The 72,089-nt window shown below is 36.1% G+C and overlaps 1 non-coding gene and 2 pseudogenes across 1 annotated transcript; 2 read left to right on the top strand and 1 right to left on the bottom strand.

Moving 5' to 3' along the window:
* Positions 1-17,952: 17,952 nt before the first annotated feature.
* Positions 17,953-45,101, bottom strand: LOC126001703 (60S ribosomal protein L7-like 1; annotated as a pseudogene).
* On the top strand, positions 27,952-28,082 carry LOC126002997 (uncharacterized; annotated as a pseudogene).
* Positions 45,102-59,395: 14,294 nt separating the features above from the next.
* On the top strand, positions 59,396-59,501 carry LOC126002352 (U6 spliceosomal RNA). Its single transcript, XR_007493086.1, has one exon. It is a non-coding gene; the product is annotated as a U6 spliceosomal RNA (small nuclear RNA).
* Positions 59,502-72,089: the final 12,588 nt, after the last annotated feature.

Here is a 72,089-nt window from a genome sequence, read left to right as displayed (position 1 = left end):
CTGCATTGCCACCTAATGGTGAGATGAAACCAGAAGATGCTTCATGTCACCCTGACTTGGTATGGATCTGTACAGAAAGCGGGATCTCTAACTACAGAAACCTGACAGCAACAACTGTGATTGTGAAGAACTTTTACTGGGACCACAGAGAAAGAATTTTGGGTTGGACAACCTAGTATGCCTGGAGCCTGAAGTTGGTCTTATGCCAGAATATTTCATGGGTAAGGTCTCCCTGTTTTTAGGCCAAAGGTTTTTCTTTTTATTTCTCCCATATTTTGCTGTGCCTATACAAACAACTGACACACACACACCCCTTTTTAATTGTATCTTTTTAATCTCTTGTCTTTGAAAGAAGAATTTACTAAATTTTCTGCTATTGTATTAGTGACTTTATTGGAGATATTTTTCACAAATATACTTGCTATTGAACGTTTTATTTTCTTTTTTCTACTCTTCCATTTTGTTTTTAGTTTTACCTTCTGTTTTTCTTTTTAAAAATAACTTTCTGTCATCTTTAAACAAATGTATTATGATCAGTTATGTCAACTGTGTGATGCATTTTCTTTAAATAATTTTTTAAAAATAGTATTATACATTTCAAGGTGAAATTACTCATCATAGTAGTCTCTAAGCCACATTTGTTTGTTTTCAACCATATATGTCCCTGTTTGTATCCACAGCTGTTCCCAGAATAATATCACAAAAATTAAATATGTACCATTCATGAGATTAGGGCTCTAACTGGTAAGACAGGATTGCCTCAAGAAGGAAACAAAATCATAGGGAGGGCATGGTAGGAAAAAAGTTCTTAAATCTTTCCTAGACTATTCATATTCATATTTTCATTTTTAAAATACTTTTATAGGACTGGAGTGATAGCAGCACAGCAGTAGGGCATTTGCCTTGCATGCAGCCAACCCAGGTTCAATTCCCCAGCATCCCACATGGTCCCCTGAGCCTGACAGGAGTGATTTCTGAGCACAGATCCAGGAATAAACCCTGAGCACTGCCAATTATGGCCCCAAAATCAAAATAAATAAAATAATATAAATAAAAAAAAGTATATATGCTATTTTTAATGAGAATAAAAGGAAAGCTTTAGGTTTTATCATATGCTTTTCTTTAGTGAGATGATCATATGGGGGCTTGTCTTTAACTTGTTAATATGGAATATCCATATTTTCATAAAGATTTTCATAAAGATTTCATAAAGATTTTCATATCTTTATTCATAAGAGATAATGGTGAAGAAATCTATTTTTGTGCTTTCCTTTGTAGTTTTTGTATCATAGTAATACTGAACTTAGAATGAGTTGGAAATGTTTCCTGTCTTCTATTATTTGAATAATTGGTGTTAATTTTTTTAAAAAATATTCACTAGAATTTATCAGCAAAGTTTCCTGGGACTGATAATATCTTTGCAAGAGTAAAATTTTCTACTCCAATCTCTTCAGTAGTTGTTTATATATTTAGATTATTATTTATTCTTAGTGAGTAGTTGGAGTTTTAGAAATTTGTTAATTTTATTTATTATAAAATTTCTTTTAGGGAGAGTTGTGGGCCTACTCTTAGTATTTCTCAGGGTTTATTTCTGGTTCTGTGCTCAGAGATCAGTACTGGTAGTGCTCAGAGGATTTGTATGGTGTTGGGATCTAAGTGAGGTCACCTCCGTACAAGGCAAGCATCTTACCCTCTGTACTAATTATAATAATTATTGGACCTATAATAACTATTGATTGAAATGCATTTTTTACTTTATTCCCTAAAACCTGCTTTTATTTGTTAGGTTGGTAGTAATGACTGGTATTTTTGATACTGTAATTCAGTTCTCTATTTTGTGCTGATCAGTCTAAACAAAGACTTACTATTTGAAAATACAAATTATTACTTTAATAAGGTTTTTTTTTTTTTTTTTGCATATTTTTTGTTTAGCTTTGCCATGCCGTGACATAAGACACCTCAAGATGTATCCACAGATTTTCCTGGAGCAGTGTGCTGATAAATCCCCAAGAAATATTTTAGCCAGGAGGCCTGTTGGTGGATGTTAATTATACCCCCTATGTGGATTACTGGTAATATTTCTGAAATTCATGACATGATAGTGACATTACAATTTCTTATTATTTGGCACATTCTCTCCCTTGTAAAATTACAGGCCAAATTAGGGCCTCTATCAAATTCCTTTTTCCAGAGAAATTTCTGCAACAAATAAATAGACAGACAGGCTTGGTCTTTTTTTGTCAGCCTATTTACTTCTAAAGGCCAAGTCAAAACATAACATCTTAAAGACAATGTCTTCTCTCCTTGTCTTTGAACACCATAGCAGGATGAATTTGCCTCATAGACTTTCCCTGTCACTTTGAATACCTGCTATTAAACAGGTTTGGCCATTGTAGAGTTAGGCTATTGAATTTACTAGATATAATTCTGTACCCCTTTCATATATATAAGTTTTATCTCTTTCTATAACCAGACCATAGGAAGTTGGTCTTAGCTCCTAGCTAGAAAACTATTCCCTTAGGTTAAGGATACTTGTTATTAGGAAGGAATCCAGGATTATTGCAATCCCTTAATTTACATCTTACATTTACACCTATGGCCAGGAACTACTTTGATATGTAAGAATTTAGCCTTCCTTTTATCCTCTGGGTCCTAACTGAACTCTATTCTATTCTAAGATTACAAACCACCTAAAGCCATGTGTATTTGTTTTAAAATCAAACAATGTACATTGATAGTTTCTGTATTTCAAAAAGAAACAAATGTGGGCATTCCCTTCATGATATGACTGTTCCTTTACCCCTTATATACTCTCAGCCTGGAGATTAAAGTTATCTCACATCTATTGAAGATGTGGGTCCCCATACAATTTATTTTGTGTGGTTACATTATTTCATATTTCATATTCAGTCACTCTTGTACCCATTTTCCTCTCGTGAAGGATTTTTCCCCCACTAGAGATGCTGAGATGCAAGATGTCTGCAACATAGCTTAATTTCCTTCGTTTTAATTTTTTATTGAGACACCATGATTTATAAAATTTTTTACAGATGAGTTTCATACATACAATATTTTTAACACCAATACCAACACTAGTATTAATTATCTCCACTAGGTTTTCATCCCACCCTAATGCTTACATACTAGACAAGTACATTTTAAAGTTAGGTTGTTTTACTTTGGGTCTCAAGTTTGTTGGTTCTGTGGTTCAGATATACAGTTATACCAAACCTTTACAGTACCAATATATCCAAGAACTCTGCCCTTTGCCCCTGTGACTTCCTATTTATGACCATTTTCTTAAAATGGATCTAAAAGTATTGACTTAACCTAATCTAATAAGGACATTTATTCCTATTTTTCTCTTTTTTGTTTTCGGGCCACAAGGGTTACTCCTGGCTCTGCACTCAGAAATCACTTCTAGCAGGCTTGGCGACCATATGAGGTGCTGAGGATTGAACCTAGGTCAGTCCCGGGTTGTCCATATGGAAGGCAAATGCCCTACCCATTATACCCTACTTCCTATTGCTCCTACCCACTTTATCTTTTTCTAAATGCTGATTTACTAGATTTTATAAATTTGTTACACTGTGCTATTTTAATGATATTTTTGTAGTCTTTTTATTGACATGTTGATCGTCTTGCAGTGTGTTATTTAATTCCTACATATATTTACATTTTACGGACTTCTGATATTGCGTTTTAGCTTCTTTCCATCAAAGTAAAAAGATATAGTTTGTATAATTCCAGTCTTCTAAATTTATTGAAATTTGTTTTTGGCTTAGCTCACCAATTCTCTTGGATAATATTCCATATACATTGGAAGTGTATTCTGCTTACATGAGTATTATTCTCTAAGGTAGTTCTAGTCCTTCTTGATTGGCAGCTGGGTAAAGAGAGAATGAGCTGGTCTTATTAGTACTTAATTACTATAAACTTATTTAGGCTAGAAAGAGGTATGTTTGTAGTGGACATCTAAGCAATTTCTGCCTCAAACACTGCAGGGTCTGGATGCTCTTAATGAGATTTAGAAGATTTTCTGAATAGGTGCTTTTCATTTGCAGCATGTCCTGAGAAAAATTTCCAGAGACTCTAGTTTTATCAGTGCCAGGGTCATATTACTGGAAAGTGGTCCTTGATCCTTATAGCACTATTTGGAAATTAATCTTTATGTACTCATATTACATTTTGAGTGTATTGTTTGCCATTTTAAAAATAAATTAAAGCAAGATTAGTAAATTCGTAGTTATGTATGTTATCTCTAGATTTGTGAAAAGTACTTTTTTTTATGACAAATACTGTTCTAGCAAAGAATTAGTTCCTGACAAATAGAGTTTCTGATAAACATTCATGGAATTAAGAGTTACAAATCAACATATACTGCATAAAAATATGTTCTACTTATATTTTTGTATGTTGTTTTTTGGGTTATACCTGGTGCTGCTCAGGGGTTATTCCCAGCTATGAGTTTAGGCCCATGGGACCATGTGGGATATTGGAGACCAAATCTGGGTTGGCTGCATGCAAAGCAAGAGTTTTTCCTGTTCTTCTGTTGATCCAGCTCTCAAAATAGGTTTCACTTGTGTTTTGTTGTTAATAATACAAAAAAATTCACTAACATACTCCTTATTTTTAAATAACTATCTTTTATACACTCCTGCTGTATAAAATTTCCTAAAGAAATTCATCTATAAATAAATGTATTAGAGTCCATATCCAAACAATGCTTGGATCAACTATTCCTTGTCATTGGTTAAAGTTGTAATGCTGTTGCTTAATATGTTCTAACCATGTGAGCAGAACTAGGCTTTATTAGGAACAGTGATTGGGGAGTGAGAAAACTTTGATTGACATTTAGAGCACACAAGGTTGTTGCTAGGTAGCAGATTGCAAAACACAATTTATGTGTGTAGCCTGGAATACTCAGGCTCTATGAGATTTCCCATTTGTCAGGCTGGTTTAATTTGAGATAACTTTTTTTTGTTTGTTTGTTTTTGGGTCACACCCGGCGGTGCTCAGGGGTTACTCCTGGCTGTCTGCTCAGAAACAGCTCCTGGCAGGCATGGGGGACCATATGGGACATTGGGATTCGAACCAACCACCTTAGGTCCTGGATCGGCTGCTTGCAAGGCAAATGCCGCTGTGCTATCTCTCCGGGCCCGAGATAACTTTTATAATGTTTATATATATGTCAGATGATCATGTAGGAAGGGAGAGTAGAATCAGACTAAAGTTTTTAAGTTACAGCATAGTGTAGTTTGTAACAATAATCTGATAGTGTAATAATTGCATTACTTGCCATAATAACGCAAACTTAAGAATCACCAGACTTCTTTGAAATCCCAACTTTACTTCACTAAGAGCTTGCTACAAGTTCATAAGTAAGTAATAACAATCAGAGCTTTCCCTATAGAAGATGGAAAAGATCAGATAGATGATGATTGTTTCTGTTTGGTCTTTATTTTTTATCAGTGTCATGACTAACTTGTGGATTCAAAGTTACAAAAGAGGTTTACATTTTCTACATTTAGAAGTATCCTTGGTCTAAATATCTGTGAGTTTTCATATAATCAATGTTAGAGGCTTTTATTGACTGAGAAAAGAGCCATCACTTTTAGCCCTTTGATGCCTTGCGTCACATTTTCATGACTGCTGTTTGTAGGTAATTTCATGTCATTTTCTGTTACAAAGATCACTGCTATTTCTTATGTAAAAACCATTAGCATTTCCAAATTATATATTTAAAATAAAGTTAACACATCCTTCCTCTTCTTTCCCTTTGTTGTTTCTATAATGATAAGTGGTCTCATATACTCAGTTGCTATGCTCATACATTTTTGTTTTAGTTGTAGAGGCCATTCTCATGATGGTTTATGCAGTTCTGGGCATCAAATCTAGAATCTCATACATGCAAGGAATTTATTCTACTACTTGAGCTGTATTCTTGGTATGCTTTTAATTGGGGTCATGGTGCTCTTTGGGACAGAAAAACAAATGAGATCTCACTTAGACATGTGGAGTAGTAGCTATAATTGAAACCTGAAACTTTACTGGCTTTATGATGCCATGCACATGTTAATACCATTGTGTCAGCCCTGGGCCTCCACTTCCTTTTTCTACACATTCTTTTCTTTAAAAGTTTTGTTTTTATTTTGTTTTGAGGAGGCATACCTAGCTGTGTTCAGTCTTATTCCTGGTTCAGGACTCAGAGATCACTCTTTGCAGTGTTCCAAGGACTGTATACACATCCAGGGAGCAAGCTAGAGTATGCAACATGCAAGGCAAGTGTTTTATTCCCATATTTATTTTTATAAGTCAAAAAGTAGCAGGAGAGTCTATTCATTTTTGATTAAATATAAGAGATCCAGCAGAAACAAGTCACTGAAACTTGGAGTTGGGCAGGTCATACTTCTTAACTTTTCTGTGGGAATACACATAATTTCTATCAGAGCATTTCTCCATAGTTCAGGAAATTCTCTTTGCTCAGGAACCTCAGTTTCTGCTTCTATCATTTAATTTTTTTAATTAAAAGTTTTTTTTATAGAGACCATTGTGAATTTCAAGTCCTTAATAGTTATTTCAGGCATACAGTGACAGTGACTACAGGCTCTAGGCATACTAATTGTCTAACCCCAAGATCTTTCTTTATGGTCTCAAGAAAAGTTCTATTCAATGGCAGTTATAGCAGTCAGGCTACTATAATTAGAGACTGAGGTTTTTGCACAGATTTTATGTCAAATCTGGGGTGTCACTGAGTGCCTTCTGATTTCATCTCACCATTAATTGGTGAGGCAGGGAAACCTACCCTTAAAACAAGTTGCTGTTTCCTGATCATCAGGATGTTATATGAACCTATCCTGGAACAATTTGATGCCAGGGCTGCATTATGGCCTCCCCAGGTAGAAGTTTGATTCCTGGTGCTGGTACAGAAAACCATGCTGGTTCCAATGATAGGAACAGGGTTGAATGGTCGATGTCCAACCAATTGAGGCCTAAGTCATCATTTTATTTTTTAAAATAATATATTTATTTAAGAACCATTATTACAAACATATTTGCAGTTGGGTTTCAGTTATAAAAAAGAACAGCCCCCTTAACCAGTGCAACAAACTTCCCACCACCAATGCCACCCATCTCCACCCTCCCCAACCCCTGCCCGTGTTTGAGACAGGCATTTCATTTCTCTCACTCACTATCTTTGTCATAATAGTTGTCAGTGTAGCTATTTCTCTATTCTCTAACTGAACTCACCACTCTTTGTGGTAAGCTTCATATCATGGGCTGATCCTTCCAGCCCTCATCAATTGTCTCTGGGTATTATTACAAGAATGTCTTTTATTTTTTTCTTAAAACCCATAGATGAGTGAGAACATTCTGTGTCTATCTATCTCCCTCTCACTTATTTCACTCAGCATAATAGTTTCCATATGCATCTATGTGTAGAAAAATTTCATGACTTCATCTTTCCTGACATACATAATATTTCATTGTGTATATGTACACAGTTTCTTTAGCCATTCATTTGTTGAAATGCATCTGAATTGTTTAAAGATTTGGACTATTATAAATAGCTCTGAAATGAATATAGGTGTGAGGAAGAAATTTTTTTATTGTGTTTTTTGTTCCTAGGGTATATCCCTAGGGATAGTATAGCTGGATCATACTGGAGCTTAATTTCAAGTTTTTTGAGGAATCTCAATATTGTTTTCCACAAAGGCTAGACTAGATGGCATTCCCACCAGCAGTGAATAAGAGTTCCTTTCTCCCCACATCGCTGCCAGCACCTATTGTTTTTGTTCTTTGATTTGTGCCAGTCTCTGTCATGAGATGGTATCTTATTGTTGTTTTGATTTGCATCTCCCTGATTAGTGAATTGGAGCATATTTTCATGTGCCTTTTGGTCATTTGTATTTCTTTGAGGAATTATCTGTTCATTTCTTCTTCCTTTTTTTTCTTTGATGGGGTTAGATTTTTTCTTGTTACGTTCTGCCAGTAGCTTGTATGTCTTAGATATTGACCCCTTTTCTGATGGATATTGAATGAATAGTTTCACCCATTATGTGGGTGGTCTTTGTATTCTCGTCATTATTTCCTATGAGGTGCAGAAGCTTCCCAGCTTAATATAGTCCCATCTGTTTACCTCTGCTTCCACTTATTTAAAGAGTGATTTTTCCTCCTTAAAGATGCCTTTAGTTTTAATATCATGGAGTGTTTTATCTACGTGTTTTTCAATATACTTTATGGTCTCAGGTCTAATACCAGGTCTTCAATCCATTTAGATTTGAATTGGTACATGGTATTAGATGGAGATCTGAGTTTGTTATTTTGCATGTGACTGACCATTTGTCCCAACACCACTTGTTGAAGAGACTTTCCTTGCTCTATTTTGCATTTCTTGCCCCTTTATCAAAGATTAATTGATTGTATGTTTGTGGATCATTCTCTGAATACTCGTCTATTCCAGTGATCTGAGGGTCTGTCTTTATTCTAGTTCCATGCTGTTTTAATCAACTCATTATTTTAATATTTTAATTGATTTTCACCACATCTACCAGGAAGCATGGCAGATGCAGATGACAATAGAACGATTGAAAACCTATTGTAATTTTTGAAGAACCATGTTCTCTACCTAGATTTTTGCTAAATTGTAATACTAATGGACATGTGCTATTAATTATAGTAAAGACAATTTCTATTTTGTTAGTAAAAGAGTTTTATGTTTTTGTTTTTTTTTTGCTTTTGAGTCATACTCGGAATTATTCCTAGTTCTATACTCAGAAATCACTCCTGGCAGGCATGGAGGACCATATGGGACACCAGATTTTGAACCACTGCCCGTTCTGGATTGGCTGTGTGCAAGGCAAATGTCCTACCACTCTGTATCTCTCTGGCCCCATAAACTAAGAATAAATAAAATTTTCATGGAGGAGCATTTATTTTGTACCTCACTTAATTAACTGGATCCTTGAAGACAGAGCAAAATTATTTCTTAGAGAGAGAGCAATAGTAACAAATAATGAGGAAGGCATAATTGGAGTTGGAGAGCAGTTGTTTCCTTATGCTGTGGTGGACTGAGTGCAGAAAGAGAATAATGAAAATGAATAAACAAAAAGTTTACATTTATTGTGGAGGTAATTGGAAGTGAGGAAGAGAGTAAGACGAATTTTTTTTTTTTTACAATTATTGCTTCTCAGGCCACACATTCCTTAATATTTCTCTTTTACAGCTTTGACTCCTCTTTTCAACATCAAATTCCTTTCTGATTCATTATTTTGGCAGTTTGGAGGATTGAACAATATCATAGAATGTGATTAGTTTTTTTCTGCCTTCATTGTCTGTACTCACTTTTAGATGCACTGAATTTCCTGAGTTATGCTGTTCAGTTACTTGACCCAGAGCAAGCATAGTTCTTGGATTGTTGCACACATACATTCACATATACTCTTTAGTTTTTCCTATGTTAAATTTCAAATAAAATTATAATTCATGTACTCTTCAGATATTTTTATTTTTTTACTAAGTACTATATATTTTATTTTATTTATTTATTTATTTAGGGTTTTTTTTTTTTGGCCACACCGGTGATGCTCACTGGTTACTCCTGGCTATGAGATCAGAAATCACTCCTGGCTTGGGAGACCATGTGGGATACAGGGGGATTGAAGTGCTGTTAGTCCTAGGCTAGCACCAGCAAGGCAGATGCCTTACCGCTCCACACCACCACTCTGGTCCTTCAGTACTGTTTTTAAAATCCTTTTGATATTTAATAGAGGTTACATATATATATATATATATACAATGTGTCATGTACAAAATACATAGTTATATAAATTTAACAAAATATATATAAAATATAAATATCTTTCTTTTGTCATGCTCATGCTTATAGAACTTCCTGAATCTGCTGCATAAAGACTAGCAAAAATTATAGCAAATATTTACCTATTATCAAATGGGCTGCCAATACACATGTCTCCTGCATCTCCTCTTAAGATGTGAACTTTCATATTTTCATACTTTAACATTGGGGTGTGAATTGGGACTCTCCAATCTGTAGAAGCCAGAGTGTTTTATTTATCTTGAGTGCTTTATCCTCTCTCTTTCAATTACTCTCGTTTTTCTTCCACAGGACTTCCAAATAAAGCCTGTTTATACTTAAAAAAAAGTTTACCTATTGTCTTTTTCAATAGATGTTTTAAAGTTCCTCTTTGTTTTGTTTAATTTTTTGGATTATCATTTAGATACATGCTAGATTTTTTTCAATCTTTTTTCATTTCTTTCACTTTTTTTGTTTTTAAAATACAGGTCACGCCCAGTGGTACATGGAGACCCTTAACCATTTTGCAGTGATGATTAGCTTGTTTTAGTGCTATAGGTCTACCCAGTATAAGGAATTATCATAAAGTACTGGGGACAGAGCTTAGAGCTCTGTATACATAGTGGCATATGTATTTATAATGCTACCTATCTGATCCTCTTGAACTTATTTTATTTTTTTTTTTTTTATTTTTAGGGGAAAGGAGGGAGGAGAGGAGAGGGGAGAGAGAAAAGGAGAGAGGGGAGAGAGGAGAGGAGACAGGGGAGAGGGGAGAGGATGAGAGAGGGGAAAGGAGAAAGGAGAGGAGAGGGGAGAGAGAAGAGAGAGGAGAGGAGAGGAGAGAGGGGAGAGAGGAGAAGAGAGAGGGGAAAGGGAAGAGGATGGGAGAGGGGAAAGGAGGGAGGAGAGGAGAGGGGAGAGAGAGGCTCTTGAACTCTTTTAAAAATAACATTTATTTCTTTACTTTTTATGCCATATTCTGAATGATCTGTCTGGCCTTATCATTCAGTTTTTTGTCTCTTGTTGACTATGCATGGTGTGCCATTTATTCCATCCATTGAGTTTTATTGAATTGTGATCATTATGTTTACATTTTGAGATTTTTCTATTGAAATATTCTCATCTGCATATTAACATTTCTTATAATTCCATGACTTATATTTTAATTATTTATTTATGTATAAATATAATAGTTATTTAATATTCAGCATAGTTTAATATTGTGATAATTTTAAAGTCTAAAATTGTCAGCAATCTGATTCTAATATTTGTTGTTTTGTATTTTTTTTTTAGCTTTAATGCTTCTTCGTCCTTTTTCATGATTTTTTTTTTAACTGAAACTTGAATTCTTCAGACCTTATTTATTCATTTTGGCCCTTTTCAAAAGCTAAACACCAATACAGAAAAAAATCACATTGAATTTTCTATGAAGGTTTTAAATCTCTCAGTATGATTTTGGAATATAAATTTATTTGAGATCTGGATTATGGTTACATGTTCTCTCAGGGTACTTTGTTACTCCTTGTTTTCCTGTGCCGAGGTTGAGATAATTGTATTTTGCTGACTGTGTTTTTTTTTTTTTTTCTTTTCTTATCTTTACATTGAGGCAAAACCCTTTGGAATTTTGATTTTGATAAAAAAGACTCTTCTATGAGATCACTTAATCTGCACTTGCTCTGTTCCTTGTCTCTATTCTCTGAAACTCAGTGACTTTGAAGCAAGTGATCCAGGGCCAAGGCCTTTGCAGAAATCCTCTTGCAAAACCAGATGAGGCCCTCATTCATTTCTCAGCTTTTTGACTTTTTCTTTATTTTGTTCCACAAATCCCTCTTTGTTGTAAATGAAATTTCAAGTTATGTTTGAAAGAGAAATAAAGAAGTTACCTCCTTCATCTCTAAACATGCTCCATCTATCAGAAAGAATTTACTAAATCAACCCCTGCCCCAATCTGGAGTTATTTGTGACTTAAGTTTTAATTCTAAAATAATTTTAAGTTTTAATTCTAGAATAATTCTAAAAAATATATTTTTCTATACATGAAACACTATAATTTAAATGCATGTTTTTTCCCTTCCCATTTGCTCAGATAGAAATCACTCTTCAAAAAACCATCCATACTTCTTTTTGTTGCATAAACTGAAAATTCCATATGATTAATTCTCAAAGATTGTCAGGTTCATTCATAACATTATTTGAGAAAAATTTTCATAACTATAGGAAGAATAGGGCATGATTTAAATGTACTTTTCTAATATGTTTTTTATAGAATTCAACTAAAATGTTCCTTTCCATATCTAATTTTGAAAGGTATAAATTATAGAGCCAATTTTTAATAAGGTTGAGGGCTGATTTTTCTTGCTCTGATAACAGGGATTTTTTTCCAAAGTAAATTTATATAAGTATATATTGGACACAAAATCTACACAAAATCTTGTGTTTCATTAAAAAAAATTGGAAAAAATTTAAAAATGTAAAATTTTAGATGAACTCTAAAGAAATCAGGTGATCCTAAAGAAAAGCTGAATTATTCTGTAGGAAACATTTCTTATCATTCCCTAATGCCACTCAATATTTTAAGAATCTATTTTTATATTCATTTCTATTGATTAGCTCTTTCCTTAATAAATTTCTTTGTCTCTGTGCAGGGGAAGACTTGCAATGTGTTTTATGAATCATTTCAATTATATGTTGGAAATATTTTCATTGACTCTTGATAATAGCAGTTCATTGATGTTTTTATAAAATGAAATGGCAATTATTAAAATAATCTTCAACTCTGAACACTGACATCAGTAACTCGGTATTTCACTAGTACAGATGATCTTGTATATTAATGCCATTAATTTCTTCAAGATGAGTGATATCATGATACAGCCATTCTGGCATCAGTACCATTAAACAGACTGTTCTTGGTTTTAGGGATTAGGGGTGCAAATCAAGATTTTCCTTTTTGTACTCTTTTTGTTTGTTTGCCCAGCCTTGCAGGCTGGTTACTATGTCTGTTGACTTCTCACATTTTTAGAATGAGAAACTTTTTGTTTTTAAAAATAAAGCTATTGTTACAAAAACTGTTAGGTGTTAATTTAAAAATGTAAGTATATATCCTCAGTAAGAATAGATTTGGCAGCTCTGTTCAAGGTTCATCTTTTGATTTTATTCCATGTTACCAGGCTACCGTGGACAGTAAATTTTGCTTGTTTTCAGATATGCATCAAGATTAATGGCTATTAACTATGACAATAGTCTTAATGTTTCTCTCAGCTTGATCCAGCTCTTTCCAACTACAAACCATGGCAATCTTTTCTTAAAGAATTTATTTTTAGAATAATTATAATTACAAATTACTTCTCTGCTCCTGTGAGATGTAACTTTCGGTAAAAACTTTTTTCCAGTTTTATAACCTGGCACAAGTGTATATAGTTTTCCTTGATTTCATTACTAGATCTGAACTCTCATTGACAGCATTATTTTCCAAGTATTATATAATTATTCTCAATGCAGATTTTTCTTATTTGTTTAGTTGCTGTTGGTTTTACTAAGCATATACACTTTTTTCCATTTAAATGTTTTTTTCTATAGTCATCCATAAAATTCATACTAAACTAGGACCCAGAGACATGACAGAATCACCTTTCCACAGACTCACAGAGAAAGTGATTTTTTCTGTTCTTTATAGTTTTTAGTATAAACATTGTGTTGAGAACCCAATTTTATTCTGGTATGAGTCATGCTCTTTATTACCATGTAAAATTTTTGAAGGCGTGTTTGTACCTGTTTATTTTCAATGACTTTATTCATAATAGAAAATATTTAAGAATATATGTTATCAGGGCTGAAGAAATAGTATGGAGGTAAGGCATTTGCCTAGCATGCAGAAGGATGGTGGTTTGAATCCCTGCATCCCATATGGTCCCTTGAGACTGCCAGGAGTAATTTCTGAGCATAGAGTCAGGAGTAACTCCAGAGCGCTGCCGGGTAATCAAAAACAAACAAACAAACCCCACCCCCCAAAAAAAAACATAAAAAAAGAATATATCTTATCAACAGTGAACCAAAAACACATTTACACATTTGTGGAAGCAAAATAGTGCCTTTGACCCCATCCTCCTAAACTGGTCTTTAAGTTTTGCCTTCCAACACAAGCTCTGGGCTTTTCTGTAATTTTATCTGTGAATTCTCAGGGATATCAGTATTGCCAATTCCTGTTCTTTCTAACCAGAATTATAAACACAATCAATGGAATTTCATTCCCAGTTCAGGAAAATATATTTTAAAATGTACATCAAAGAGCTCTTTGGCTAAAAATATATGAATTTGGGATGCTCACTTTATGTTACTCTAGCTTAAACTCTTGTTCAACTCCAGTAGAAAGTCACAGTTGTAATTTGTAAACTAACACCTTCACAAATGACCTGCAATACAATGTTTTTCCCCTCTACTTCTTTCAGACTTGTTTTCTGCTGGTTAAATATCATGTACTAGGGACACATTGGTGTCTGTGATAGGGTAAATAAAAGAAAAAAACTTTTTTGCATAATTATTTACATGGAAACCCTTTTATTTTCTCCTTTTTTCTAAATGGAGACACATGTACTACTATATGAGTTCTCTGGGCTACATGTAGGCCTTACCAGTAGTTTTGTAATATTCCTGTTTGTTTTGTGAGGACCAGACATATAAAAAAAAAATTGGTTCTTGGTGGAGTAGTTTTTTTTTTTCTTAGCATAGAAATCTTTTATGGTCTGTATTTTTTTTTTATCAACCACTGAGATTTTCCTACAGTACATAGAGATGGCTCAGTTTTTTTTCCTCTGGGTTCTGATGTAGTCTGCCCTGCCTCTATAGTGTGGCAGGAATAAGTGTCTCTTTTGATGGATTGGATAAACATCACAGCTCTTGTAGCAACTCCTCTTTTGCCTGTAAAATCAATGGCAAGGGGAGTTCAAAATGATAAGGTGGCAACTCTTACTTATAATTGAATGGGCTGATTGTGTGCCCTTTAGTGGAAGCCTTTCTCCATTGTGAACGAAGATCAATAAATCATCAAACCCAAGGTCACAGGATGCAATGATGGATCTCATGTGAAATAGTGAAAAGTGCTACCTGGATTTTTTTATTTTTCAATTTGTGGTCTATGTGTACTGACATTGTGAAAAATAGCTCCATGCATTGTTTTCTGGTTCAAAATGTAAACTGCGAGGCTGGAAAGATAGTAGAGCAGAGAGGGCTTGCATTTGGGTTTAGTGTCTGGCATCACTCTGAGCCCTCCTAAAGTGTAGAGCCAGGAGTTAGCTCTGAGCACTGCTGGGTGTAGATCCCCTCAAATAAACAAAACAAACAGAAAATTGTAAATTGCATCTTAACAATGACACTGAAGCTGTAGTTAAGCATTGATTTGTTCTTTAGGTCAGCTTCCTCTTCTTTATGGCTCCATAAAACCAGACACTAAAACAAGTGGCAACCCTTGCTAGACTGCCTTTCTTTGAACTCTATAATGGCAGAGGAAGATTAAGAGGTTGTAATGGGTTAAGATTTTTCAGTTTTTTTTTTTTTTTTTTTTAGTGACACTCAAATACCCCATATCTTATTCCACTCTCTTCTAAAGACTTAATTTAATCTAAGGACTTCAATATGTTTACATTAGATAACCCCAGATAGTAGTGATGGTGGTGCTAGTTGACAGGAACTATAGTCATCAACAATGTAGTCTCTGATGGAAACAGCAGAGTAGACCAAAGTGCCCTGACATTACTCCTTCCATTGACTGAAATCTCATTATATGGTCAGAGATGTTGAAAGGAGTTATTGCATAAGCTCTTTGGGGAAACCCATATGGAAGTCATGAGAGAAGCAAGATGAAAAAGTGAAAGTCAGGTAAGGAAAAAGATAAAGTTATGGGAGGGTATGAAATGGAGCACTTTAGATATAAGGTGAACCTCAGTTCAGTTCACCTTATAAGGGGCTGCATTTTTTCATTCCACCCAACTCAGATATTGCTTCAGGAGAATTATAGCCTCACCATCTCTCTCTCTCTCTCTCTCTCTCTCTCTCTCTCTCTCTCTCTCTCTCTCTCTCTCTCTCTCTCTCTCTCTTTCACACACACACACACACACACACACACACATTCACCCCTGGCAGTATATTACAGAATATTTTCTAGCATTTTGAATGTGTGTGTGTGTGTGTGTGTGTGTGTGTGTGTGTGTATGCACACGTGTGTGGTCGTGATTGGTCCACACAAGGCAATGCTCAGGGCTTATTCATGCCTCTGCGCTCAAGAATTACAACTGGCTGGCTCAGGAGACCATATGGGATGCTGGGATTTAAACCTGGGTTCACTGTGTACAAAGCAAACACCCTTCCTGCTGCACTCTCTCTCCAGGCTCAGAATACCTCAGCATTTTTCAAAGCAGAACAGGCTCCCACAGTCTGAAAAACAAAAATCAACCTGTTGTTAGCTGCAGTTGTTGCCTACGTGAAATTCCTTGTTTGTTGATGGGAGTTGGGTGAGGCCCACAGAGAAACCAGAGATCTATGGAAAAGCTGTACTGACACTTGGTTACAGGTACGCTCAGTGTTATGCAGATGCCTTTCATTGTCTGAATCTAATGCATACCAAAAAGCCAGGAAATGATCCCTGTGAGGGAACAGAGCTGAGAAGGATGGGGAATGGTCTCAGACCAAACAAGCAATTGGTTGTGCTAGTGTATCATTGTGTTTTCCCTGAAATAAAATATTTTTCTATTGTCATTTTAATGATGTATTATATAACAATACACAGATATATTTGTTTATTGTAGTAGTCTCCTTTTGGTTAGAAATAAGTCCTTCTCTATAACTAAAATAATTTAGGAACAGTTATTTAAGTAGAGGTTGATTTACATTAATCCCACCCTTAGACAAATAATTTGAGGAATTTAATGGTAAAGATAAGGAGAGATATGGCATTACTCAAATGCTTTTGCATGTGGCAAGCTCTGGGTTCATTTTTGTATACCCACAACTACACACAAATGATAAAAAGCATTCCCACTTTTTGAAAGTTTATCTTATGCTATTTTGCTTTTCTTTCTTTTTTTTTTTATTTGGGGGGGGTGAGGAAACACACCCACTGTGCTTAAGACTTACTCCTAACTGTGTTTAGTGATCACTCCTGATAGGGTTTGGGGAATTACATATTATGCTGGGGATTTAATCTGGTTTGGTAATGTGCAAAGTAAACCCCTTAACTGCTGCACTATCTCTCCATTCCTGTTTTTACTTTTTTTTTTAATGATTTAGATTAGACTTTAATAAATCTGAAGAAATTTAAGAAGAATCATTTATAGAGAAATGGCAATAAATGTGGAGTAGTCTCTGAAGTGTCAGTGGTACTTCCAACAGTGCGGGTGACCTCCAGAAAGCATTTAGCTCAGAACTACTTTATTCGGTTATGCGATCACATTGTTATTATTTGGACTATATGTTGAAACCATCTTAGATTTTTGTGTGATTTGAGGACTAGGCAGTGCCACGTATTCAACTTGAATTGCCTGCATGCAAAGCATGTCTTCAGTCTGTTGAAGTATCTTCTCAGCTCCTACAACCACTTGTGTGTGTTAAATAGAAACATTTTGTCATTGTCTTAAACCTTAAGACACTATGAAAGACAGTCTTTGTGTCTGGGAGATACTGCAGATTCTCCATCTTTAGTAATAAATATAGTGAAGTTTAGTAAGAATTTTTCATGTCGTTCTAGTGAATATTTATCAATCCACTAGACTATTCATGATCATATACAAATCTCCAATTAGACTGAGTGAAAAGAAAATTCTTTTATTTTCTCTGGCAGTCATATCTTGTATATCTTCATCACTTCCACTAAGAAGAGATTAACTTTTCACTGTTGATATATTTTGAGGTTTATATTGAACAGAACTTTCAGGTAGAAAAGTGATTTTATCCTGTGACTTGCAGTTTCAGATATCTATCATAATTCCTGTCATATCCTGTGGATATTACTTTGGCCATTGCAGCCAGAAATCCTAATGTAATCAGTTTAGTCTTCAGGGAGTTCTTTGAATCAAAACCATTAGGAGGCTGGATATGCGCCCTGGGAGCTGCTCTTGCTGGGTTGGACTCACAGGTGAGTTCCATCAGTAATTAGATCTCTCATTTTGGCACTTGAACAGGCACTGATTCTCAGGCAGGACATCAAAAACTTTGGAGCCTATTTGCAAAATAAAAAGAAGCAGAGAATTCAGACCTTTTGATGGCAATAAAGATGACTGAATTTTGAGCTGTTTTATTTTCTGGGGATGTCATTAATTTTTCCACCTATAGATTTAAACAGAAGAAGACTCTAGGAATTCATTTCCTGTGAATTAAAAAATTTTTGGGAGGTTATACTTAGCTAGTGGTGCTCAGGGCTTACTCCTGGTTCTATGTTAAGATTCACTCCTGACCATCTTAGGGGACATAGAGTCAGTTGCATGCAAGACAAGCACCCTACCCAATGTATTTTCACTCCATGAAAGTTAAACTTTATAAATTCATCTTTATGTCTCAAATAATTGCCCTGATCCAAATGGAAAGGCTTTAGTGAATTTTATTAATCCTGTGCTTTGGATATACTTTTCTCTATCAAATATATACATATATGTATATTTAATATTGATATGTACAATGAAAAGCAATGATAGTTATTATTATAATAAGAATGTAATGAGATTAAGGTGAAGATAGAACTATAAATTTCTCTCACTCTTTGGATTTTGGGCCAGATCCACTTTCCTCAGGTCATACTCATGGCTCTATACTCAGGGTCACTCTGGCTTAGGGAACCATATAGGATTTGGGGGATTGAACTCAGATTGGTCATAGTAAGGGTAAAGGCAAGCTCTGTACCAGGAGTACTATCTCTACAGACCCATAATTCTCTTTAAAAGTTTGAACCTTCTGGACCAGAGAGTGAACTGAATAGTTTGAATGCATGTTTGCATGTGGGAGGCTGGCGTTTTATTTCCAGCATCATATAGTCCCCTAAGCACTATCAGCAGTCACTCCTGAGCACCAAACTGGAGTAATCTCTCAATATTATTGAGTGTGGTCTTTAAACAAAAGTAAAGAATTTAAGGGCTCTGCTCCTGGTGCTGCATAGGTATTATGTGCTCTGTCTTTAGGATCAGCCCTAAAGTATCAGTGTTTGTACATTTCTTAATATATAATTGTCTTAGGGACGATACTTGGATAATGGATGCCAATGTTTCAGCAACTTTATACATTTATGGGCATAAGACTGGAAGGATAGACAGCAAGTCGGGTCCTTACCTTGCATGTAGCCCAATGGGTTTGATTCTCATCACATAATGTAAGACTAATTCCTATTAAGACTAACTTCTCAGTACAGAGTGAAGACTAATTCCTCCTGAGCACCACTTGTGGAGCATCGCCATTCCCAAAATGGGCATAATTCTTACATAATAAAGAGGGTGCAGGAAATTTATTTTTAAAAAATAGATTTCCATTGCAAGTATTCTAAAATGTTTATATTTTTTGTTTGTTTGTTTGTTTGTTTTTGAGCCATACTGGACTATGTTCAGGACTTACTCCTGATCCTAATGGGATCATTTCCAGTATAGGGTGCCAGTAACCAAACCCAGAGTTTGTAAGTCAAGTGTCTTACCCATTATACTAATCTTTTCGTGTGTTCCATAACACTAATAAATAATAATATATTATATAAAATCTGGATAAAACCCTTCCATTTATTACATTATTGTATTATCAAGCTTTAATTTATAATCAATTACAACATTGTGTTTTATAGCTTTCCCAGTTTTCACAAGAGGTTCTTAGCCTTTAAGTCCTTATTTTCTTATATCTGTCAACTATTAAAGCACATGATATATAGAATTGTGAGTAATATGAGATTTTATCTTTTTTGCAAACTAAAAGGCTCCTATAATTTTATATTAGCTGAAGAGATGAAACTTAACACAGAATCATGGACTTATTGGTTCCATTTTCCCCACTAAGATGCACAGAGGCATTAAAGATCAGCAAAGTGTAAGCTGTGCACATGGAAGTTTGGTCAGAGAAGTCCTGATATAGGAAGCCCTCAACTGTGTAAGAGGGCAGCTAGCAAACTGTTCCAATCTTTGTTTCAGGTGAGACTTCATGTTTTTTATCCCAGGCAAGAAACAAATATACTCTCTACTTCAAAGTGAAACAAACCCGCATTTTTCAAGTTTGTTTACTATTCAGGCATCCTAGCAAAGGTTGTCCAGAACAACAATTAAAGAAAAAAGAAAGAAAAGAAGAAAGGGAAATTTTTTCAGAAAAAAAGCAATCAATATCCTTTTCTTAGAATATAGGCAAAAAAACACAAGAAATTAGGGATGGCTATCATTTATGGTTCTACATATCGTATAGAAAAATCTTTGTATCAAAAGGCAGGAAAAAGGATCTAATTTTTTTTTTGTTTTTGGGCCACACCCAGTGACACTCAGGGGTTACTCCTGGCTCTGTACTCAGAAATCGCTCCTGGCTTGGGGGACCATATGGAAAGCCGGAGGATTGAACTGCAATCTGTCCTAGGTCAGCTGCGTGCAAGGCAACTGCCCTAAGTTGTGCCACTGCTCGGGCCCCTGATATTCATTTTTTTAATTTAACAATTTCACAGTTCTTTTCTTTATTGCTTAAGGTGTTTTAATACTTACTATGTCTCAAGCACTGTGCCTGCTCTGAGCTAGGAAAGCAATATAATTGTGTTTTGAAAGATGTATCTCTTTAACTTGTAAAGTTTACCATTCAGCAGGTAGAAGATTTGCCAACAGAACTACTCAAATAGCCAACTAACTACAATGTGACAAACGCAAAGGAGGTATTAAAGTGAATAATTGAAGATTTTGAAGTCTGATGGAGAAATGTAAAGCACCTACTGAAATGGTCCAATGAGTTATATGCTCGGACTAAAATGTGAAGAGAAGAGTGGATATGAAAAAGGGAGACAGAGACTAATAATGTGAGGTCTATTCTTATATGGTAAGGGCCTACAATTTTATTCAATAGGTTCTGGGAAAATCTTGAAGGGAGAGTGTTTATTTGGAAAGATGGAAAGATTGTTATAGAAATTCAGGGTACAGGAAAAGGCATGCTTCTGAGATAATTCTAGATGTAAAATTAATGAAACTTAACAGCTTGGGGACAGATCAAGGAATGTTTGAAATTTGCATAAAAAGTCTGTTAGATCTGGTTTTGGAGACCAAGTTGATATGTGGGAGGCCCATATTGAAAGGAACCTGGCCATGATAGGGCAGGTTAAGGATTGACAAATCACTCCTACTCAGGATTTATCATACTTCTGTTAGAGGAAAATGTTATTTATTGAGCTTTGCCTCAAGGACATGCAGTCCAACTGTTTTTCTATTCTCTTGATTCTATCCTTGTATTGAATTATATGTCTGAAACATTTTAGTCTTCCAAAGAATCATATTTTTTTCCTGAAATTTTCTCCAGTGTTGTGCCATCATCTTATTTGGGGAGGGGATGTTATCAGAAAGTGCTGTATAATAATGTAATATTTTTTGATAAAGCACAGGACCTTGTCTAAGAAAAGGAGAAATTATTCACTGATCTTTGGACAGATAATGTAGCATCATTAACTTTCTGAACAATTGGTTCTTAATTTACAAGCACAGAATCATGAAATAAAATGAATATTTTTTTATATTATTGTATACTAGAAAGCTTATACATTTTGCCACGTTCTCACCAGTATACAGATCTTCCTTGACTTATAATGGTATTATTTCTCAACAAATCTTTCATGAGTTAAAGCACCATGAAGTCAAAGATATATTCATTATTATAGCTTATAGTTGGGTAAAATTTTTTAACATAAATCCTATTTTATTAAGAAGTGTTGAATATTTTGTGTAATTTGTTGAATACTGTACTGAAAAGAACAGTACATCCTAGTTCAAAGTTTAAAGTATTATCTCTACTGAATTGGTATTGTATTTGCAGATTCATAAAGTAAAGATAATTTTAAATAATAATAAATTGAATCCAGTTAATTGAAGATAATCTTATATTCTCATTCTTCCTTAATCTTGTTTGAATATTTATTTTCTCTTTATTTTGTCAAGTGCCTTAAATATTTTCTGAAGCAGGTAGTACTATAAATAAATCAATAATAAGGACAAATCATCAGAGATGTGGTTTAGTTTAAAGTCATATACCTTATATGTAGGAGACCTGGCTTCTATTACTGTCACAAATGTAAAGAAAAAAAAAGCCACTAATAATTTTTAACAAATCAGTCTACTAGACTTTGGGTCTTTATTTGTTTTCGAAATAAGAGGTTTGAGCCAGGTAAACTAGGATTTTTAATATAATTTAATAAAATTTCTGTTTCTAAATAAAATTAAGATATCTTTTCAAGTTTGAGATTGTAGGCAATCTTTTCAGCGCCTAAAACTGATAAATCACATGCTACCCCTTTCCTTCCTCCTAATTTTTTTTAGTTTTTAGGGCTAGAAAGATAATTCAATGGGTTGAACACATATTTTCACACAGGTCATCTAGGTCCTCTCCCTGGTACCTCATAGTCCTCCATGTACAGCAGAAAGTGACCCTCAGGCTTTAAACCAGGACTAAGCCCTGAACAGATCTAAAATGACTTCCGAATCTCACTCCCCCCCCCCCAAAAAAAAAACTGTGTAAACACTTCATAAATAAGGTCAGTTCATTTGTAGCACTTTTGAGATTTGCATTTTTCTTCTTTCTTTCTTTCTTTCTTTCTTTCTTTCTTTCTTTCTTTCTTTCTTTCTTTCTTTCTTTCTTTCTTTCTTTCTTTCTTTCTTTCTTTCTTTCTTTCTTTCTTTCTTTCTTTCTTTCTTTCTTTTCTTTCTTCCTTTCGTCATCTTTCTTTCTTTCTTTCTTTCTTTCTTTTTCTCTTTCTCCTTTCTTTCTTTCTTTCTTTCTTTCTTTCTTTCTTTCTTTCTTTCTTTCTTTCTTTTCTTTCTTTCTTTCTTTCTTTCTTTCTTTCTTTTTTGGGCCACACCCGTTTGATGCTCAGGGGTTTCTCCTGGCTAAACACTCAGAAATTGCCCCTGGCTTGGGGGGACCATATGGGACGCCAGGGGATCGAACCGTGGTCCTTTCCTTGGCTAGCGCTTGCAAGGCAGACACCTTACCTCTAGCGCCACCTCACCGGCCCCGAGATTTGCATTTTTCTAAATTAGTATACATTTGTCTCATGTTCTTGTTCTAAGCGTCTTTCACTGATAAGTGACTAGCTTTCAAATGTGTCACTTTCCAAGCTCTAAAGTAACTTTGTGAGTTGGTTCAGAGTTTTTAGTTTCAAAGATATGAAGCTAATGATTTCACCTTTAGGCAAGTATTGAGGTTCATGTAAGTTGGCCTACTTGGTACTCTGTTAATGTGCTCTGATGGCTTTCTCCATAGCCATTATGATCCTTTACTATGAACTGAGTTAACTAATTATTGTCCCTATCTTTCATTATTCCAGTGCTTCTCAAATAGTGGGGCGGCGTGCCCCCCAGAGAGGGCATGAGGCTCGTAAAAGGGGCCCTGTTTGACCTTGGCAAAAACTCTCATAACAAGCTGAGCCTCGTGTTTATGTCTCTGAATGTCTCTGGAGCTGAGAGTTTCTGTGTCCTGCTTCAAACCTCGCTTCAAAAAGCTATGCATTGCAAAATGTGCTCATAGTAGCCATTAATCCAGATATCACCTCTGATTAAAAAATCAGCTCAAATTATTTTTATATATTTTTGTTTGCAGGTTAAAGTTTATTTTAATAAAGATACTATTTACAGTCACATGGGGAGTGCAAGAAATGACAGAAAATAATTGAGAAGCACTGCATTATTCAAAGGCCAAGGTGATCTTTCTCAAAATCTCATTGGTTTAGGTGTAATTTATTTATTTTGCCTAATTATAAAAATTTATAAAGCATTCCTGTTTATGTATTTAGATATTGAATTTACTTATATATGCATATAGTCATACATTTTAGGTGTATTTCTTTCAACAAATACTAATTTTATACCTTGATTAGGCTATAGCCAATAATATATCCATTATTATGAACAAACCAACTAGGTGATCTTTCAAGCCCATGTTCTCTCTTGAATATATACCTCTCTATGCCTCTGCTTTCTTGTTGACTTGCTCTTTTAAGCCTATATTTTCTTGAACACATTCTCTTTTTACTCCTCATGTTTTTCCTTTTTTTTTTGGTGGGGGCGGGATTTGGGTCACACTTGGTGGCATGGCAGAGCTCAGGGGTTACTCCTGGCTCTGTGCTCAAAAATCACTCCTGGCAAGCACAGGGGGCCATATAGGATGGCGGGATTTGAACCACCGTCTGTGGTGGATTGGCTGCGTGCAAGGCGAACACCCTATCACTGTTCTATCTCATCAGCCCTCCTCACATTTTTCTAAGTAAAATTTGTTCAATAAAACTATTTTGCTCCCTGGGGGGGGGAAAAAAAACAAATCTGTCACTCCTGTTTAACTTCTATTTGGTGTCTACTAGAAAGGAGAAAAACCAATTACAATGATGAGAATTAAATGCTCACAAGGCTTTATATAAAGAAGGAGGTGAGTAAATAAGAAAGATGAGATCTTATTATTCTTATTAGAGTCTTGAGGCAGAGGAAAGGTCAAGACTGCTGAAGGACTATTTGGGAATTAGTTCATGAAAGAAGCTGTGAAATTAATTATGAACTTCTTTTCAGACCATCATCCTAGCTACAACAGCAAAAATCAACTGCAGTGCAAGATGTGATAGAATTTGGATCCTTTTTCTGTAGGAAAAAGATCGTCTGTATTCATGAATTTTTCTAAATCAACTGTCTGTGTGATTACTCTGTGACAAAATGATCCAGAACAGTATTTTGTGTGTGTGTGTGTGTGTGTGTGTGTGTGTGTGTGTGTGTGTGTGTGTGTGTGGTTTTTGGGTCACACCCGAAAGTGCTCAGGGGTTATTCCTGGCTCCCGGCTCAGAAATTGCTCCTGGCAGGCACAGGGGGCCATATGGGATGTGGGATTCGAATTGATGACCTCCTGCATGAAAGGGAAATGCCTTACCTCCATGCTATCTCTCCAGCCCCCCAGGACAGTATTTTTAAATACAACATAAATACTCTAAAATTTTTCAAAAGCTGACATAGAAATAAATTTTCTAAGAAAAGGAGGAAACAGTTTGTAGATAATTTAATGCAAGATCATCAATGATACAGAAGACAATGATAAAAGACCACGCACCCTCAAACCTTTGTTTTTATATGTAAAGCATTACATGTAATGTTCTTATGTTGTTGACTTATTTTGGGATGTCCAACAAATGTCCATAATAGAGAACATAAATCTCAATTTTTATTTATCTATATTTTGCTTTTTGGGTCACACCCAGTGACACTCAAGGGTTACTCCTGGATATGTTCTCAGAAATTGCTCCTGACTTGGGGGACTATATGGGATGCTAGGATTGAACCTCGGTCTGTCCTAGGTTAGTGCATGCAGGCAAACGCCTTACCACTTGCGCCACTGTTCTGGCACCAATAAACCTCAATATTTAAAGTGCTTTACTCTGGAAAGCTTCAGGATAGAAGAAAAATGAGATCATACATAAGAAATGTTGAAATTTTTCTCATGGGAGCTCAATCAGTACCATGGGAATAAGTGGCACACTCTTACATTTTTTTATTTTTCAAATGACTTTATTTAAACACCATGTATTACATAGTTGCTCACAATATGTTTGTTTACAGGTAAGTGGTAATGCAATTTTAAAAACTGAAGAAAGAAGAATACAGCACACAAGAAAATTGGTGAAAATTATTGTATCTTCTTGATGATGTTCCCTGAAAAGAGGTCTATTCCTTTAAGAGCTGAGAAATCTTATCTTTTATTTAGAGACCCTTGCTAGCTAATTGAGAAGCAGTTGGAGGACAATAAGGGGGAAGACCCTCAGCTGGAATGTGGGTGGTTGGTAGTTGGTTAGTTGGTTGATTTGCTGGTACTCCTGGTAGTAGTTGCTTCTTCCTTTTTTTTTTTTTTTTTGGTTTTTGGGTCACACCCGGCAGCACTCAGGGGTTACTTCTGGCTCTACACTCAGAAATCGCTCCTGGCAGGCTTGGGGGACCATATGGGATGCCAGGATTTAAACTACCCTCCTTCTGCATGCAAGGCAAATGCCCTACCTCCATGCTATCTTCCTAGCCCCAGTTGTTCCTTCTTGTGGAGTTTACTTCTGACTGTTTCTTTTGGATGTCGGCAAATTTCTTGAAAGACTTCTTTAGTGATTTAAGCTTAAAGGATCTGGCTTCTCTACCCTGCTGGTTTCCTCAATCTGAGAAAACTCAGAAACTCAATCTGAGAAAAACCCTTCTCTAGCCAGTCTTTCTTGCTCAGTCTCAGGCGAAGGCAATTTCTTTACAGTATCTCACAATGAGATCAAGTCACTGTCAAAAGCTTTACTAGTTGAGAGTTGGTCTTTCTATTACTTGCTCTGTTTCTGAACTTTAGGTAGCTTCAGATACACATTGGTATCTAAATTGGTGTGTTCCTACTGGGATGACAGTATTGGTGTTGTTGCATGGCCATATATTTAGTCCAGGAATTCCAAGCTCTATAATATTTATTGTGTTTTTTGTGTGGTGTGGTATTGGCTGCCAGACATTCCAGAAGTACAGAAAGGCAGGGTTGGGGTGCCTGCACTAACTCTACAAAAGTCCTGGTTATGTCAGCCCAAATACCTGCATACCTGGAGTTTTGGTAAGCTCAGCATCTCTGCAGAGATTCATGGTTAAGTAGTGAAGCTGGGCCATTAACAAAACAATGATTGTTGGTAGTGGGTGCAGCTGGTGTGGCATTGGCAGGGCAGTACTTGGCCTACCTGTCATTTTGAGATTGCCAGCTTTCAGCTGTGCTGCCAGCCTACTCATGATTTCCCACCACTTGGTTTACATCTCTTTCGAGAATAAAGTGAGCCTATGGCCAAATGCAGACCTGGTGACTGTATTTGTTGAATGCTTTTTTATACAGAGAAATGGTTTTATTTGGTGTAGATATTGGAGTTATAATCAGGATATAAAATGAGGGCAATGATCCTCTAAGATAATTAATCCTCCTGATGCCTTTTTGAAAGAGAAGCCATAATGTTGACATACCTTCTGATTATGAAGTGAGATACATGTACTAATGTATCATTTGAAATTTATTTTATGTAGACAATTCATAATATAGAAAAACCACTGTTGTGAGAGACATAATTTTTCACTAAGGAAGAGTGTAAGAAAATGAATGTAATCTAATCATGATTTCAGCATTGCACATAGAAAAAGAGAATGGAAGCAATGTTTACTGGTAACTTATTCTTTAGGGAATGAAAAGATCACTGAGAGATATCTGTAATTATTTCCACACATGAAAAGAAAAAATTGAGGTTCAAAGAACCTATTTCTTGGTAGCTTAGTGTAGAGCTGGAATACAGCTCTGGAATACAACTCTACATTTACTTTAGTCTATCTACTTTGGTGTAATGAAACAATGCAGAATTTTAAGACAATGATTTTCCCTTAGTCACCTTGAATTTTAGCTATCCCCTTTTCTTCCACTTTCAGTTTCTGTGCAATCTCAGTGATATATCTATTTTTACTTTATTTAAAGAAAATTCAGCACATAGTTGACATAATTGAGCATAATACAAATAAGTGAGAGCAAAGTTGTTAAAAAAAGAATAGAAAGAAAAAGAAAAAATGAAAGAGAAGAAATAAAACTTAAAAAGAACAAAAGAATTATAGTGACAAACCTAATTGTGAAATTTATTTTATCTCCAATGAAGTCATTAGGAAATACATTTGTTTCCATATAATTGAGAGCAAATTTATTTTTAAAAGTACAAAAAAAAAAAATAAAAAAGAAGGAAGAGAAAAAAAATACAGTGGCAGCAAATTTGTGAAAATTATTGTATCTCCAATGAAGTCATTAAGACAATGGCAAAAATGTTTAGTAAACTCTTGCTAGATTTCCATTCTGTTATTTCATTTATTTCTGAACATTAAGTAACCACACATACACACTAGCATCTAAATTGGTGTGATCCTTATAGGAATGAAAGCAGCTTTGTGCAGTGGTAGTATCGTAGTCAATGAGGTTTATCCGAGGCACGATTATTGCTAATTAAAAACTTATAGGAATGAAAGCATCAAACAAATGAAGTTGTCCAGGAATTCAAAGCACTATTATTGGTACTGAGGTATTTGAGAGGTGTGTTCTCAGCTGCTAGGCCTTCAGAGAAAGAGGATGTAGGGAAAGGGTTTGCTGCATTTGCTCCGAAAGAGTCCTGATGATATTACCCAAATACCAGCATACCTGAAGTTAGATCAGATTTGTGACTCTGAAGAAAATTAGCGTGGTGAGGCAGTGCCATAGGCAAAGTGGTAATGATAGGTGATAGATGCAGCAGATGTGGCTTTGGAATGGCGGGGCTTACCCTGCCCTCTTCTTCTGAGATTGCCAGCTCTTGGCTGCATGGTGGCTGGTGTACCCATGATTTTTCATGGCTTAGTTTACATCTTTTTTTGAGAAAGAGTGAGTCTATGGGACTGGTCTGGTGTGAACATGCTGACTGTGTTTGTTCTCAGAGATAAATTTTAATTAATTTTTGTTCTTGTTCTCTGCTCTCAGATTGTTATTCTATGCCAAACATAAAGTGATAATGAATATGAAGAATATTGATAATGTGGTGACAAAGTGTTGAAATTTTATTATTTATTTATTTATTCAGTTTTTGAGCCACACCTGTTTGATGATCAGGGGTTACTCCTGGCTAAGCGCTCAGAAATAGCCCCTGGCTTGGGGGGACCATATGGGATGCCGGGGGATGGAACTGCGGTCCTTCCTTGGCTAGTGCCACCTCGCTGGCCCCTTTATTCATTTAATTTTTTGATGACATTTTCAAGTAACTATTTCTGATGTCTATTGTGAATGAGTGGTTTTTAGTTTGAGCACTGGATATAGATATTGGAGTAGGAAACCCTCAGTTATTAAATGAAAAATATCTTCTTGGGAACAAAATTTCCCCTAGTTAAGAAACACTGGTTTAAAGTCACCAAAATTTAAAACTTCTTTTACTATTTCTATTTTATTAAAAAATTATTATGCAAGTCCTCCTCTGTGGCATGAGATAAAGTAGGCCATAGAAATCTTTTTGTGCTCCTATAATTAGTGTGGGTTTACTCCCCTGCTTGGTAGGAATATTTAAATGGATCTTTTACTTTGAAAGAGATAAGCCACATAACTAAAAATAGACAGGTAGAAAAAAGATTCTTTAATGACAATCTAGCCTTCAAGAAAAAACATAAAATGATTCCTTTTTCAGTTATTCTTCAGTTCACTTGGATTCTATGCATTAAATTGATAGCAATTATTATTGGCTGAATTTTCATGTTACAATGTGGTTAAAATTCAAGTATTAAATTATTTAGTGCCTGCTACAGTATCCAAGGATTTTATGCAGAGATTTCAGTAGAGATATACCCACTGCAACCTCAATCTGCCAGCCTGTGGTAGTCATCTTTAATGAACTTCAGCTTCTGTTTTGTTTTCACCCTTATCTAATGAAGTTAGGATATATTGCCCTTTGTAGCTTTAACTAGACATTGATCCTAGGAAAGGTGCAAAGAGAGAACCAATTCCTTTTTACAGTTTAATAAATCAGCAAGTCCAGCATCTTTCAGAATTGTGAGAACCTTCTTATTTTATTTATTTATTTATTTATTTATTTATTTATTTATTTATTTATTTATTTATTTATTGGATTTTGGGTCACACTCGGCAGCACTCAAGGGTTACTCTTGGCTCTGTGCTCAGAAATCGCTCCTGGCAGGCTCAGGGGACCATATGGGATGCCGAAATTTGAACCGCTGTCCTGCATGCAAGGCAAATGCCTTACCTCCAAGCTATCTCTCCAGCCCCATAGGAATCTTTTCTTTTCTTCTCTCTCTCTCTTTTTTTTTTTTTTGGTTTTTGGGTCACATCCAGAAGCACTCAGGGGATACTCTGGTTCTACACTCAGAAATCGTTCCTGGCAGGCTCAGGGACCATATTGGATGTCAGGATTCGAACCACTATCTTTCTGCATGCAAGGTGAATTCCTTACCTCCATGCTATTTCTCTGGCCCCATGTGAGAACCTTTTCAAATTCTCTTTTGTATTAATGCATTTTCCTGACAACTTTGTGTTTCAAAAGTTGAATTTTTTTTACCTAGACTTACATGCCCATTTTGGGAAATGTAGAAAATGTATGATAAAAAATATAGTACTATGGGGCCGGAGAAATAGCACAGCAGTAGGTCATTTGCCTTGCAAGCAGCCAATCCAGGATGAACAGTATACATATATGTATATATATATATATATACATACACACACACACACACACACACACATATATAAAACCATTATCATTGGGACATTTGCCATTAAAATGTTAGAACATTTTCCTCAGGATGTTTACCATGCACTTAATATTGTTATATCACATTATAAAATATGATTTACTATTATGCTAGTTAAAACTAGTTTATCTGACATTTATATTCTCTAAGACTAGTTTTTGAAAAGCAGTGTAGAGTTAATAATCATCACAAAATTTATGATATTGATAGCAAAATTTATCATGAGTTCTTTGTATTGAATGGAAGTTGAAGTACAGAGATAGAGTAATTTTCTCAAACATTTATTTATTTATTTATCTTTTGGGCCACACCTGGAGATGTTCAGGGATTACTTTTGGTTTTGCACTCAGTGTATGGGATGCTAGGGGGTCAAACCCACGCAGGCTATATGCAAGGCAAGTACCCAATGCACTGTATTATCTCTCCAACTCCATTTTTCTCATATTTTATATTCATGTTAATTATTGATGCTAATGGGTAACTTAAATGTAGCCTATTTGCATAAATATATTTATGTTTTAGAAATATTACTGTGGCAGTGATACAAAACAGTAGTTTTTACTACTCATTTGTGGTTTGGAATCAGTCCACAAATTTCCTGCAAACACACAAAAAAGTTATTGTTACCTAATATGTGGTATTTTGGATTATGTAGTAACATAAATTATAAATATTTGTATATAGCTAATCTTATCATAAATAATGGTTTTTACTTCTGCCTCAGTCCAACAAAATACTTCTACTTTCACTAGTCCTCAACTATAAAATGGTTGGTTACCTTTTTATATGTAAGAAAGTAAGAAAGTCTGGACTTGATAAAGAAACTAGTCATAACATTGACCCATAAACTAGATGAGAAATGTCTAAACTGTAAAACAAGTTGAAAAAGGAAAAGAGGACTATAGATAATAGTTATCATATTTTTGTATTGCTTTATTTGGTTAGCTCTTTATTTGGAAAGTAAAAAAGAGGGAGAATGCCAGATTACTTTGAAGTTTTAACGTAAATGCTAGTCATTGAAAAAGAGAAAGGAAAAGATAAAGCAGTTTGGAAGGAACCTAGAGCCAAAGAAATGTAAATAGAACACATGGTTGGAAGTAGCTGTGGGTTATTTGAATACTGGCCTAAAGGTAGAAAAGAATTGTGTTAGGTAGAGGTGTACTCCTGGCTTATACTACTTTGATCTATGTATTTATGGATTAGAAAGATATATTGTAAAAATTCTATTCTTACCCACAATATCATAAAGATTTAATAAAATTTCTATCAACATTCCAATTCTTTTTTTGAGCCGTATCTGGTATTTTTCAGGTGCCACTCCTGGTTGTGCCTGGGTGTCACCTCAAGCAGTGGGTGGGGAACTAACTATATCCTGCTAGAGAAAGAACTGAATCTCATATGGAAAACATGTACTTTACCCTTTGAGCTATGTTTTTGGCCAGTGACATTCTTTAATGAAGCTAAACACATTTTATTGAAATTTTCCTAGAGTTACAAAAGACTCTAAAAAGCCAAAGTAATATTGAGACAAAAGAGAAATGGAGGCATCATCATAATTCATGGCTTGAAATTATATACAAAAAATTCTAGTAATCAAAATAATAATGTATTAAAATAAAAATAGACATAAAGATCAAAATAGAATCAAATTTCCATTATTAAATCCACAAATATCTGGAGAGTTAATTTATGAAAAAGGGACCAAGAACATAACATTGAGAAAGGAAAATGTCATAAAAAATGGTGTTGGTCAATTAATCATAAAATTCATCTGAAACCACAAAAGACCCAGGATAGCCAAACAGATACTGAAAAACAAGAAGTTGGTAGCATCTCTTTACCTAACCTGAAGCTATACTATAAAGCCACAGTGATCAAAACAGCATGGTACTAGAACAAAAACAGAGCCTCAGACCAGTGGGTTAGAACAGAATTTCCAGACATAAACCCCCAGATATACAGTCAACTAATATTTGACAATAGAGCCAAGAACTTGAAATGGAACAAAGAAAGTCTCTTCAACAAATGGTGTTGGTACAACTGGAAAACTGTCTGTAAGAAACTGAAAATTGACCCATACCTCACTCCTTATACAAAAGTCAACTCAAAATGGATTAAAGACCTTGAAAGTAGATCAGAATCTATAAAACTTATTGAGGAAAAAATAGGCAGAACACTCGAAGACCTATATATTAAAAATGTCTTCGAGGATGGAACACCAATGGCAAGGATTTTAGCATCAAACATCAACAAATGGGATTACATCAAACTAAGAAGCTTCTGCATGGCGAAAGAAACCCAACTTAAACAAGAAGACAGCTAACTGAATGGGAAAAATTTTTCGCACTCAATACATCAGATAGAGGGCTGATAGCCAGAATATACAAAGCACTCAGAAAGCTGAGTCCTCCAAAACCAAATAAAGCCATAGAAAAATGGGGAGATGAAATGAATAGACACTTCTCTGAGTAAGACCGAAAGATGGCCAACAAACACGTGAAAACATGCTCACCTTCACTCATTAGGGAAATCCAAATCAAGACAACAAATAGGTACCACCTTACACCAGTGAGGATGGCTCACATCAAAAATATTGGGAACAATCTGTGTTGGTGGGGATGCGATATGAAAGGCACTCTCATCCACTGCTGGTGGGAATGCCCCTAGTCCAACACCTGAGGAGAACAGTCTGGAGAGTGCTCAAGGAACTCAGAATTGAGCTCCTATTTGATCCAGCAATCGCTCTCCTAGGTATCTACCCCCAAGTCGGAAGGCATTCATCCCAAAGTATGTGTGCACCCCACTATTTACTGCAGCACTCAGTATAATAGCCAAATCTTGGAACCAACCTCGATGTCCAACAACAGATGAATGGATCATTAAGATGTGGTATCTATACACAATGGAATACTAGATGGCAGTCAGAAATGATACAATCACAGACTTTGCAGCAACGTGGATGGACCTAGAACATATTATGTTAAATGAAGTAAGTTAGAAGACGAAAGATAAACACAGAATGATAGCACTATTCTGAGGTACCTAAAATATACACCAGATATACAACCAATACCCCACAATTAAATAACAGGGTGTAACAGGTTAGAAACCTCAAACACAGTAATAATCCCTAGGGAGTAGAGCCCAAAACAAAGGGGAGAGAAACAACACAAAGCCCGACTACACATTATATCATAAAGAAACGAGCAACAACAAAAACAGCAGCATAGAGAGAACAGGTATGTAATTATCATTTTACTACAAAGGCCCATAATAATTTACTAGGGATCTTATACAGGATTACAGGTAAAGATTAAGATGGGAACTTACTGAGTCCAAAGGAAACATTTCAAAACATTATATTTGAATGCCTTAACCTTACCACATTTAAAATAACTTCTCAGTTTTTCTGTCCATATGGGTTCCTGGATACAAAGTGTGAACATCCTATGGTGGTACCTCGGTGCTCAGTCACACGAGGCACCATACTTTGCTTGAATCATGAAAATGGCTGGATAAAACTGTTTAACATACCTTTTATCTCTGGATTATACCTTCTTTTAGGATCTGAAGCACATGACCAGCCAGATCACCAAAGCAATGACCCAGACCTACAGATTTTTACCACAGGGCCCAAGCATCAAACCCTTTCAACCAAACTAACATGCCCTTGCTCTTATACCCTCTCTTCTCATTACTTGGTATTTTTGTTGTTGTTGGTGTTTGATTGTTGGTTTGTTTTGTTTTGTTTTTCCTATTCTGTCTTCTAATCTCCCTCTTTTTCCACCTTCTCCTCCTCACTATCATCAACTCAATCTATGTCAAATAAAAATCACATGGTTACCTCCTCTATAGGAAAGGAAAGCTGTGGACAAAACTGAAAAGAGTAAACACCTATATAGATAGACCTCACTAACACAATGATCAGTACTCAAGACACGAAACCTATACATACCCAAAAGTTGATCTATTAGTTTCCTTTTCTTACAAGTACTATACTTAGTACTCAGCACACCTCTCTACATTAATATGCTCCTAAGCTAACTTCTGTATGTTTATATGTGTGCAGTAGCACACAGAGATAGGAATCCTCCTTAAGGGACAAACCTAAACCACAAACAACCCATACCTATACCCTATATAACCCCTCCCATATACTATCCCTTCTCCCTCCTTTAGAAATCCGATTATTCCTTCACCTCTCAATCCCACCCCCAATATCCCCACCACACTATAACTCTTCACCCTCAGTTTTTTTTTTATTTTTGTTTTTTGTTTTTTTGGGCCACACCCAGTGACTCTCAGGGGTTACTCCTGGCTATGCGCTTAGAAGTCGCTCCTGGCTTGGGGGATCATATGGGACTCTGGGGGATTGAACCCCGGTCCATCCTAGGCTAGCGCTGGCAAGGCAGTCATCTTACCTCCAGCACTACCATGCTGGCCCCACCCTTAGTTCTTAATCCATTAGGCATCAAGACAGACCTCTTACCCCAATGAGCCAGTACCCACTACTCAAGTGAAGAGACACCCACTCAAGCTCTCACCTTGTTCCCGGCAAGAAAATACAACTAGCCCCCCAACAGACTCACGCAGTGTGGCCCTCCTAATCACCTCTCCCTAATGTGGACTGTGGCTTGATACTGGAACTAGCTCCAAAGGACCCCCACTGCAAGAACTCTACCCAAGACCTCCCTGCCTGGGAGGAAATCTCAAAAGACAATGGGGAAGCCTAAACTTTCATCATAAGTATAGACCTATATAACACTACCTCTTACCCTGTTTCTCCCCAAATGTAAAGTGATCTCCGGTATCACTTTCTCCCTTTTTCTTTGTTTTTTTTTTTTTTTTCTTTTTTCTTTCCTTTTTTATTCTTGTTAGTTTCTTTTGTTTGTTTGTTTTGTTTTGTTTTGTTTTAGTTTTTGTTATTTGATTTGATCATTTTTTTGCTTCTTTTGGGTCACTCCTGGTGGCACTCGGAGGGTGCTCCTGGCTCTATGCTTGGAGAAAGTCCCTGGTGGGCACGGGGGACCATATGGGATGCCAGGTTCTGAGCCAACGTCCTTCTACAGGAACGACAGATGCCTGGTCTCCATGTTATTCCTCCCGGCCCCACTTTATCACTTAAATTACGTCTTTTATTTAATCTTTTTTTTTAAAGAAACTTTTTTTCCTTTAGATATGTGTGATCATATATATTCTTAGTTTTTGTCGGGAGTCTGTTTTCTTTTCTCTCCACCCCCCAAATCTACCAGCAATATAATGTAGCACCACTTCCTCCTTCAAAGACATATTAAACAAAGGGGAAATTGTACGTATAAATACAAGCTCTTATCTACTAGGGATAAGAACTCATACTTGTTTACAACATAGGGACATCTGCCACCCTGAATGTATGTCATGTGGAAACAACTTAGGCTCCAAGGAACTAGACACTGACCATCCAGCCTTGACTCCTGGATCCCAGTCATAGAAACGACAGAGTTCTCCACAGCAGCTCCAGGAGCCAACCCCCCTCCAGGGCATTCACAATGCTGCTCTGATGCCACCATGCGCCAGTTCTAAATTGATAACCTGACAATGAGGAAATGGGAACAACTTGATCTAAGAGCAAGTTGTCCTTCCTCATCAGCTATTGATAAGACAAAATCAAAAAACATGTCACCTTTTGATCTGTGCAAAAGCCAAGATCGCTATATACAGATGACTGGTTGTTGCAACCAAGACTGGACAGTATGCATCCAGGGACCAACAACAACAACAGCAACAAAAAGCTCTAGCCTAACTTTTGGTCTAGGATCTGTTCAACAAACAAGATCTCCAATTCCAGAGGTCTGACTGAGACAACCGCAACTGAACGGGTCTTTGGGAAACATAACAAAAGACTTTATCCCAGGATCCATCCTAGGAACAACATAATGACCAAGACCACCAACTACAGAAGATGGATTAAAATGATACTGAAGAAGCATAACTGCTAGAACCACAAATAAAGATTTCATAAGCTCCATTGCTTGAGCTGCACAACCACCAAGATCTCTAGATACAGGGGCCGGAGAGATAGCATGGAGGTAAGGCGTTTGCCTTTCATGCAGGAGGTCATCGGTTCGAATCCTGGCGCCCCAGATGGTCCCCCGTGCCTGCCAGGAGCAATTTCTGAACCTGGAGCCAGGAATAACCCCTGAGCACTGCCAGGTGTGACCCAAAAAAAACAAAAAAACAAAACAAAACAAAAAAGATCTCTAGATACAGAGGTCTGATTTTACCATCCAAGACAAAGCAGAAGTCTTCCATACACCATGAAAGCAACAAGGGGAGAGTAAATTATAATGCAAGGAGTCTATCGTTAATCCCATGACAGTATATTTCAGGGGTGGAGAAACCCTGTATCTCCTAGGCCAAGGGAATTTCCTCTATAATATCCCCAATAGTTACTGTGCCTATGCAGGGGGAAAAAGAAAAGGAAAAAAAAAAGCACAAAACAATCATTTTTCCACATATTTATTTATCGATTGATCGATTTTTTTGACGTCTTTATTTTGGTGTAGAGATTGAAGGTGATGTCTCCAATATTATTTTATTTTATCTTATCTTTCTCCTTTTTGCACTCGAGCATGATTTGATTTCAGAACCAAAATTCTTGTGTCTTTATTGCTGTAGTGCTCACTATTTAATTTGATATTTGTTTCTGTATTGTTGTGGTCTTTTTTTTTTTTTTTTTTTTTTTTGGTTTTTGGGCCACACCTGGCAGTGCTCAGGGGTTACTCCTGGCTATCTGCTCAGAAATAGCTCCTGGCAGGCATGGGGGACCATATGGGACACCAAGATTCAAACCAACCACCTTTGGTCCTGGATTGGCTGCTTGCAAGGCAAACGCCGCTGTGCTATCTCTCCTGGCCCTGTTGTGGTCTTTTAATTACCTTTTTCACATCCTTTCTCAAACTGAGGTTGGAAGCCTCTAGAGGGACTCCACCCATTTTCAGCATATTTGACTTCCTTTTTTTTTTCTTTTTGCTTATTTTGTACCTCAATCTATTGCTTTCTTTCCTTCAAACAAAACCATATACCTCGATTTATCTAGCTCTGCCTCTTAAATAGAGGGGGAAACAAGGGAGGGTTTCACTACCAAACAGATATATGATCATTAATAGTAAACCAGACAAAGAGGGATCCACCTACTCTAGTAGCCCCAGGGTTGATGGTGGGGTATATGGGTTGTAGAAGGGGAACTGGGATGGGGGGAGGACATATTTGGTGATGGGTATTCCCCTGATTCAATGTTAATATGTACCTAAAATACTACTGTGAAAGATATGTAAGCCATTATGAAAAAAATTGTGTTTTAATCAGAAACTTTCTTTGACTTACATGTATTATTATAATATATTAATTATATTATGTTATGTTACTATATTTTGTTATGTTAGTTTACCTCATTATGTTAATCAATTTTGTCTCTTGAATAAATTCTTACAATAAAAAATGTTGTTGGTTACACCAATTTTAACATATCATCCTGACATGAGGAAATAGCAACAACTTGAGCTACAACTTGAGAGGGCTGCCCTATCTCATCACCTAATGGTATGATACAATCAGGAGACATGTCATACTTTGCCCAAAGCAAAAACCAAAATCGCTATTTACAGAAGACTGACTTTGACAAACATGGACTAGACAGAATCTATCAAGGGACCAATGAGGAAGTTCCTAGACTAGGCCTCAGTCTAGGATTCATACAAAAACCAAGATCTTTAATCCCAGAAGACTTTGACAACTGCAACTGAGCAGAACTTCTGGAACCATGCTGAAAGACTATAGCCTAGGCTCTATCCTAGAATCTGAACAAAAACTAAGTTCATTACTTACAGAAGACTGATTACAACAGTGATGGAACAGAACTCCTAGAACCATAAAGAAAAACTCTCTCCTAGCCTTCACCCTATGACCTATGCAAATAACAAGATTTCCAGCTACAAAAGTGGGATGTCATTACCCACATCTGAGTGGAAAGTTCTCTGGCACCATAAAAAGACCTTAGGGTGTGTAAATGAGTGAGTATGGAGCCTGTAGTTGTTTCCATGGCAGTATGCTTCAAGGGCAGAGAAACCCTGTATCTCTTAGGCCAAGGGAATTCCCTTTTTTAAGAAGTTGTTGGTATGTTTTTCTGGTTTGGTTTTGTGTTTGATTTTTGGTTTTGTTTGTTTGTATGTTTCTTCATAGCTGATGGTTTTGGTTACATGGTGTATTCTTTTGTTCTTTTTTATTCTTTATGTACTTTTGTTGTTACTCCCTTATTGTTTTTTTTTTGTCTTGTCTTGTCTTGTTTTGTTTTGTTACCTTTTTTCTTTTTTCCCTTTCTTCTTCCAAATGGATATTTATTTTTAGACAGACTCCTCCCATATCTTTTCTTATATTTCCAATAGAGCCACATTACTGGAATCACCTTGATCAGCCTCATAATTGAAGGGAGATAAATGGATGGTACCAAGACCAGACAGTTATATGTTCATTTGATGGAAATAAAAATGATCACACTTGAATACTAAATCCAAAGTCAACAACAACAGAATCGATACCCAATCTGTACAACAAGCTGTACAAGGGGGGGCAGTTGTACTAGCATTATGGGGGGTAAAGGAGGGAGAAGTGGGATGCATGCTGGGAGCAGGAGTGGAGGGAGGACAACACTGGCTGTGTGAATTCCCCTCATTCATTATCACTATGTGCCTTAAATATTACTGTGAAAGATTGTAATTTACTTTGACCACAATAAAAAATTAAAAAAAATAGTGTTGGATAATATGATAGCCATATGCTATCCCCATGAATAAATCTGAATCACTATCTTATATTGTGTATACATAAAATAGTGATCCAGATAGTTGAGAGTTGGCACAGAATGAATTAAAGGTTTAATATTGGATCCCAAACAACAAATACAAAGAATATGCAAAGAAATCCATAAAATTAACCTCTATGATAGATATATTTGAGCATTTAACTTCAAGGAAACAAAAGTAAAAGTGAACAAATAATCATCTAAAACTAAAAGGCTTCTTTCTACATACTGGTAGAACCTCACTGGATCCAAACTGCATCCAACTAAATAGGAGAAAATATCCACAACCACACATATGACAGAAGACTAATATCAAAGAGATAAAATGCTCTCACAAACCTCAATAAAAAAATAAAGAACCTTGATAGGTATATGAAAATGTTTATCACTCCCTATCAGGGAGATACAAATCAAAATAACAATAGGATACTACCTTACACCTCTGAGAGTGATTTATATAAAAATGGTCAGAAAATATAAGTACTTTCTGACTTGTAGAGAAATATCTCAACTTAGAAACACCAGCAGTGAATTATTCCTCATTGGTGGGATTGCAAATTAATGCATACTTTATGGAAGCCAGTGTGACACTCCAAATAAAACCAATACTCTCCATTTGATCTAAAGATCTACTCTAACCTAAGATCACAAAATACTAATTTGGGATTTGTGTGCATTTCTGTTCACTGCAGCCCAATTTTTTTTTACCTTGTTCTGGAAACAGCACAATGGCCAGCAACAAATTAGAGTAAAAGAAAAGATGGGTATTATATACAGAATAAAACTTAAATCAGTCATGAAGGCAAACTTTTTCTTTTTAATACAGCATGGGCAGATGGTCTTCATACAGAGAAAAAAAGCAAAGCAAGATAAAAGGCACAACTAAAACAAATCTGTGGGCCTAGTAGAGTTGTGATTACCAGCAAAGGGATGATGATGATGATGATGATGATGATGACATGTATATGAGTGTGATCTAATGGTCTGTTGAAATATTGATACTTTGGAGGTGACTGTGTAATGGTAATAGATATTTTGAAGATGTGTAAAATTGTACCCTAAAACAATATCGTCATGTAAACTAATATTACAACAATTAATTCATCAGTTAATTAGTTAGTCAATAAGGGAACCAGGAGATGGATCAATTGTAAAGCACCATTGTTGCAAGGGTAAGGTCATGAATTTGGTCCTTGTGCTGTCACATGCATAGAACTTGATTCTGGCAGCTCAAATATTTGTTCCTAACAATCCTTATCTTTGTGATCCCCAATGCTGCAAGCAACTTCTGGCTGTCCTGCAACTAGGTTTGTGTGTGCAAAGCAATCCAAAGGAAATGTCTGTGAAAACTGCAACTAAATTTTGTGTGACTATTCTGAGCAGGGTTTACTAGGTGACCCCTGGTGAGTATATATGTGATCATCATAAGGCCTCCAGGTCAATTGTAAGTACCAGAGCTCCACTGGGGAGATCTTTGTTGTGCACACAGCTAAGATGTGCCACACAATCAAGCATGTTCATGACCACTGGTTATTGCAGCACATCAATATTGGGAAAAGAAGGGTGAAGTTAACAAAATAAATATTAATAATTTAAAAGAAAGTCAATCCTCAGCACCACATATAGTTCCCAGTACCCTACCAGGAGTGATCCTTTATCACAGAGTCAGGGGCAAGCCCTGAGCATCACCAGTTCTAATCTCAAATGAAGAAAATTGAAATTCACAAACTGATGAACTTGCATAGGAAAAGCTAACAGGTGAGAGAAGGTAATCTTGGATTGCCCTCTTCTGACTTCCAGAAGTGTCTCTTTCTGAGTTGGTCTCTTGGTTCATCTGATATATCTATCTGAAGGTCTCATTTTTACTGAGATGAATTTTTGCTCTCAGACAGAAAAGTTTCCCCTGATCTCACTGTATTTTGGTATGTAGCATTTGACATTAATAATTACTTTCTTTGCCTTTTAAAACTTTCTACTCTTTTCTCTTATATGGTTATTTCTGATTCCTATTTCTTTGAAAAAGCCTTTGTTTTTTTTTTCATAGAGGTATTTGAATACTCTCAGACTAACTTTGTGAGATAAACCACTTCTCAGCATCTTCATCTCTCTCTTTTTTAGATGCCGACTGACCCTGAATATCTCTCTGTTTTCTTAGTCTAAATTCTTTTTCTTCCCAATACTAGTGAAACAAGCAGATTTGAGGAAAGAGTTGGGCATCTAATGATATACCTCTTAAAACTTGTATTTGAATATTTGTTCAATTCTGTCTCCAGATAGTCAATAGTCATTAAAAGGAGGATGTAAATTTTAATTGTTTCCTAGGAAAAGAAAGGTGTTTCTGCTAAGAGAGTCCATCTTCCTATCAAGGTACCAAGAGATTACATTTAACGACTACTGTCTAACTTCTAATATTTAAACTCAAAACATATGGTCTATATATAAGAGCCACTTAAAAATTGTGCTCATTTCATAAGGAATTATGACTCATGTTTTCTTAGAGTCTTTAAAGTTCATTGCCTGTGCAGGTCACTTAAGCAGATGATTTGCTCTATCTTCTTCAATGAAGACAGTGTGACCAGCAGTTGGATTGTGAGGAGTGAAGGCATTCAAAGCTGGCAATGTGATTGCTTCATCTGACTTATTTTCACTAACAACCATACTCTGAGATAAATGTCGTTATTTCCATTTTTACAGATGAGAAAAGAAAGGATTAGAATGCTACACCCACTTGAATCATAGGGAGTAGTTCAGTATTTGAAGTAGATGAGCCAAAAGATTCTTACAGTTTTACAGAGCTCTAACCAGTCAATCTAGCATTCAGAAAACATGTTCACAAAGGGCTGCTGCAAATTTTAAAGGTATTTAGGCCACTAAAAGCCCCCAGAAATGTCCAGGGGGTTACTTATGGCTCTGTGCATGGGAATTACTCCTGGAAAGCTCAGAGGACCATATGGGATGTAGGGGATTAAATATAGGTTGACTTCATGCGCCCTACCTGCTATTCAATTTCTCTAGCCCAAGCCTGCTAGTTTTGAAATTCAAGAATAGTGCTTTCTTTCTCTTTTCTTGTTTGTTTTGCTTATTTTAGATTCCCTTCACTGGGTGCTAGCCTTTCTCTGCCTATAGGATAAAGATGAGATATGAAACATAGGCAGCAGAATAGGACTTAGTGTTTTGAGTGTGGTTAAATAGAATAAGAATCTTCTCATGGTAAGCAGAGGGGCTTCCTCAGACCTTTCAATCTGGGGACTTTGAAAATTACATTTGTGCCATATCACTTTTATAAAAATGCCTTCAATTTCGTGATTTAACAAAAGACATTTTAAATTTGACCTGTGCTACTTGGGACAGGGAATGTATATAGTTTTAAAGTTTATTCTTCTTCTGGGGTTAGGGTTAGTCCTGAAGGCTATTCCATACTCTGTGCTTAGGGACCACTATCAGTAGTGCTCAAAAACAGGCAGTGCCAGGGATCTAATCTGGGCTTCCATTCAAAACATGTACTTAACTTTTGGAAATATCTCTCCATCTCTATAGTTAACTATTCAAGTGATTGCTGTGCATTTTATTCATAATGCTAAAACTCTACTGTCCTCTGGTGAACTTCAAACATAGCAAATTGTTCCAAAAGTACAAAAGAATATCAAAATGCTACATGATGTCTTGAAGGATGAGTTCCATTTCTATATTTTGTTGATTTTTGAACTAACTCTTTACATATTCCAGGGACGTTTTCTAATGTGTAGTGTCATTCTTTACAAAAAAGCATCATATGGAGTGAAGCATTGCCATCCACAAAAATGTTAAAATAAATTTTAAACTAGGAAGGTGTTGACATATAAAATTATTTTTTGTTAAAAGTGAATAATGTCTACCACAATGTATAATTTGAAACAAACCCTTAAATTTTGACCACTGAATTGAGATGATCAAGGTAGAAATGAAGAGAGAGGGCTGAAATGGTACACTAATCAATAGTAAAAGATATTGGCATTTTAGAGGTGATACATATGGTGTCATAATATTGTACCCTTAAAACATTGTAAACTAATGTTACATCAGTAATAAAAAGACTGATATCTACAAATTGAAGGGCTCCCATGAATATGGCAAATAAAGGTTTAGGGTTACTTAAAATATGCAAATTAAATATATATGTCACCAGTGTACACTTTTGGCGCCAAAGATAGCTCATTGGGAGTGGGGGGTGGGGTGGTGCATGGTGTTAGAATTGACCATATAATTCTGAGGCCTGTGAAGCCAAGTTAAGTCCTGCACCACACACCCCATTTCGTTACTCCCCTTGCCTGACTGTAGTTCCAGCAGTTCAACAAAGTGTTACATCTCTAGTGCAATGCCATTAAGTATGTGTGAGCACCACTACTAGTATTATGACCAAGAGTTTTTAGTACTCTTGTAATAACAGCAACAGTGAAGGATAGAGAAATAATTAAACAATTTTTTTCAGACCACACAGCCTCTGTACTCATGTATCAATCTTCGCAGAACTTGGGAGACCATATGTGATGCCAAGGATTATTGAGGGTTGGCTGCATAGAAAACAAGTGCTTTACCACTATATTATGGTACACAGTATATTTAATATTAGTATATTTAATATATAAATAACATATTTATTAGCATATTTAATATATAAATATATATTTATCATACATTAACCTATTTAAAATACTTAATTTTTACTTTTTTTTCTTTTTTTGGTTCTTTGGGCCACACCCATTTGATGCTCAGGGGTTACTCTTGGCTATGCTCTCAGAAATTGCCCCTGGCTTGGGGGAACCATATGGGACACTGGAGGATTGAACCGTGGTCCATCCTTGGCTAGTGCTTGCAAGGCAGACACATTATTCTAGCGCCACCTCGCCAGCCCCATTTTTTACTTTTTTTATTTAATTTTTTTTAAAAATACTTAATTTTTCTTTATGTATTCATTTAAATGTCATTCAGATAAAAACTTAAAACATTTACAGCATTTATAGATAATGTCATATTATCCTCAGTAAACGTGTACTCCTTTTAAACTAGCACCTGGGATTCTCACTTTATATATCACCAGTTCAGATATGTACTTCGTTATTGAATAAACGTGCTTTTGTATCAAGTCTGTCTAGGAGTTTATAGCTGGAAGTTTTTGATACATTCTACTTAACATGGTTTTAAACTCCTTAAACTCCCAACTCCTTGAGATGATTTTCATTGTTCTGTATGAACTTCCTTCCTTGTACCTTGAACTTCATCTCATACAACATTCTCCTCCTTAATGTTGCTCTGGTCTCTTTTCTGCTGCATGGCATGACAGGTCCTTGCCTGGCTTCAGGCTGTTTTTTTTCCTTTTTATAAAATTTATATTGTGGTCAAAATGAATTACAATTCTTTCACAGTAATATTTGAGGCACATAGTGACAATGAATGAGGGGCATTCCCACCACCAGTGTTGTCCTCCCTCCATTCCAGGCCAATGTCATCGAACTTCCCCAGATGCTTCTTAATCACCCTGTTGTCTGTCAAAGGGATGACTTTATTGTTAACCTTGGCTGGTCCATGTTTCAAGATGAGCTCCCAGACTGACTTCAGATTTGGAAACTCCCAGGTCATATATGGGTTCACCTACTAAAACATTCTGATAGTGTGAGGAGTCACTTGGACAAAGACTGCACTGAACATCTTCTTTAAGTGGAGTCTTGATATAGTTTGCAGTACCTGTAAATTCACACCGCTAATCCTTTGTATGAGGACAACGAAGACCAAGGAATGTTTATCTGGTGCTACCAAGCCATCAGGTTTTACTTCTAGTCTTTTGAGATGCACTTGATAATACTTCTATAGCCAGAAATCATGCAGGAACCACTCAAGTCATTTAAATGGGGGTTCTTTTCCTTTCTTTTGCTCTCTTTGCTAAGAGTACCTCTGGAACCAAAAGGATCTTTTTTCTTTCCTCTTGTTCTGCCATCTTCCACAATTTCACGACTGAGCAAGTGCAACCAACTGGTTTATCTTTCAAGTTACAAATTTGATGTCAGCAACTTGGGAACCCTCCTGAAACTGGTCTCTCAGTTAATTCTCTTTCTTATCACTCACTCTCTTCATTTCCTTCACAGCACTTATCACAGGCTCTAGGTTCTTAATTTTGAATTTGTTGTCTTGGTCCTTGTCTGTGTCTCCCTCAAATGCCAGCTCTCCAGCAGTTCATATTTGATTCATCACCATAACATCCCTAGAGATTGGTGGCAGGGGAAGACAATTATGCCCATTATATAAGTGAAGAAGGTAACTTTTATAGCCAGTTTATGTCTTAACTCCTAAAAATATACATGTTCCGTATATTTGTTATAACATGTTACAAGTCCTTTATATTCTACTGTGGATCAAATTCCTCCAGGGCTATGGCTCTGCTCACTAGGTGAGTAAGATAACTTCTGAAAGCTGGGTTAATTTTTCCATGTTAATGATGCACCATTTAATACACTAATAGACTCACTGAATGTTAACTGAGTAGACATCATAATGGCAATATTTCTGTAATGTTTCATTGAGTGGCTAAGTGCTATTAATGTTGGGTCTCAATGACCCTGCTCTCTTTATTCTCTGGTGCCCAGTAGTACATTCTGGGTCCAATTTTAAGAAAAACTTTATTCACACTTTACCATCCTCCCTCATATAAGCCACCATTCTATGCTATCAAATAAACTCACTTTGCATTTCAGAGTCTTGACCATTCGTTCTTTCTTTCTATTAGCATCCACTTGCCAAATAACTGATTTAAGAGAATAGAATGTATAATTGTACCAGAACCTTGGCAGCTCATTCATTATACATTTGAGCTAATATTTTATTTCTTTAGAATAATCATATAAAAACAAATTCACAAATTTCAACTGCATTCTAAAGTTACTACATTGAGGATAGACATTTTCACTGTGACAGTAATTATGAAAGTAAAGATAGCATAGAATATTCATGATAACCATTCAGTAAACATAAATCACAAGTACTATATTTCAACCCAGATGGTTAATTTACTTTCCTCATTCTCTCATGCCTGTAGAGAGAGTAAAGTCAATGAGTAATTAATTCATTGATATTATTTATTTTTATTGCATTTATCATTGTGATAGCTTTATTTTAAGTGCTCGTAAAATAGTGGAATTAGTATGTGGAGATAAAACTTTAAGATGCTATATATATATATATATATATAAGTACAAATTAGTCATCAAAATTAGTAACTATCACACTTTGCTATTTTTTTTTTTTTTGGTTTTTGGGCCACACCCGGCATTGCTCAGGGGTTACTCCTGGCTGTCTGCTCAGAAATAGCTCCTGGCAGGCACGGGGGACCATATGGGACACCAACCACCTTTGGTCCTGGATCGGCTGCTTGCAAGGCAAACGCCACTGTGCTATCTCTCCGGGCCCACACTTTGCTATTTTGATTGTTGGTGATACATATTCAAGAATTTTACATTGTATTAGAGGAAATGAGACATTAAAAGAGAATTAGAATTGGTAATATTTATTGGTAATTGATAATAATTAAAAATGGTAATTAGAATGTGTATTAACTGACTATAAGTATTGTGGATTAAAATAAAGAAGAAAAACAGTATAGGCATTCTTGGTGTTGAGGTCTTTTATTTTAAGTAGTTTTCTGTTACAATGATAAAATCTTATTTGATCAAAGCCTTTAGAGATGTACAAGTGATGTAGTTATCACAAGAGTTTATTATTATAAAAAATTTAAGATTGAGAAGATCTTTTCTATTAGTTCTCAACTCCTAAATCCAAAATGAGCATTTATAATTTTAGTACAAAATTACTATCAGTACTCTAAAATCATCCTACTTAATTATATATGAGTTCATTCATTTAGGCCTTTCCCACTTTGTTCTCACTTCCTGTGGAGGTGAATGACTGGATGAGCAGACAGGCTATTAATGAGCTGAGGTCTTTGGATGACATGGAAATTTTTATTGTCTAGGTAGCAGTTGATGGGTCACAAGGTGAGTGAGGCAGATGGCACCTGTCTCTCAATACAGGTGGAGTAGACAGTGCCTGATGCATACATATGGAAGAGCAGACACTCAGTGCAGAAGTTGGAAGAAAGCCAATTACCCAATGAATTACCACTGGAAACCTTCTCTTATTGTGGAAAATAGAAAGTTGATATCCTTTCTCTATTCTAGTAGAACCCTCAGAGATTTACAGCCTCAGAAACATGCTTTGAGAGGTAACTTCTCAAAAATTTTTCCAAAAGGAATATATTTTTGCTCTTTTTGACTAATTCAGGGTATTCCTTTACTATATATGACATTCTAAAGTTCAATTTAATTCTGCTTTTTAAAAAATTCTCTTTACAGGCATGAATTAAATAGACCTTCCTGAAAGTGAAATATAGTTATGCCTTCTTGGTCAAAGAACAATCAGATGTTATTCCTTGTAGCTTTCAAGATGCCACTAATGTACAGTCTGCTCCAAATTCAGGTTCTTGGATATCTTCCTGAATATCTGAATAGTTTTTTGCCTCCTGATCATATATTTTGTAACAATAGGTTGGTGTTTTTGTCTCAAACTTCCCCTTTTCAGGATAATTTACCATGTGTATCTCAGCAGCTCAGAAATTCCTTCTAGCCTATAGGTCTAAGGCACTGCCCTGCCCTTTTCTATGGCAGGGTGTATTTTCATAGCTTTTGGTTAAGGGCTATTCCCTTTGTTGTTTATTTTGGGTCCACAGGCAGTGATGATCAATGTTAACACCCTTATTCTTCACTCAGGATTCACTTGTGGCAGGCGTTGGGGGATCATATGTGATACCAGGAATTAAACCCTGATTGACTGTGTGTAAGTCAAGAGCATTAATTGTTGTATTCTCTCTCCAGGACCTAGTCTGTTACTTTTTATTCAGTAGCTGGATTCTTTTTCTAAAGATAATTGTTGAATTATCCTGTGACTTTTCCAATAGGATTCTGTATTTAATTTTTTTTTAATTTTGCAGTGATGAAGAAAGTATACTGTACCATCTCTTCCTGGTTGATCATATTGACACCATGTTTTTCCTTTGGACTTATTGTCTTGACTAAGATATAAGTTCTGATTTTGGTTTCTCATTCTCATTCTGGATTTACTTCCCTTTTTACTATTTCTGAGAAATGTAGTTGTTTTCAGATTTACACTTGCCAAGTATGACTGAGTGTGACCTGACCTGACTCTGCCACACTGCTTGGCAGTTTGACAAATGAAAAGTTTAACGGTCCTTTTGAAGAAAGGCTGGGAGTGATTTTTTTATGCTTCTATTTTAAAATCATACTTTCTTATATATAGCAAGAGTTTTCTTTTAAAATTAAGCCCTGTACAAGGAAATTGTATAAAATTTATCATTCTCTTTTTTATCACTTTAGATTGGAATGTGTCACTTACATGCATGTTAAAGCCTGAAAGGCTAAGAGGAAAATCCTATTTTTTCTCTTCATGAGATTTCTAGTCCATGCACTGTCATGGTTAACAGCTGCAATTCTGAACCTCTGAAGGTGCAATATGATTAGATGTTTGAAATTTCAAGATATGACTTATAAAGACGACACATTTGGACAATTTTAGCACATTGCTTTTATTTCGAGTGTTATTTCCCCCTCTTTGAAAGACAGTAGGTAGAAAAAGAAGGAAGTTAAATCTTTGTATGTCAGAAATTGATTCAATAAAGTTGGTGAAGTTTTTTAAAACTAGTGGAAAGTAACTGGTCTGAAAAATTTCTTTCTACCTTTTCCCCTTTTCTTTTCTTGTATTTTCCTTCTCTTCCCTTGTCTTTCCTTTAATTTTCTACTTGTATTTTTTATTTTCTTTTAGGCTTTGGGTCACGCATAGTGCACTTGCCTTGTATATATATGAGGTTCTCAGTTCATGTCTAGTATCACACATTTACATATACAAAAAAGAAACAAAATAAAGAAAAAATAGGATATGACAATCTGGTATGTTAGAGTTAAATCCGTATTTTCCATCTTCCTTTTGGTGAAAATTTCTTTGTTTACCACCATTCTCTCCTGAAAATGTTATAAGAATTATGTTTACCCTGTTTCCTACCCTCTGACATAGGAGAAACAAAGTCCAAGACTCAGATACTTTCTCTAATTCACAAACTTGACCCCAATATTTTGGACTTTTATTTTAGGATGTACTGGAGAGGAAGTTAAACACATATTTTACAAAGTTTAACAATAAAAACAATCTGCTAACTCAATGTTTTTGTTTCAGTAGCAGAGTATTTGTCAGCATTATGTCAAAAATATAAAATAATATAAAAGTAGTTTTATAGATAATTTGTGTATAATATCCTAGTAATGTCTAAGGAAAGTGGTAACATTAATCCAAATTAAAGTATTACCATAATGTCTTGGTTATATGGAATTACTTTGTTAGCATTTTATTGGTCATCATTGATGATCTCTTTCTATTGTATTTATATTTAACAATGATTAAGTACCATGATATACTGGCAGAATAATATAATAAAGGCTCAGAAATTGTTCCTCCTCAGTGATCTTATAAACTTGCCTCATGCATGTGAGCTTTTTCCATATATTTTTTTAGTATGGGCTATGAAACAGTTTGCATTATTATTGCTCATAAATTCTGCCCAGATGAGATTAGTTTTATAGATGTAGGATCAATAATACTTGAACACATTTGTAGTTGTGTACTGCCCAATATTGCTCATTAATGGCTTTAAAAGAATCATTGCATTTTGCTAGAAGCAAAGATAATGAGCCATTGATTATCCCTGCACAGCACAATTTAGAGCCTATTTTATTTTTAATGCAACATTAAATTAATTTGTAAAAGATCAGAAGCATTGCTTTATTTCCAAGCTGTGATTAAACAGTTATTGAACTTTTCATAGTGAACATTAATCAATTCTCATCTCTTCTGATCTCTGAGTACTTAGGAAATAAAGATGAATAGCCTGGGATCACCTGCACTTCTTATAAAGCAGCCAACCCAGAAAAGAAAAATATCCCTCTGAGACTCAGCTCTGAGATGAGATCTCTCACAAGTATTCTTGCCTATGGCATTTTTTTCTTTACAATCAAATTGGAAGAGTGTTGGAGGTCAATGAGTGAGAGTAGACATTTTATAAGTGTTTTGTAAAAGCTCTTTATATGTATGTAAGGTATACATGAATCAGAGTTTCTGTTTTGCATAGGTATGTAATTTACCCATCTTCCCCTAATCCTATATGATGGAGTAACTTTTTGAGGAAACTTTTAAGACATGTTGAAGATCTGAATGACTTCATAGTTTCTAATTTATAGCCTTTTGAAATCTTCTATTATTTCTATTATTGGCTAAATTGGTTATGAATTGCATATTAAAATGAGATCATTGTGGCAAAGTGCCAAGGACACCACAATAATCTTCAGGTTCATTGATTTTAAAAAAATAAATGATTTATGTCTTTAATAAAGCAATCTATAGTGGAGCATTAGGGAGAAATAATTGGGAAATGAAACAGGGTGGAAGAAGGTGCTACGTAGATTTAGATGTCATGGCCTTTGATTAGAATTTAATAGAACTTTGATACAGAAGAAATGGCTGTTGTCTCAGGGAATGAACAGGAAATAGAACTTTCTTAAGTATAATGGAAAGGACATAGAGGTACTGAAAGTTACAAGCAGACATACCTACTAAGTGAAAAACAAGTTCTGTAATAGTTGGACTAAGAAAACTATCTTGTAGGGGTTAGAGAGTTTAAAAAATAGTGTTTAAAGGGTATAATGGATCAGGCAATAGTTATGTTGAGTGTAGATATAGTAGATTTTGATTCGAACAACTGGTCAAAGTTCAGTAATTGAGAATTCAGTGGGAAGTTATCATCTCATAAGTATATCCAGAGAGTTAATAAAAAATAATGACCTTTGTATTTGCATCTATAGTATCAGAATAGATTTATAGTTTAATGTAAAATCTGAATGAATTTGGTGCTGACTTTCACCCATTATCACATATTCACTGTTAATAATATATTTCTGAATATCTAAATTGATAATCTTGATAATTGGAACCTGGAGAAAATTTAACCATACAGCTAGCTATGCTTAATTTTATTCTATTTAAAATAACTACATTATTACTGACATATAACTTATTGCAATAAAATGGAAAATTTAAGTGTGTCATTAAGGAATTTTAGCAAATGCATACTATGTAAGGACTATCAAAACCAACAGGGTGATTTCCATGACATCTGATAATTCTTACTACTGTAATGCTTTTTTATCATTTTAATTACTTTTGCCTTTTCTAGAATGTGTTAAGTATGGATTTACAGAATTACAATACTTTTTCATGGATGTCTTAATTCAGCATAATGTTTTTTTTTATAGATATCTTAATTCGACAATTGGTACTCATAATTTGTTCTTTCTTATTGCTCAGTAGTATTTTACTATCCAAATATCACACAGTTTGGTTGTATTCTTGATATATTTTTGAAATATTTTAGTGATCATTAGCAGAATTACTTTAAACTTTTATATTTTTTGTGAACAAATATTTTATTACTAATACATAGAGGCAAGTATATTCCGAATGGTATTGCTGGGTCATAAGTTGAGGCTATGGTTAACTTTGTGAGCAGCAAAGCACTGTTTCTCACAGTGGTCATATATGCTACCTTTCCCTCAACAAAGAGGGTCTTCCATGTGTTTCTCTCTCCTGGCTCATTTGTTTCCGAAGGTTTTTTTTATTATTGTTGTTTTGTTTTTTTGTTTTGGGACCATACCTGGCAGCACTCAGGGGATGGGGTTATTCTTGACTCTGAGCTCATAAATCACTCTTGGCAGGTTTGGGGAACCATATGGGATGCTGGGAATAAAACCCAGGTTGGCAAGGCAAATGCCCTACCCACTGTACTATTGCTCTGGCCCAGAGGTTATATTTTGAAAGACCTCTCTCATTTGGTATTTTCAAATTTGTTTCTCTATCTCTATCATTCTGTCTCTGTGTCCCTCTCATTCCCTAAGGAACACTTTGCTGCTTAGACGTAGCATCTAAAAATGTTTGTGTGAATAGAGTGTGTGTGAATAGAGTTTTTAGACTCAGTTTTTTTCCTGAAGCAACATAGTTTTATTTAAATTTATCTAGGAATGAATGAAGGTAGAGAAACAGAAGTTTGTGTTCAAGAGCGAACACAGGCTTTTGCAGAATAGAAATAAGCAATCAAAAATCCATAGAGAAAAGCAGAAAGTTAAGTATTCAAGGCAGAACATGGGTTATTTCATTTATCAGAAAGCAGGCCACAGAGAGAATAGGACACAAAACTGACCAATTTTTGAGTTGAGTAGGAGAAAAAGAAAGACAAGGATCCAAATTGTAGACTAGTATCTTAGTTAAAGATGAGTTAAAAGTGTGAAGGTGCTGAACAGCTGGGGAAATGTGAAAATTGTGCTGCTTTGGTGGAATTACATACTCCAAATAAGGGAAAGTAGGGTCCTAAAATTACAAAAGTGTGTGATTTTAAATTATTTCCCTAGTCCAGTTCTGGACAATAGGTCATCTGATTAAGTAAGGTTCATGAATGATAGTAAAGGGATACATCATTACTCTGTATGTGATGGGGAATGTTATGATATATCAATATAATAATGATGAAACTAGAATAAAATCTATAAATAGGAAGCTATAATGTACAGTGATAGTTAATAGAAGGCATACTGAAGATTGACTATCTTGGGGGTGTGGACTATTGTGAATCATTTCCTTGAACAATCCTATAGAAAAAAAGGCATAATTAGATATATAAAGAGAGATGAAAAGAACACCTAAAGATATATATTAAACAGTGGTTCATTAAAGAATTTAAGTGAATCACCTAAGAGGAAAACAATAGAAGTTTGAGGAGGAGCTTAGTATTTATAGATTCAGGATATAGGGCTATAAAGTAAAAATATTTGCATCAGCAAAGGAAAACATAAAACCACTGAACTTGTTTACCCTTAAACCACATATTTGCTAGCATTTTTTTCAAGAATAAGGAGATTCTTGAATCCAGACCCCAGTTATTGGGTGGTAAAAGAATTTACCAGGAGAGTTAAGTGGTTTAGTAGAGCAAAGTCAGTTTATTGAAAGAGAGTACACTGGTCAGACTGCCAAAGGGAGAGACTTGTTTGACATTCTTAGAGACACTTTTTATATGGACAGCTTCAGGTGGGAAACTTCTCCTTTATATAGATTAGTTTGTCATGAAAGAAGGTAAGAGGAAACATGTACTCAGGTTTTGGGAGAAATTAAATGGCATATAAAATATTCTAAACCAATCACATAAAAATATATATAAATAATGTGAATCAACCTGAGCTGTTCTAAATCAGTCAGATAGAGGTAATATATATATATATATATATATATATATATATATATATATATATATATATATTATAATCCTATTCTGTAAAGGGTAGAATTCTAAGAACTTAGGTGGCAAAGACATAGGATGTATGTCTTTTTGGGTCAAATTGGCAAGAAATTGTGCTGATGCTAGTTTGAGGAACTATGATGCAGATTGAAACAATGGTGGGGCTTCTGGAGCTGTCTGAGCAGAACTGATTATCTTACCAAGTAGGGTTTCAGCCTGAAGGCCTTTGAAATGAAACTTTAAGCTCAGCATCATTTAGGGGACTTTTGCTAAACCACTTTACTTTCTATACCAATTAAAGTATACTTTGTTATAAGAACACTGATCATAGAAGAGTATATATGTGCATAGTTATTTTCATTATCAAATTACATTATCAAATCAGGGAGATTAGAAAATTATTTATCTCAGTTTGCTTCATGTATTTTTAGGAAATTTATCTCTTGAATCTTTCAGGATTGAGATAGTCAGGTAGTAGGTTTCAGGGAGTCATAAGACCAAGAAATGCTTGGGAAGATAAACATATGACTCAGTTGTGCACTTTGCTATGAATATAAAACAGAGATGTCCTATGGACAAGGTAATTTTGGAACTATATGTTCTAAAATATAGTTTCTTTTTAACTTGTAGGCTATACAGGAATTATAAAATTCTTAGTTTTGACATATTACTAGCTATCATTTTGAATCTAAGATTATTGTTTGAACTGCTACAGAGCTTTGCACAAGAATTTGATTTATTTGTCTTATACCTAAACTAAAATAAACTTGGTATTAGACTTCTGCTTAAGTTAGCTGAATTAATTCTGCTTTAATTCAAGTTCATCTCTGTAGTGGAAAATGATAGGCATTATTGAGTTCTGTTACACATTTAATAAGGAATGTACATTTCTCATCCTTGCGGGAGCAATTTAATACACTGCAGAGCCTGTCAAAATTCAATTCAAGGTTGAATGACTAATGCATAAAAGTCAATTCCATATCCTATCATAGATAAAGCCAGTTATTTCTTTTTATCAAGTAGATGGGAATGTTATTTGGTTTTCTATTTGCAAAGGGTTGAGACTTCAGGTTTTGCTAAGTTAGGGATGGGAGTACATGTGGGGGAAACTCAGACATTTTAGGAGTAGAGGCTGTCTATAGAAATGAATTCATTGTTTTTACTTGATCACTTTTCCTTTGTGCAGATATAATTTCCATAGCCTATATAGAAAAGAACAAATTCATCACAAAGCCAGTAATAGGGGAAAATGAGAGGTTTATTTGTTTTCTTTTGGGGGCACATCTGGCAGTGCTCAGGGGTTACTCCTGTCCTGAGCTCAGAAATTACTCCTGGCAGGCTTGGAGGACCAAATAAGATGCCAGGGATCAAACTCAGGTCAGCCATGTGCAGGAAAAATGCTCTACCTCTATGCTATTGCACTGGCCCTAATGAGAGGTTTTTAAAGACTATCTTCTATTGATGAAGCAATAATCCCAATTTATATTTATATGTACAAGCATTTATGTTTGCACGTGAGTGCAAATACATAAGCATGTCACAGGTCCTAAATTTGCAGTCAACTACTTGATAACCATTTACAGAGAACCTACTGGATTTTGTTCTGGATGCTGAGAGTATAGGAAAGAACTCAGACACAAATCCTCCCCCTATACAGCTAATAATTAGTGGAGGGAGAAGAATACATAAAAATATCAGAGAGGAAAAACATAGTAAATACTAATAAGTATATTACATTCCATGAGACATGGTGCTAAATGCCATGAAGAGAAATAAGACAAGAGGTAGTGGTAGGGGATACCTGAGATAAAATCATTAGGGCTGGCTAAAGGGAGCTACAGTGAATTTTTTTGTGGTGATGGTGGTAGCAAATAAACCTTAAGAGTAGGCATGATTGGGGATCACAAGTGGGGTGACTGGAGCAAAGGGGGTAATAGGCTTAGCAGGAAATGAGATCAGAGAAATAACAGAGGTCTAAAAGCTAAAAGATTACCTAGGTGGTGAAAGGACTGCTCTATGTTTATCTCTGTGTGATGCTGGATGTTACCTATTGGGGAGAATGACCGTATATAACCTGAGGCTTTATTGCTAAAATCTAAAGCCTTGGTTCTAAAGCAAATATTGAGCACTTGCTGAAAAAGAATACAGCAGACTGTTTGTAATGTTACCTTGGTTGATGTGCCCATACAGTTTTCAGTAGTCAATTTAATGCAGAGAAACACCTCCTCAACATCCATAAGATTAACACAGAAGATTTAACAAATAATACAGTGGGCGAGTGCATGCTTTGCAAGCAGGAGGCCTAAATTCAATTCCAATGCACTAGCCCCTGCGAATCTCCAGAGTGACCCTGGCAACACACAGGAAGTAGCCTTTGAGAACTGCTCTGTATGGTCTAAAACCAAAACTGATATATGAGAAGATTCATGTACTTGCTAACTCGGCAATCGTCTTGGCTGGGAAAAGGAAGACAACTCTCAAGAGCAGAAGGACAAGGGAGCAGGCAGGGAGTTCATTAGGTCTCAGAGTCACAGTCTCGGGCTTTGAAAAAGTCTCACTGTTAGGGTCAAGATAAATCCATTGTTCTCTTTGATCTGGAGGTCTTCCTGGTGGCTGCAAGCTCTGTCACTGGGGTTTCTGAAGACTCATCAGAACCTATTACAAGATGCTGCTGTCTCTGCCACTTTCTTCTTTGACAATTTTGGGAGGTAGCTCCATTGCTGTTGCTATGTCCTTGTTTAATAAAACTACCAGTGGGGCTTTGGTTCTATTATCAGTCCCTGAACAATTTGAACTAGATGATACCTAAACTGAGGAGTAATGTGATGCCTATCCATTTATGAAGAACTCCTTTCCTCCAAAATAATCTCCATTTCATACTTTCAGCATTCCACTCATTAGGTACATTTCTTCTTCTCCGGATGTTGTGTGTTTATTTAACTAATTAAATAATGATTTTTGTTGTTTTTCAGGAATCACTCTTGACAGTATCTAGGGGCAGATATGGAACACCAGGGATTGAATCTGGGGTGGGTCACATGCTCTGTACTATCATACAGGCCCATGGAATACCAGGGATAGAATCTGGGGTTGGTCACATGCTCTGTACTATGATACTGTCAGGCGCTTATTTTATTTACTTTGCCGGTAAATCTATTTGTTCAAATACTTATCCAATTGTGTATTAATTTTTTGCATATGCAAAATGTTCTTAGGACAGATTCAAGGCAACATTTATTTCAAAGCATTTAATTATTTTTTCTCAAAGAGTAGTATAGAATCTCAGAAAAGATACACAAAGGAAACAAGTGCTATTGTTTTTTGAAACATTTCTCATAAAATGTACAGAATATTTTGAAGTAAGCAGGAAAATCATCTAAATAATAATGTTCAGAGCAGCACACCAAACAATCATATAGTTCACTAGTAGAGGTACGAAGGAGTTGTTCAACATTTTTCATGAGACAATAAAATAATTTTTTATTGAGACATATAAAATATAAGTTTTTGACAGTTGTATTTCAGTTACATAGGACAATAAATTAGGGTTGTTCCCACCACCAGTGTTGACCTCCCTCCACCACAGTTACCAGCATGCATCCCATAACTCCACCCTTAGACCCCTGGATTACTAGTGTAACAGGTCCATTTTGTGTATAGCTTGTTATTGTTTGGGCCTTTTGATTCTACTGTCATTTTAATTACTTTGGGTTTTTAGGGCTGATCATTTTTTATTTCCACTTAATGCTCCTGAGACTGCTTAGTTCCTGGGTCTGATCCACCTTTTTTATTTTCCTTTTCTAAGTTTGTAGGAAGACATATAAATATGAGGGAGAACAAGATGATTCATATACTATGGTTCTATAAAAAGGTGGTGACCCCTATCCAGAAGCTATAAATATAAATAAAATAAAATGGGGGCATATGTGGCATATTTTTGCATAGGTTCAGTAAATACTGGGGAAATTAGAAAGAACATTTCCTTGGTCTAAAAGATACAAGGTGTCTCTACTCTTGAACATGCTAGGCATGTTCGTTGTCAAACCCCAAGGTCTTTTTTTATAGTCCCAGGAAAAGTTCACCTCACTCATGGTTGTCAAAGTTAGTCTTCTGTAATTAGAGATCTTGGTTATGCACAGATCTTAGGGCAAAGCCTAGGATAAAGTCTTTTTTGTGGTCCCAGGTAAAGTTTTGCTCAGTTGAGGTTGTCATAGTCAGTCTTCTTTAATTAGTGATCTTGGTTTTTGCACAGATCCTAGGATGGAGGGTCTTCAGATTTCATCTCACCCTTAGGTGGTGAGGTGGGGAAACTTGCTGTTAGATCAAGTTGTTGCTTCTTCTTCATCGTCAGGGTGTCATATAAATCTACCTGGTGCAAGTTGGTGCCAGAGCAGTATTAAAGGCTCCCTGGGAGGAGTTTGATTTCTGGTGCTGGTGCAGGGATCTGTGCCAGTTCTAAGGTTGGGATCTAGGAATCCGGGTTGGATGGTTTATGTCTGATCACATGAGGTCTAAGTCAAGTCTCCATGACGATTGCTCAGGGTGAAAGGTGCCCCTGCATTATAAAACTCATGAGTTCTTATCCCTATTAGATAAGAACTTTCTTCTATACATAAGATTTTCCCATTTTAGTGTGCCTATGCAGAAAAAAATAATGCAGATTATATTATTGGTGCATTTGGGGTAAAAATAACAAGCTATACAATCTCTGTGGCCTGGTTTTAACTTGAGTTCTTATCCCAAGCTAGACTTTTATACTAGAATTTCCTGCTAAGCAGAACCAAAACAGCATCCACTCAAAAAAAAAGTGACAGGGGGGCCTACCTCTCTATATGAAAGTAAACACTAAGAGTTATAACTATTAATTATACATTAATAGTAATGTAAACATACAAAGAAAATATAGATATCTCCATTAAGTCTTTTGAGATAGTATGAGGGGGGATACAATCATGGAAGGCATTTTTAAAAGGGGCATTAACAGATCCAGATTTAAAATAGGTGAGATTCCTAAAGCATTTTAGAGGCAAGGAAGAAAGTGAAATTCCAGAGTGAAAAAATGAAAGGAGATCCATGAAGAAAATTGGAAGTCAGGACATTTGGAATGGGAGCTTAATGAAAGTGATGATTTAGTAATTTAACTGTCCTCACTGCAGCACTGTCTGGGGATTTGATGTGGGAAGCCACTGACTGAATCAATGGTGTGATATAATATAAAGTGATATTGTAACAGTCTGGATGCAAACTCAGCAGGCATGTCTAGCACAATATTTAAGTAAAAGGAAGGTGTAAAATTCAGTGTGACATTGTTAGAAGTGAGGAGACAGGGTGGAACTGGACATGGGAACAGAGAGGGGGTTCTATTAAAGGGAAGGAGAGGGAGAATAAGAGTGAAGAAAACTGGAATTAGGTGACAAAATTAAAAAGGTAGAATAAGACTAAAACTTTATATTTATCATTGACTCCTCTCTATTCTATTTTACAGCCAATATAGATCACATGTAACCTATGCTCAAAGTTGAACCAAATGGTCCTAACTCTTGTATCTACTTTATATTAGTAATTACTTTTTGGATTCCTGTTTTCTGCCCTGCATGATACAGTCATAGTCATCTTCCAGAGTAGGGTTTTCAATCCTGAACACTAGGTAGAATTTGGGTCTTACTGTTTTGGGAATAGAATGAAGTTTAGTTGCATTCCTGGTTCTTACTCACTAGATGGCAGTAGCACACCTCCCTGTTAAAATTCTTGTAGTCAAAAAGGTCTCCAGATTGGTGGTGTTGGGGAAAATAAACCCGGTTCAGAACCACTGAGGTAGAATAATTACTTAAAAGTGCAAGTCACTCTGACAACATATATACTAAAACTGGAATGACACAGAGAAAATTAGCATAGCTCTTGCACAAAGATGACATGCAAATTTGTGAAGCATTCCTTCCTTCCTTTATTTATTTTTTTAATAGTTAAAGAGTCTTTTACTAAAGAAAAACAAGCCTCCACTGGGCGTAGTAAAATACTTAAAAAATAAGGTGTAGAAGGAAAGAGAATAATATTGGAATTTTAAAGAATAACTTTGAAATTTTCTTTCTTTAGGTTTAAGTGGAATATAAAGTTCCAATTCTAGATGTAAACTTTATGGTAATTTTCAAACAAAACTACTGGAAAGATAAAGCAAGAAGCAAATAGAACCTGAGTACTAAATAAAGGACAAAGTGGAAAAAAAATTCTAAAAAACTAAAAATTGAAGACATGTTGCATAAATACCTTGATCTCATAGAGGAGAGTGTCAGTATTCTTTTTTCTCAGGTATATATATATATATATATATATATATATATATATATATATATATATATGACTTAAGTAATATACAAATATATTTTTTATTTTTTCACTAAATTTTATGGACCAATATCACCAATTAAAAGGCATAAAGTGGCAATTTAGATCAGAAAACAAATCCTCAGAGAGGCAATTCTTTTGTCTGTGAAGGCAGGTGGGAGGGGTCTGGCCCTGCTGTGAGATTGGCAACTGGGAGAGACCAAGGGGACCTGTTGGCTTTGTGTGTTTTTCTCTTCTCTTCTCTTCTCTTCTCTTCTCTTCTCTTCTCTTCTCTTCTCTTCTCTTCTCTTCTCTTCTCTTCTCTTCTCTTCTCTCCTCTCCTCTCCTCTCCTCTCCTCTCCTCTCCTCTCCTCTCCTCTCCTCTCCTCTCCTCTCCTCTCCTCTCCTCTCCTCTCCTCTCCTCTCCTCTCCTCTCCTCTCCTCTCCTCTCCTCTCCTCTCCTCTCCTCTCCTCTCCTCTCCTCTCCTCTCCTCTCCTCTCCTCTCCTCTCCTCTCCCTCCCCTCCCCTCCCCTCCCCTCCCCTCCCCTCCCCTCCCCTCCCCTCCCCTCCCCTCCCCTCCCCTCCCCTCCCCTCCCCTCCCCTCCCCTCCCCTCCCCTCCCCTCCCCTCCCCTCCCCTCCCCTCCCCTCCCCTCCCCTCCCCTCCCCTCCCCTCCCCTCCCCTCCCCTCCCCTCCCCTCCCCTCTCCTCCCCTCTCCTCCCCTCTCCTCCCCTCTCCTCTCCTCTCCTCTCCTCTCCTCTCCTCTCCTCTCCTCTCCTCTCCTCTCCTCTCCTCTCCTCTCCTCTCCTCTCCTCTCCTCTCCTCTCCTCTCCTCTCCTCTCCTCTCCTCTCCTCTCCTCTCCTCTCCTCTCCCCTGAAGCTCTACTGAGAGGGTCAGGAAGGGCCCAGGAAAAAACTGTCTCCTGAAGCTACTCAGGCCAAAAAGCCAAGAATGACCGAGTGAGTGAAAACTGGCTACCAGAGGCACCACGCAGAGAGGTGAATCTTTTGTCTGTGAAAAGGAGGGAGGGGTCTGGCCCTGCTCTGAGATTGGTGACTGGGAGAGGCAGAGGGGACTTGTTGGCTTTGCATGTTTCTTTTCTCTTCTCCTGAAGCTCTCCTGAGAGGGCCAGGAAGGGCCCAGCAAAAAGTGTCTCCTAGAGGCCCCAGAAAAGCATGACCCATCCACTTCACTTTGTGGCTGTGCATTCTTTCTAACTAATGAATACCACCATAACATGCAGAAAAAAATCACTCTACAAGCATGACAGTGGGGAAACCTCACAGGTAAACACCATGCACAGAGAATGAAGATGATAGCTGTAATGACCCGCAAAATATCAACCATCTGATAAATCTCTCAGATAAGGATTTTAGAATAGAAATATGGAGGATCCTCATGGAAATAAAAGAAAACAGCTCTAGCTGAACAGAACACAAAGACAGAAATCAGAAAACTCTAAACTGAAATAACAGATCTAAAAAACATGGTAGCTGAACTGAAAAACTCAATGGATAGCCTCTCCAACAGGGTAACAGCAGCTGAGGACAGAATCAGTGAAATGGAAGATGAAATGCAGAACAAAACCATAGAGCAGAAGAGATTGGAAAAGAAACATACTGCAAATGATCAGGCAATGGAAAAAGTACTCAAGGAATGTGAACAAATGAAAATAGAAGTCTTTGATAAACTCAACAAAAACAACATAAGAATCATTGGAGTCCCAGAGGCCCAGGAAGGAGATACCCAGGAAGAATCTACAGTCAAAGACATCATCACAGAGAAACTCCCACAGCTAAAGACTGCATGCAATCAAATCCTGCATGCCCAAAGAGTACCAGCTAAAAGAGAAAAACACCCAAGACACATCCTAGTTATAGTGACAAATCCCACAGATATAGAATACTGAAAGCAACAAGATCAAAAAAGAGAAATTACATTCAAAGGTGCATCCTTAAGATTTACAGCAGATATGTCACAATAAACTCTCAAGGCCAGAAGACAGTGGTGGGATATTGTGGCAAGACTGAATGGAATAGATGCTTCACCTAGAACACTGCCCCCAGCCTGACTCATGTTTAGGTTTGAAGAAAGAATACATAGTTTCTCAGCTCAGAAACTTTACAGATACAAAACCAGCCTTAAAGGAAAAACTGAAAGGTCTACTTTAAGACAAGACAGACCAACAAACACACCAAAATTATACACAAAGATGATATTAAATCCCATGACAATCATTTTCCTTAATGTCAATGGACTAAATGCACCAATTAAGAGAAAGAATGGCTAAATAGATCAAAAAGATGAATCCAGCCTTCTGCTGCTTATAAGAAAAACACCTGAATAGTCAGAACAAACATAGATTCAAAATCAAAGGCTGGTAGAAAATCATCCAAGCAAACAACACAATTAAAAAAGCTTGGGTGGCCATATTAATATCTGATGACACAAACTTTAGACTCAAAAAAGTTGTAAGGGACAAAGATGGACACTTCATACTAATCAAGGAATATGTGCAACAGGAAAAAATTGCACTACTAAACATATACGCACCCAATGAGAGACCAGAAAATTACCTAATACAATTATTATCGACAAATTTGAAAAAGGACATCAATAATAACGCAATAGATGTGGGAGACCTCAACATGGCCCTGTCTACACTTGCTATGTCAATCAGACTGAAATCCAACAAAAATATACTAGTCCTGAAAAGAGAAATAGAAAAGGAGGCCTAGTAGATATATATAGGACACTCCATCCCCAGAAACATGGATATACATATTACTCCAATGTACATAGGTCATTCTCCATAATAGACCACATGCTGGCACATAAAACATACTTCCATAAAATCAAGGGGATAAAAATTTTGCAGGCTACGTTTGCTGACCACAAGACTCTGAAATTAGATGTGAACTAAAAAGGGACACAGAAGAAAAATGTTAACACCTGGAAATTAAACAGCCTGCTACTGAACAACCAGTGGGGTTAGAGATGAAATCAAAGAGGAAATCAAAACTTTCCTGGAAACAAATGACAATGAAGACACAAACTATCAGAATCTATGTGACACAGCAAAAGCAGTCCAGAGAGGAAAATTTATAGCTTTGCAAGCATACATCAGGAAGGAAGAAGGGGCATACCTGAATAGCTTAATGACACAGCTTATAAAATTAAACAATGATCAACAAAGGAACCAAAAATAGGTAGGCAGAAGGAAATCACAAATCTTAGAGAAGAAATTAATGAAGTAGAAATCCAAAAAATAATCTGAAAGATCAACGAAAGCAGAAGTTGGTTCTTTGATTGATAGGCCATTGGCAAAACTCACAAAAAAGAGAGAGAGAAACTTGATAACCCTTGTTAGAAATGAAAGGGGTGGGACAGGTGAGGTGGCGCTAGAGGTAAGGTGTCTGCCTTGCATGCGCTAGCCAAGGAAGGACCATGGTTTGATCCCCCAGCATCTCATATGGTTACCCCAAGCCAGGGGGAATTTCTGAGTGCTTAGCCAGGAGTAACCCCTTGAGCATCAAATGGGTGTGGCCCGAAAAAAAAAAAAGAAATGAAAAGGGTGAGATCACTACAGATATTGTAGAGATTCAAAGGGTAATCAGAGACTACTTTGAGAAACTCTATATCACTAAACATGAGAACCTAGAAGAAATGGATAAATTCTTGGACTCTTATAACCTTCCACAGTTGAATAAGGAGGATGTAGCATATCTAAACAGCCCTATCACTATTGAGAAAATTACAATGGTAATCAAAAGTCTGTCCAAAAACAAAAGCCCAGGCCCAGATGGATTCATTAATAAATTATTTCAAACCTTTCAAGAGGAACTACTACCCATCCTGGCAAGATTCTTTTATGAAATCTAAAAAACGGGAACACTTCCAAATAGCTTTTATGAAGCCAACATCACACTGATACCAAACCATACAGAGATGCTGCCAAAAAAAGAAAATTACAGACCAATATCCCTGATGAATACAGATGCAAAAATCCTCAACAAAACTCTGGCAAATAGGATCCAATGCTTCATGAAAATCATTCACTATGATCAAGGAGGTTTCATCTCAGGAATGCAAGGATGATTTAACAACCATAAATCTAACAACATAATATACAACATCAACAAAGAGAAAAATAAAAATCACATGATCATATCAATAGATGCAAAGAAAGCATTTGATAAGATCCAACACCCATTCTTGAGCAAAACTCTCAGCAAGATGGGAATGAAAGGAACCTTTTTCAATATAGTTAAGGCCATCTACCACCAGCCAATGGCATATATTATCCTCAATGGAGAAAAAAATAAAAGCCTTCCCTCTAAATTTTGGTACAAAACAAGGCTGTCCTCTCTCACCACTCCTATTCAACATAGTATTGGAAGTACTTGCTATAGTGATTAGGCAAGAAAAAGATATCAAGGGAATCCAGATAGGAAAGGAAGAAGTCAAGCTCTCACTGTTTGCTGATGACATGATACTCTACTTAGAAAACCCTAAAGACTCTACCAAAAAAATTCTAGAAACAATAGATTCTATAGCAATGTGGCAGACTACAAAATTAACACTCAAAATTCAATGGCCTTTTTATACATCAATAATAATAGGGAAGAATTGGACATTAAGAAAACAACCTCAAAAAAACAAAACAAAACAAACAAACAAAAAAAGAAAACAACCTCATTCATATTAGTGCCACACAAAGTCAAATATCTTGGAGACAAGTTAACCAAAGATGTGAAGGACCTATACAAAGAAAACTATAAAACCCTGCTCCAAGAAATAAGAGAGGACACATAGAAATGGAAACATATAACCTGCTTATGGATTGGCAGGATTAACATCATTAAAATGGCAATACTCCCCAAAGTATTGTACAGATTTAATGCAATCCCTCTAAAGATACCCATGACATTCTTCAAAGAAGTGGATCAAACACTTCTGAAATTCATTTGGAAAAATAAATACCCTTGAATAGTTAAAGTAATCCTTGCGAAAAGGAATATGGGAGGAATTACTTTACCCAATTTTAAACTGTACTACAAGGCAATAGTTATCAAAACAGCATGGTATTGGAATAAAGAGAGACCCTCAGATCAATGGAATAGGCTTGAGGACTCAGAGAATGTCCCCCAGACATACAATCACCTAATTTTTGATAAAGGAGAAGAAATCCTAAGTGGTTCAAGAAAAGCCTCTTCAACAGGTGGTGTTGGCATAACTGGTTAGCCACTTGTAAAAAAGCGAACTCAGACCCCCAGCTAACATCATGTACGAAAGTAAAATCCAAATGGATTAAAGACCTGATATCAGACTGATACCATATGGTATATAGAACAACACGTAGGTAAAACACTCCATGACATTGAGACTAAGGGCATTTTTAAGGAGAAAACTGGACTGTCCAAACAATTGGAAGCAGAGATAAACAGATGGAACTATATTAAGCTGAGAAGCTTCTGAACTCAAAGGAAATAGTGCCCAGGATACAAGAGCCACCCACTGAGTGGGAGAAACTATTCACCCAATACTCATCATATAAGGGGCTAATATTCAAAATATACAAGGAACTGATGAAACTTTATAAGGAAAAACATCTAATCCTATCAAAAATGTGGAGAAGAAATAAACAGACCCTTTGTCAAAGAAAAAATACAATGGCAAAGCTACATTAAAAATGCTCCACATCACTAATTATCAGGAAGATGCAATTCAAAACAACTATGAGGTACCATCTCACACCACAGAGATGGGTTTACATCACAAAGAATGAGAACAAGCAGTGTGGCAGGGATGTGGAGAGAAAGGAACTCTTCAACCATTATGGAAAGCAATATGAAGATTCCTCTAAAATTGGAAATTGAGCTCTCTTATGATCCAGCTCTACCACTCCTAGAGATATATCCTAGGACGCAAAAATACAATACAAAAATCCCTTCTTCACACCTATATTTATTGTAGCACTATTTACAATAGCCACACTTAGAAAACAACCAAGAGATATTTCAACAGATGAATGGTTAAAGAAACTGTAGTACATATACTAAATGGAATATTATGCAGTCATCAGGAGAGATGAAATCATGAAATTTTCTTATACATGGGTGTGCATGGAATCTATTATGCTGAGTGAAATAAGTCAGAGGGAGAGAGATAGTCACAGAATAGTATCACTCATCTATGGGTTTTAAGAAAATAAAAGACAGTTTTGCAATATTCTCAGAGATAAAGAGAGGAGGGCTGGTAGGTCCAGCTCACAACATGAAGCTCATCATAGAGTGATGAGTGCATTTAGAGAAATAACTACATTGAGAACTATCATAACAAAGTGAATAAATTTGGGAAGTATAAACCCTGTCTAGAGTACAGGCAAGTGTGGGATGTGGGGGAGGGTGATTTAGGACATTAGTGGTAGGAATGTTGCACTGGTGAAGGGGGTGTTCTTTACATGACTGAAATCCAAGTACAATCATATACGTAATCAAGGTTTTTTAAATGAAGATATTAATTAAAATAAAAAGAAAACAAATACCAACCTTCACCTTCTTAGGAGCATATTTAACTTTAATAGTAAACATAAGCTCAAAGTAACAGGCTTAAAAGCATATATATAGGTAGATAGTAGTCTCTTAGGGTAGAGACAATTATTCCAATATCAAAATAAAATAGATTTTAAATTGAAAAAGATAATAAGAGAAAAATTGGAAAGCATTTATTATATAATTAAAAGGAAAATGTTTCAAGAGGACTTAACACTGGTTAGCATTTCTGTATTAAGTGAAGGAACATCCAAATATATAAAGCAACCATTACCAGGTCTGATAAGAGTTATCTGCAACAATTAGATTTAAGAGCAGATTTTAATTCTACACTCTTACAGTGAATAGATTAATCCAAGAAAAAACAAGAAAACAACAACCTTTGAAAAGAAATTGCAGGGTCCGGAGATCTAGCACAGCAGTTAGACATTTGCCTTGAATGGGCCAACTGGGAACTGACCCGGATTTGATCCTCGGCATCTCATATGTTTCCCTGAGCCTACCAGGACCAATTTCTAAGTACAAAACCAGGAGTTGTCTGAATACCACGGAGTGTGTCCCCAAAACAACAACAACAACAACGACATTGCAGAGGCTGGAGCTATTGTAAAATGATTAGGGCACTAGCCTTATGTGAACGACCTGCTTTTTATCTCTAGTATTCATATAATCCCCAAGCCCTCCAAGAGTGATCTCTGATCACAGAGCCCTAAACACCTCTGCCCCCCCCAAATCTATAAAGCTTGGTTTTAATAGTTTTTTTTTTACAGGGCTCTTCCATTTCTTCAAATGCTAAATCTATTTTTTTTTCTTTAAAGCACATGGAACATTCTTGATGATCACCCAATTGCTACAACACAAAACTAATGTCAATAAAGTCATGAAGACTGAAGTTAAATCATCCATCTTTTCAGATTGTAATACAAAATATAAGAAATCTCCATATAAAGAAAATTAGGAACAAATATTTGGAGATTTGATATTATGCTACTAAAAACCATTGATCCAATAAGAACATAAAGCTATTTCTAGAAGCAGAGAATAGAAACACACACTATCAGAATACATGGTGTACAGCAAAAGCAGTGATAAAATGGTGGTAGTTCACAGAATTAAAGTTAAATCAGACAATTAGAAAATAAATAAAATAATTTAACCTCACATCTTAAGAAAATAAAATAAGATGTAAAATATAAAGTCAGTTAAAAAACAAAATAAAAATTTGAATGAAAATAGATAAAACAGACTTCATACAGCAGATGAATAAAGCCAAGACTAACCAAAATCAACAATTTTAGCTAATAAAGAGTAAAAAGAGAAAGACTAATAGGAACCAGAAATTAAATGGAAACATTAAGATAAATACAACAGAATCACAAAGAATCAAGAGACTACTATGAATAAATTTATGCCACTAAATTGGACAACGTAGAAGAAAAAGAAAAATCTTTAAGAATCATGCATCCTCCCGAGACTAGATTGTGAAGCAACAAAAAACCTGAGTAGCCCAATTATAAGTAATGAAATAGAAACAGCTATCAAAAGACTTGCCCTAAACCAAAGCCTGTTGCTCAGATGATTTAACGAATGAGTTCTACCAAGTTTTCATTAAAGTTTTATTGTATTCTATTTTTTTTGGCACATCTAGCTGTACTCAGGGCTTCCTCCTGGCTCTGCACTCAGGGATCACTCCTTGCTGGATGCAGGGTGGTATAAGTGTAGGAATTGAACCTAGATCCGCAACATTTGCAGCAAATGCTCTATCCAGCACATTATCACTTTGGCCTCTACATATTAAAATTTTAATGGCATTCTACAAAGATGTAGAACAAACTTAAATAATATTTGGAATCAGACATCTTCATAGCCAAAGAGATAATGAGAAAAGATGGAAGACAAAATAATTTAATGGGCTCACCTTCTAGACAGGCAGAATCTTTCCCATCTCATCTTCCTGCATATTGGCTTCTTAGCTGTTTTCTGACACATTCTGAACAGAAACTTATGGATTGTTTGACTCCTGGCTACTTGTTTTTTTTTTATTGTTTTGTTTTTGGGTCACACCCGAAACACTCAGCCTCTGCACTCAAAATTCACCCATGGCAGGCCCGAGGGACCATATGGGACCCCAGGAATAAAAAAACCATCCCTCCTGGATTGGTCATGTGCAAGGCAAATGCCCTATCACTGTGCTCTCTCCAGTCCTTGATTTTTTTATCATTCTTCTCACTTATTTTTCAGCTTCCTCCAGCACCACATTTCCAATCTTTACTTGAAGATCTTCACAGGAAAGACTTTCCTGACCAGAGATTAAAAATGTTTCTCAAATTGGGTTAGAAGGAACCTTCCTCAAGATAGTTACAGCAATCTATGAAAAGCCCACAGCCAACATTATCCTTAATTGCGAAAAACTAGAAGCATTTCCCCTAAAGTCAGGAACTAGGCAAGGCTGTCCACTCTCTCCACTCTATATTGAATAAAATATAATCTTAGAAGTCCTTGCAATAGCAATCAGACAAGTGAAGGGAATCAAAAGGATACAAATTGGGAAAGAGGAACTCAAACTATCTTTTTTTGCAGACGATATGATCATATACATTGAAAACCCTAAAGAGTCCACAGTAAAACTCCTAGAAACAATTAACCATTACAGCAAAGTGGCTGGTTACAAAGTCAATATACAAAAGACAGTAGCATTTCTCTATACAAATAACAAAGCTGATGAGAGAGAGATTAAAAATACAATTTCATTTAAAAAATATCAAGTACCTAGCAATCAATCTTACAAGGGAAGAAGGACCTATACCAGAAAAATTTCAAAACACTTCAGAAAGAAATTGAAGAGGAACTAAGGAAATGGAAGTACATCCCATGCTCATGGGTAGGTAGAATCAACATAATCAAAATGACCATCCTACCCAAACTTCTATATAGAGTCAATGCAATCCCCATCCAAATCCAGGCATCATTCTTTCAAGACTTAGAACAATCAATCATAAAATTCATCTGGAACCACAAAAGAAAGACCCAGGATAGACAAACAGATACTGAAAAACAAGAAGTTGGGTGGCATCTCTTTACCTAACCTGAAGCTATACTATAAAGTCAAAGTGATCAAAACAGCATGGTACTGGAACAAAAACAGAGCCTTAGACCAGTGAGTTAGAACAGAATTTCCAGACATAAATTTCCAGATATACAGTTAACTAATATTTGACAATAGAGCCAAGAACTTGAAATGGAACAAAGAAAGTCTCTTCAACAAATGGTGTTGGTAAATTGGAAAACCGTCTCTAAGAAACTGAAAATTGATCCATACCTCACTCCTTATACAAAAGTCAACTCAAAATGGATTAAAGACCTTGAAATTAGATCAGAATCTATAACGTTTATTGCAGAAAAAATAGGCAGAACACTCAAAGACCTATATATTAAAAATGTCTTCGAGGATGGAACAACAATGGCAAGAATTTTAGCATCAAACATCAACAAATGGGATTACATCAAACTAAGAAGCTTCTGCATGGCGAAGGAAACCCAACTTAAACAAGAGGACAGCTAACTGAATGGGAAAAATTTTTCGCACTCAGCACATCAGATAAAGGGCTGATAAACAGAATATACAAAGCACTCAGAAAGCTGAGTCCCCCAAAACCAAATAAAGCCATAGAAAAATGGGGAGTTGAAATGAATAGACACTTCTCCCAGGAAGACCGAAAAATGGCCAATAAACATAAAAACATACTCACCTTCACTCATCATTAGGGGAATCCAAATCAAGACAACAATGAGGTACCACCTTACATCAGAGAGGATGGCTCACATCAAAAATAATGGGAACAATCTGTGTTGGCGGGGATACGATATGAAAGGCACTCTCATCCACTGCTGGTGGGAATACCCCCTAGTCCAACACCTATGGAGAACAGTCTGGAGAGTGCTCAAGGAACTCAGAATTGAGCTCCCATTTGACCTAGCAATCGCTCTTCTAGGTATCTACCCACAAGTCGGAAGGACATTCATCCCAAAGTATGTGTGCACCCCACTATTTACCGCAGCACTCAGTATAATAGCCAAGTCTTGGAACCAACCTTGATGTCCAACAACAGATGAGTGGATCATTAAGATGTGGTATCTATACGAAATGGAATACTACATGGCAGTCAGAAATGATACAGTCACAGACTTTGCAGAAACGTGGATGGACCTAGAACATATTATGTTAAATGAAGTAAGTCAGAAAACGAAAGATAAACACAGAATGATAGCACAATTCTGAAGTACCTAGAATATGCACCAGATATACAACCAATACCCTGTGATTAAATAACAGGGTGAAACAGGTAGAAACCTCAAACACAGTAATAATCACCATATACTGGGGAGTAGAGTCCAAAACAAAGGGGAGAGAAACAACACAAAGCCCGACTACACATTATATCATAAAGAAACCAGAAACAGCGTAGAGAGAAAAGGTATTAAATACCGTTTTACTACAAAGTCCCATAATAATTTACTAGGGATCTTATACATGATTACAGGTAAAGATTATGATGGGAAATTACTGAGTCCAAAGGAAACACTTCAAAACATTGTATTGAATGCCTTAACCTTACCACATTTAAAATAACCTCTCAGGGGTTCCTGGATACAAAGTGTGAACATCCTATGGTGGTATCTCGGTGCTCAGTCACACGAGGCAACATACTCTGCTTGAATCATGAAAATGCCTTCTTTTAGGGCCTGAAGCACATGACCAGCCAGATCACCAAAGCAACAACCAAGACCTATAGATTTTTACCACAGGGCCTAAATGAACACGTTCAACCAAACTAACATGCCCCTGTTCTTATACCCTCTTTTCTCATTTCTTCATATTTTTGTTTTTAGTGTTTGATTGTTCGTTTGTTTTGTTTTGTTTTTCCTATTCTCTCTTCTTGTCTCCCTCTTCTTCCACCTTCTCCCCTCACTATCATCAATTCAATCTATGTCAAATAAAATCCACATGGTTACCTCCTCTATAGGAATGGAAAGTTGACATATAGGGTGCTGTGAACAAAACTGGAAAGGGTAAACACCTATATAACCTCACTAACACAATGGTCAGTACTCGAGACATGATATCTATACATACCCAAAAGTTGACCTATTAGTTTCCTTTCCTTATATATACTATACTTAGTACTCAGCACACCTCTTGCCTTCCACACCTCTTTACATTAATATACACCTAAGCTAACCTCTATATGTTTTTATGTGCGCAGGAGCACACAGAGATAGGAACCCTCCTTATGGGACAAACCTAAACCACAAACAACCCATACCTATACCCTATATAACCCCTCCCATATATTATTCCCTCTCTCTCCTCCAGAAATCCGACTATTCCTTCACCCCTCAATCCCACCCCTGATATCCCCACTATACTATAACTCTTCACCCTCAGTTCTTAATCCAGTAGGCATCACGACCAACTTCCTACCCCAATGAGCCAGTACCCACTACCCAAGTGAAGAGACACCCACTCAAACTCTCACCTCGCTCCTGGCAAGAAAATACAACCAACACCCTGACTGACCCATGCAGTGTGGCCATCCTAATCACATCTCCCTAATGTGGACTGTGGCTTGATATCAGAACTAGCTCGAAAGGACC

The sequence above is a fragment of the Suncus etruscus genome, chromosome 2 (assembly GCF_024139225.1).
Source record: "Suncus etruscus isolate mSunEtr1 chromosome 2, mSunEtr1.pri.cur, whole genome shotgun sequence".
NCBI classification, from domain to species: domain Eukaryota; kingdom Metazoa; phylum Chordata; class Mammalia; order Eulipotyphla; family Soricidae; genus Suncus; species Suncus etruscus.
This window is presented reverse-complemented; position numbering and strand designations above follow the sequence as displayed.